The sequence below is a fragment of the Pelmatolapia mariae genome, linkage group LG3_W, assembly GCF_036321145.2.
Source record: "Pelmatolapia mariae isolate MD_Pm_ZW linkage group LG3_W, Pm_UMD_F_2, whole genome shotgun sequence".
Classification (NCBI taxonomy): Eukaryota; Metazoa; Chordata; class Actinopteri; order Cichliformes; family Cichlidae; genus Pelmatolapia; species Pelmatolapia mariae.
The window spans coordinates 94,337,068-94,409,156 of NC_086229.1; the positions used below are offsets into that span (position 1 = coordinate 94,337,068).

Consider the following 72,089-nt stretch of genomic DNA (forward strand, 5'->3'; position numbering starts at 1 on the left):
TTGTCCTAATTTAGTCATTTTGAGCTAAGCTTTACTCAATTTTTTTGAGGCAACGAGTTTCCATAATTTTTTTGAGTTCTGGGAACTAATTAGATTTTACAGTGTACAAAATATTAGATTAGGCCAATTGTTCCATACATATTTTTGACCTAGGGGTAGGATTGATTGTGAACTGGAAAGGGAAAATGCGTAGGGGGCTGAGTACGGCTGGGTATCGTCACTGATGTGTAGAATCATTTTGATTCGATACAGGATCCGATTCAATTTGATTGGAATCTGGAAAGTTTTGCCTCAGACAGTCAGAAATATTACAATTCTGATCTTTTATCAGTATATATCCATATTTTTGTATCTATTAAAAGAAAGCTGACACTTGTGAGACTTAATTAGAGATGTAAACGGAGAGTTATGAAACCTGCAGCTGCAGAAGCCAGCGAAAAAAAAGATAAACACAGCGCGAACCCGCCGACACATCAAAATTTGATTCTGACGTGTCGGGTCCGCGCTCTGTGTTTACGTTTGTATGTTTTAGCTGTTTGGTGTTTGACGAAATTTTGTGAGGTTTAACCTGAGATGCTGGCGTTTCGGGCAAAATAACGTTTAATTTACAAATCGACTCAGGATTTTAATTAATCAATATCACTTTATTCAATTTAGAATGGATTGTAATCAGAAAAGCGATCATCAAAACCCACCCCTAACCATGAAACTTGCAAAGTAAAAACATGATCTATGTAAGGTAGCCCTTTTGTTATTTTCATTTAAAAAGAGGATTAGTTTTACTGTGCGCTGGCCGAGTTTGTTTCTTTTCTTAGAAATAATTTCTCCTGCCCAAGAGAAAATCCTCTCGCATGGAACAGAAGAGGCTGGAGTGCAGAAACTACACTGCAAGTTGGTAGATATGCAGGTATGCGGTCTTATGGGTCCTGCAGACTATCACCTAAAAACAATAAACAAAATGATTTTCTAAAATGTGTAGCAATGTAATTTACGTATAATGTGAAATACATTTTTTTAGTTTTTATTAGCTTTAATTCACATGGAAGTGTTTCTAAAGTCATATGCTGTAATGATATTTACATTATGAAAAGATGATTTTGGACATTTCAAGTTTTTCACTTCTGCAGATAAAATAAATTGAGCAAAATCAACTCAAAATCCCGCGAATGATTCACTTCCTTATAAACCACTGAATCACTTTTGCTCTAAATGAAGGTTCGGACATCACTGATCACGTGACTCTGGCCAAACGACACAGTGCTTCTGCAGTGTGTTGTTTTTTGGGTACACACCGGAGCGCCAGCTTCAAGCGGGCCATCATTAGTCTAATGGATAGATTTAAATCAATAAACCGTTCTTATGTAAACATGCATGGTGTGGTATTACTTTGCCTGTCACTTCTTGATGTTGGTAAATAAAATAGATGCAAAATACATATAATAACATACAAAACATTATGGCACATGCCTCTGCTGTGAGGTCCTGCCTCCAGGTACTTAGCAATTAACCACTGGACACCTGGATATATATATATATATATATATATATATATATATATATATATATATATATATATATATATTCTCTCTATATATATATTCCACTATATATATATATAGTGGAATGATCACCTCTTCGCTATCTGTCACCATTAACACACTCCACAAATCCCGTGAATGATTCACTTCGTTCCATTTGAATCAGGTACCGAAGCAGTTACGTGCGTAATGAAGCTTCGGACGTCACTGGTCACGTCTGACTTGTGCCAAACGAAGCAAGCCTCGACACAGTGCTTCTGAACCAGTGTGTTGTTTTTTTCGACACACGCTCCGGAGCGTCAGCTTCACGCGGGCCATCACTAGGATACAGCTTCAGCTATGGTTCGTACGTGATGTGTTGTCAGTTGCAACGTTAGATCACACGATCGTGAAGGCAAGAAGCTGGATAATGGGCTCTCCTTTCATCGTTTTCCATCCTGGAGGCAACGTGAGGGATGCCATATCCGATATTACTAAACAAAGACGTCAGGCTTGCATTGCAGCGGTGAGACGAGCGGATATCGAGTTCTGTGCAATCCCCAGCTTTTTGTTGGTTTGCTCTCCGCATTTTCTTTCCGGTGAGTTCTAAACTAATTCATATCACTCAAAAAAGGCTTTTAGTGTTATTTTCAATGCGCTGAGGTCATAGATAATGAGATAAAACATGCTAATGTGTGATGCTACAGAACCACGTCATGTCATCATGTCGACTGAGTAGCTTATGATTTAGCATTATTGCAGGCAAAGCAGCATATGAAATGGATGTAACAAATCCAGACTGGGCACCAACACTGCACATGGGCCTCTAAAAACATACTAAATTGCTCTCATTGTACACTAATCCACACATAACTTCCAGATGAATCACACACCTGTCATTGGAATATTGGTGTACATTTACCTTATGTGTATGCACTAATTTTATCTTACAGGCTTTTGTTATGCAGCTGCAGAGTCTGAAGGTGTGCCCCGTGCAGAAGTGATCGATGAAGATCTGACAGAAGACCAACAACAAAATCACCATGTCATGGAGGCAGTGGACAGCAGTTGTGTTGGACAAGTGTAGGTTGACGTACCAGCTGCAAATGTGGACAGTGGCGATCGGACAGACAGCATCACGGAAGCTAAAGGGCAGACGAAGTATTGTGTGTGCAATGAACAGGGCAGAGCAGAAATAAACACAACACTGCTTGATAAGATTGTTAAGGTTTGCTGTGTTTTGGTTAATATGTGCCCCAGTGTGGTTGTCAAACCAGCGCTAAATGAAACTTGCTCTTGTTGAGTATTCATAAAGCTGTTGTGTTGCATGTGTGGTTCATTGTAAATAATTGTACTTTGTGTGAAGTAGTTTCAATAAAACAGAAAAGAATACTATATTTGTTTGTTTGTTTTTTATTCTTGATCTGTTCACATGTACTTAGCAAGTACATAAAAATGAAATCCAAACTATTTACATGGCAACACACAGCTGGCATCAATCTTGAACCACAAAATGAAACATTACAGGCTATTTAGAGCAGCACGTTGTTTGGAGAAGTATTTCCCAACAGGTTCAGGAAGACACACTTTAAGAAAGAAGTCTTGTGCTTGCTTTAAACGTGGTTCCCAGAAATCCACATCAGGGAAGATGCGTATCACAGCAAGGTCTCTCTGTGTCTACACAACGAGGTCACACTGGTTGGAGTGCAGTTTCATTCAGTCGTTGTGAGTGCAGTACCTGAAACACACAAAAACCACTTTTAATAAAAGGTCTGTAATGAACCAAGGCTAATATAGATGGTTTGGCTGTACGTGCAAATCAAAAACTGTAACAAGTAAGTTGTTTAGAAAGTTATCAAGTTCAAACCGACTTACCTTTGTCTTAACGACAACGTACTCACAGCGTGGAGGCTTAAAGATGGACAAACGTTCTTATACATATGACCACAACATGTTTGTCCCATAAAGCAGAAATCATTTCAGCTCATACTACTTCTATTTAAGAAAATAATCCTCTCTCTCATTGTTATTATTATCTGGACCAATCTACACTATCCAGTCACTTAAACACTGGACCCTGAAGTTCAATTAAATAAATGTGATATAAATATATAAATAATATATTAATATGTAATGAGAGAAAGGGCGAGACACAGACTGGTGGGTGAGCTCCTTTCACTCATATCAGCAGAGAGAGAGAGAGCGGCACACTGAGCTGTGAACTCCTTAAAAGTCTCAATAAAAAAACTCAAGGAGGAAGTAAACCTCGAGGAGTTTTTAGCTCAGAGTTCCTCTGTTTTGTAGTTTTTCTACTTTCAAAAGAAAATTTGATTTGCAGCATCAGGTGACGTCAACATCTCTGTAACCTGCCACTCTAATACTGCATAAAGAAAATAGTTATACTGTCAAAAGAAATGTTGTGATGAGTTTTTTCTTTTCCCTTTTTTATTCTCACTGATGCTTCAGGTGTGAATATCTCATAAACAGGCAGCAGCTTCACTATGACCCAAACTCCAGATGCAGTAAAACATCATGTCAGTGTTACAGGATACAAACTCCACTGCAGTGGAAAATGTGATCTTTTATAAAGATTACATTTGATTAATTGTTTTCATTTATATATAGATATATTTAAAGTTAATAAAAACTAAAACCTAATGCTGTGCCAGCTTCTAGTTTAGTTTGACAGTGTGTAGAACAAACCTGATGAAAAACACATCCAAAGTTTGAGGCTGGGAGGAAAAAAACGAAGCCGACTGAGCCCCAAATCAGCTGCAACCCTGTGTGGTTATTACAGTAAACACAGCAGTCTTTTCTCTTTATCTTATAAAGGGATTTATTGTGAGCAACACAAATGTGAACAGAGGGAAGATTTTGTTTTGGCACACTGATCATTACAGCCACAGATTGTGGTCTTTAACAGTCTCAGTGTTTTTCTTTTCATGTTTGTGTGAGAATTTCCCCAAATCATGCGATGATCATGATTACTGACAGTCTGGTATGAAAAGTAGTTTTGTTTGGAGTTGTGTGGGTTTTGTCTGTGTCATAGTTTCACAGAAAAGCGTCATCAAGATGAAGTCACAGCCAGAGACCAGCAGGTGTCACTGTGGAGATGGTTTCAGATTGTTTCCACACTTCAATATAATTCCTGTTTCACGAAGCCTCGCTTTGCCCATCACCAGCAAGCAGGCACCAAGTGCTGTTACTGCTGCACACACCATCTTTTCTCAGATCGACCAAACTGTCCGACCTGCAGATGTGCGTGGTTCATTCCCATGTGTCAGTTTAAAGATAACTCACTGAGTGTCAGGAAGACGAGTTTGCTTCTCTTCTCTACTGCAAGTGAAAAAAACAAACTGCAGGATGTCCTCAGTGTCAGAGATGTTTTCATGTCATTTGAAAGCTTTGGATGTGTTATCAAATAATTTCAGAATTTCTGGAAATAATCAAATTTTCATTTTTACTTAAAATTTATTCTAAGCTTATAATCATTTGCATTCTACTCTAAACTTGGAAACTTGATTTTATTCATTTTAAATGATATGAAGGTCTGGGGTATGTGACCAGCTGTTTGTGGTTTTGCACTGGTTGTTTCTGGTTTAAGTAATATTCTATGTTGTTGTTGTTGTTGTTTTGTGGCCCTGCCAAGAGGGGATACTCTTTAGAAATGAAGACAAACACAGCAGCTGGAAATCTCCAGTTCATTATATGTGTGAATGCCTCCGGGGGAGCACATAAAAGAAGACTGGTCTGTGGTGTGAGGGAATGAATGGTGTCAATAAAATGTTTGGAGCAGTAGCTTGCAAAGCATAAGTGGATGCTGTGTTATTTTTAACAAGAGCTACGAAGACAACACACCTCCTACCCACCTCGACATACAAACTCTGTGTGGCTTCACGTGTTCTGTTGATGTTTACATGATCGAAATAACTTGAACACAAACAAACAAAGAGGAAGGCGGAAGGGAAAAACTACAAGTCCCAGCATCCTCTGTGTTTAGGGAGCAGCAGTGAAAGTGAAAGCAGGAGGAGGAAGGTGGAGCTGAGGCAGGTGAGTGTTAACATGAATATGTTTCTTCTTATGACATAAAATAATTCCACGCTGTTCGTGTCTGTGGGTGAAATGTGAGGCCGCTCGGCTCCTCTGAGCGCTGGTTTCCTGTAAGTAGAGAGGAAGTGAGTTTAGCTGAGCCTCCGTTTAGTGTGAGAGAGCAGGAGGAGAGTGAGAGCTGTGCTGAGGCAGGGTGAGTGTTAACACCGCTCTGACATTACTGTGTCTCTGTGGCGGGAACAACAGGCTCCGTCAGTGGAGGCAAAAATAATCAGACTTTGGTTTTTCAAAGGAAACAACTTTATGTCGGAAGTTCCCGCACGCTCATTGGATAACGATGTGTCAATCTCGAGCTATTAGCCAATGAGCGTGCGGATCCACAGAAAGACCCGCCTTTATCACGGGACTTTAAAAACTACAATGGCGACAGAAACTCCGTGAGTGGAGTTCAGGCTGACGTCATGAAACTGTGACGTTTGAGCCACTTCCTGTTCTCAGTCCCAGCGTCCTGATCACCGAGGTTTCTGTTGCTCTGATATCTGATATTGATTATATTGGCAAACAGGCTGTAGCATAAACATCAGGTCTGTTCTGAAAACTGTCTTTATTTTTTCAAAGTAAGGGAATATCTGTGGTGTGATACCGCGGGCTCATGGGCTAAGGACTTGGATTGACAAGCGCAGATGATTGTGTTGTTTCTTATAAAGGCTTGTGTGTGTGTGCCTTCCTGTGTGTGTCCTTGTGTCAGTGGAACTGAATCAGTGTGTTAGAGAAAGTGCTCCTCTGCTGTGCCGTCATCGTGTGGATGCTTCTTTTAAAGTTGGAACTCATGTTTTTATGATCTGCTTCATTTCATTGAACCTTTATTTCTAACCATGAAGTCCCTTTGAGGTTACAGCCTCCTGGTTCGGTTGAGGCTGTTCTTGTGCTTCAGGCTGAAATATGAGGAGTAAGGAGTGGGGCTGGTTAGCCCTCATGACCCTCACCATAACACATACGTCACAGGACAGTGTTTACCACAGAAACTCCATGAAATGATCAATGAGAACTTTAGAAACCCGTCAGTGTGATGCTTCCAGAACAACAGCACCTCTGAGTGTGTGTGTTTGCCTCTCAGACTAACTCCACCCTGACATCAAGAAGATGGAGGAAGAGGATGGAGCAGGATCTGCAGCATCCAGCCGTGTGTCTGTGAGGAGTGACCGGTCCAAAGGAAACCCTCCAGACTTCAGTAATGAACCTGCAGCAACAATGTAAGAGAGCTGCTGACTTATTTATTCAGTGTAAATAATGATTTTTGATGCAATGGGAGAAGAAAAATGACAAAACAGTTTTAAAAATAAGGATTAAATTATTACAAACTATATTTTTGAGTTTCCTGATGTAGTACAAAAATATACGAACATAACTGTATACAGGACAGATATTTTACGGTTCTTTTAAGCAGCACCGAAAAACAAAAATACTATTTTTAAGCTGTCTGAGGTAGTGAGTCAACATGTCACACTGGGTCAAAGGTCAGGGAGTAAAAGTGTGTTTTAAAGGAGGGTGAAAAGCAGCGAGTGAAGGAGCCTGTCGAGGTAAATCGTTCCATAACTGATCAAATTGAGTTGGTGGACCTCTGTGTGAAATCAAGCATCTGGTTCACAGAGAGGATAACCCTCAAATGGGCTGTACAACATTATATAGTGAGACAAAAACAGAGATTATCGTAGCCATCGCTCTCTCGCATGGACGTGGCAGTCTTGCTGTCTGCTGTGAATCCTCCCCGTACCTCCGTGACCTCGTCTGGTATCTGCTCCCTCCTCTGTAAGAGACAGTAAAGGAAAACACGTCTCTGCCTAGTCTTGAAAATCTAATCTTATCATCCATTGTTCTTCTAGGGCCTCTTCTTCTTGTGGCCTCAGCTAACTGCTAATATTTAAATGGCTAACATTAACATGTGTGCCAGCCAGGTTATTCAGTGTTATGACAGTCAGCTGCTTCAGCTGCTGCTGGGATGGGCTGTGGCAAAGAGAACAGAGAAAATCAAAATCAGAGTTTTTCTCTGAATGAAAAGCAAGGAAACAACAATATATTCTACATGGTGAAACTGATGGTTTATGGTGTTTGGGCCTGTTTTTCTGTATTTAAGATAAGATAAGATACGATAAGATAAAACTTTATTAGTCCCTCGGGTGGGTTCCTCTGGGAAATTCGGTTTCCAAAAGCACAGCACCGACAGAAGTTACAGAGCGTGAGCAGAATATTATACATATATATATATATACACATATATAAATACAGAGACACATATAAATAAAATATACGAAGGGGTTAAATAGAATAAATAGGAATAAGAATACAAGTGAATTGCACATTTCAAGTATTGAAGTCTATTGCACCGTTGACTATTAACAAAAAGTATTGCACAGTGAAGTGAAGAGAAGAGGCACTACAGCTTAGTCTCTCCCCCCTCCTTTGTCCTCCCTCTCCCCTCCAGAGAGGACAGTTTGATGGCGTGTGGGACAAAGGAGTTTTTAAGTCTGTTGGTTCTTGTCTTTGGGAGAAGCAACCTGTCACTGAACAGACTCTTCTGATTGTTTATGGCCGTGTGCAGAGGATGCCCAGCATTGTCCATAATGTCCAGCAGTTTTTTTAGTGTCTTTTTCTCTGCCACTGTCACCAGAGTGTCCAGCTTCATGCTGACCACGGAGCTGTGCTGCTCCCCCAGCACACCACAGCATAGAAAAGTACTCCAGTAACCACTGACTGGTAAAACATCCTCAGGAGCTTCCTGCAGATGTTAAAAGACCTCAGCCTCCTGAGGAAGTACAGTCGGCTTTGGGCATTTTTATACAGGTGCTCTGTGTTGCATGACCAGTCCAGTTTGTTGTCCACCCACAGCGCGAGGTACTTGTACTTGTTGACCACCTCCACCTCCTCCCCCTCTATCTGAACCGGCAGTGGACCTTCTCTGGACCTCCCGAAGTCCACAACCAGTTCCTTAGTCTTTGAGGTGTTGAGTTGCAGGTGGTTTGTGTGACTCCATGCGACAAAGTTCCTCACCAGACTCATGTACTCCTCTTCCTGATCATCCCAGATACACCCCATGATGGCTGTGTCGTCTGCAAACTTCTGAATGTGGCATAATTCAGAGTTGTAGCAGAAGTCAGAGGTGTACAGGGTGAAGAGAAGAGGGGACAGCACAGTTCCCTGTGGTGCTCCTGTGCTGCTGACCACAGTGTCAGACGTGATGTTCTTCAGCCTGACGTACTGTGGTCTGTCAGTGAGGTAGTCGGAGATCCAAGCCACCAGGCAGGGGTCCACCTCCATCCTGTTCAGTTTTTCCTGGAGCAGACAGGGCCGGATGGTATTAAAGGCACTGGAAAAGTCAAGAAACAGGATCCTGACCGTGCCTTTTCCCCCATCCAGGTGTGAGTGGGCTCTATGCAGGAGGTACAGGATGGCATCCTCCACTCCGACATCCGCCTTGTATGCGAACTGTAGTGGGTTCTGGGCATGTTGTACCTGTGCTCGGAGGAGGTTGAGGAAGAGCCACTCTAGAGTCTTCATAAGATGTGACGTCAGTGCCACCGGTCGGAAGTCATTCAGTTCATTGGGCCGGTTCTTTTTGGGGACCGGGGCGATGCAGGATGTCTTCCAGAGGGCGGGCACTCTCCCCAGTTGCAGACTGAGATTGAAGACTCGTTGTAGCGGCTCCCCAAGTTCAGCAGCACACGCCTTTAGCATCCTGGGACACACCTTGTCTGGGCCTGCTGCCTTCCTGGGGCGAAGCTTCCTCAGGTGTCTCCTGACCTGATCCACTGTGACACTGGGAGATGATTGGGAGGAGGGGGGGGATGTCCTGCTGTTGAGAGAGGGGTTGGAGGAGGGGGGTGTCATCATAGTGTCAGGAAGGGGGGGAAGCGAGGGAGGTAGGAGAGTGGGGAGAGGGCTCTGTAGTAAAGGTGAGGGTGGGGGGGTTGTGGGCTGGTCAAACCTGTTGAAGAAGTTGTTGAGTTTGTTTGCCTTCTCCACAGTCCCCCCCACTTTGCTTTTCTTGGTGTTGTGGCCTGTGATGGTTTTCACACCATTCCAGACCTCCCTCAGTTCCTCTCCAACTTCTGCTCCATCTTCCTCCTGTAGGTGTCCTTTGCTTCCCTCAGGCAGCGTTTCACCTCCCGCTGTGCTGCTTTCATCTCCTCACTTTGCTCCTGAAAGCCTACTTCTTCATGTTGAGAACAGCTTTGACTTCCTGTGTTTTATGCAGATAAAGTGTAAACTCAGATGAATTATACCATCAAATGTTAAAGGAAAATATGAGGATGAGTGTCTGTGAGCTGAGAAGGACGTGAAGCGAGCAGTTTATCCCAGAGCTGAAGCTGCTCTGTGTGCAGAGATGAGCTCAGATTCCTGCTGTGATTGATCAACAGTCACAGAAATGTAGACTTGTAGTTATTACTGCAGGATGGTCACAGCAGATACTGATAAACATGGATTATGAGGATGGATGATCAAGTTTCTCACTCTCTCCTTCAAATCTCAGTTTTTTCTTCTTCACAGTTTATCTGTTAATTTATTAATGAATAACACTGAAAGAGTTTCTGTTATATTTCCCCTTGAACATCACCTTATTAGGGCGGCATTAGGAAATAGCCCCCCTCCAAAGAATGAATAAATGAATGATGATAATAATAAAATGATTAAAAAGCAGAGCTCAGAGTGGTAGATGGTCAAACATGGATCCACGGGTGGTTCAACTGCATTTGGTGACGTGACTAAAGCAAATCTTTCAAATAATCCCCCCATCAACGGGATGTTGTCTCCTTTACTACGGTTACTTTACTTGGTCACCGTGTGAATTTCTTTGAAATGAACCAAATTCTTTTATTTGTTGGTTGTTGCATATTTAAGCTCTACAGTCAGGAAAGGAGGAGATGAGGCCTCAACAATGTTGGGTTGTAGCTGTGGTTCAGGTTAGAGTGAGTGTCCATGGAATAAATGTAAGTCAGTGAACTGGAAACATGACTGTGTTCAAACTTTTCTTTCCTTTTTATAATGAGTCTAATCAAAGGTGCACAGAAGTATCTCCACTTTGACTTTTCTGTGTCACCATCAGAGCTTCTGCACAGTGTGGAGAAAGATCCAGAAGCAGAGCTGGACTGCAGACAGCCAGTCAGAGCAGCTGTGTACAAAGTAAGACTGAACATCTGTCTGCTGATGGACTCATTTCTGAAAACTGGACTTCTTGTGTTGTTCAGACATTGAAGAGTTTTCTTTCTCTTTAGTCTCATTGTTTTTCTTTCTTTCAGCAGATGTTGGTCTGCAGGAGGTTTTAGATGAACATAAGATCAGTCTGAGGAGGAGATGTGAACGTGTGACTGAAGGAAGTGATGAAACAGGAAGTAGAAGCCTCCTCAACAGGATCTACACTGAGCTCTACATCACAGAGGGACAGAGTGAAGAGGTTCATACCCAACATAACGTGAAGCAGCTGGAGACAGCTTCCAAGATGGACGCCCTCCATGACGCTCCAATCAGGTGCCAGGACATCTTTAAAGCCTTCCCTGACCAACAGAGACCCATCAGAGTGGTTCTGACCAACGGCGTGGCTGGTGTTGGAAAAACCTTCTCAGTGCAGAAGTTCACTCTGGACTGGGCAGAGGGCTTGGAGAACCAACATGTCAGTGTGGTGGTTCTGCTTTCATTCAGGGAGCTGAACCTGATCAGAGATGAGCAGTACAGTCTTCTGGAGCTGCTCCATGTTTTCCATCCAACATTACAGAAGGTCACAGCAGAGAAGCTGGCTGTCTCTCAGCTTTTGTTCATCTTTGACGGCCTGGATGAAAGCAGACTTTCATTGGATTTCACCAACAGGAAGCTGCTGTCTGATGTCACACAGAAGTCATCAGTCAGCCAGCTGCTGACAAACCTCATCCAGGGGAATCTGCTTCCCTCGGCTCTCGTCTGGATAACTTCCCGACCTGCAGCAGCCAATCAGATCACTCCTACATGTGTTGACAGGCTAACAGAAGTACGAGGCTTCACTGACGCCCAGAAGGAGGAGTACTTCAGGAGGAGATTCAGTGATGAAGAGCTGTCCAGCAGAATCATCTCCCACATGAAGACATCCAGGAGCCTCCACATCATGTGTAGTATCCCAGTCTTCTGCTGGATCACTGCTACAGTTCTGGAGCACATGTTGACTACAGAGCAGAGAGGAGAGCTGCCCAAGACCCTGACTGACATGTACTCACACTTCCTGCTGGTTCAGACAAAGAGGAAGAAGAACAAGTACCATGAGGGACATGAGACGAGTCCACAGGAGCTGACGGAGGCTGACAGGGAAGTTCTTCTGAAGCTGGGGAGGCTGGCGTTTGAACATCTGGAGAAAGGAAACATCATGTTCTACCAAGAAGACCTGGAGCAGTGTGGTCTGGATGTGACAGAGGCCTCGGTGTACTCAGGAGTTTGTACTCTCTTCAAAAGAGAGTGTGTGATCTTCCAGAAACCAGTCTACTGCTTTGTTCATCTGAGCATTCAGGAGTTTCTGGCTGCAGTCTACATGTTCCACTGTCACACCAACAGGAAGACAAAGGTGGTAGAAGGTTTTATAGGGAATTTCCGAGAAGAATACAAAATCAGATCTTTTTTTAAGAGCATGTTCAAGTCTTATAGCTTCCCATCACTGGATGTCTTTTTGATTAAAGTCATGGAGAAATCCCTCCAGAGTAAAAATGGCCACCTGGACCTGTTTGTTCACTTCCTTCATGGCCTCTGTCTGAAGTCCAACCAGAGACTCTTAGTAGGTCTGCTGGGTCAGACAGAGATCAGTCCAGGAACCATCCAGAGAGTCATCAACAACCTGAAGGAGATGAACAGTTATCAAATCTCTCCTGACAGAAGCATCAACATCTTCCACTGTCTGATGGAGATGAACCACCTCTCATTATTTCAGGAGATCCAAGAGTTGCTGAAGTCAGAGAACAGATCAGTGAAGGAACTCTCTGAGATCCAGTGCTCAGCTCTGGCCTTCATGCTGCAGATGTCAGAGGAGGTTCTGGATGAGTTGGACCTGCAGAAGTACAACACATCAGAGCGGGGACGACAGAGACTGATTCCAGCTGTGAGGAACTGCAGAAAGGCTGGGTGAGTCCTGTTGTGGAAGTTTTCCACTTAAATAAAGCCTGCAGATGAGCGGTGAGCGGTAGCCAACATTCTTTAATCAAAGTACACAGAACAGACAAACAAGCTTGTGGAGAGCCTGCAGGACCATGGGGCAGGGTCAGCAGAGTCTCTTTGAGCCTAGCATGGCTCTCAGTTAAATACCTTCTCCAGGAACAAAAGGCAGTACACAGCCGTTTCACACCTTAAGGTTCACACTCCCTTGCTACCTCCCAGAGTCCTCGAAGAGACAAAAGACTCTTCCTGTGGAGTGGTCTGCTTCCCCCAACTTCCCTCTTACAGTATGGGTGTCAGACATGTTAAAATCCAGTGGCACCAAGGCATTATACAATAAAATAATGTGATTAGTACATAAGTAAAAGAAATTCCATTACAATCCCACCCTTTGATTCTTAAATCAAGAATCACATTAATACCAGAATTTCTTTCCTGACATTCTGTATATCACATCAACATTATTTTACACTTAAAGGAGTTTCACACTGTGTATCCTCACTTCACTGTTCTCCCACCACCCTTTGTTCACCTTTAATCCTCCCCACAATCTAAGCTCTCACATGCAAATGGCTATAACAATGATACAGAGGAAAGGTCTTCTCCAGAGTGTCAAAGTACTTTGCATGGCAAAGTGAAACAGCATTAGGTGGACATTCTCAGTCAGTCATGGCTCCTGGTGTCTGTGCCATTTACTGAGTCATAATTCCAACGCTGATCTTCCTTGCGCTGTCACTTTGGAGCTTGGCACGCTCTCTCCATCCCTCGATTTCTGTTCCAACGCAGCTGTAGATTTAAGGCAGAGCACGTCGTACACCTTAGTTGTCTTCCTCAGCGTCAACGTAGAAATCTCTTTCATTTTATTTTAAGATTTTTGCTGTTCAAAATCTCCTCGTGACAATCCTTTGGAAGCCCAGTGGTGCAGCCCACTGTCGTTTGTCAGCTGTCCTGCAGATGGTCCCTGCTTCTCACTGGTCCTGTTGAAGCGTTCTCTCCCAGTCGTGGTCTGCATCTGTACCTCAGTCTCTTCTTCCATATCCCTCATGTCACGGTCTCTGCAATTTAAAAATGAAAGCTTCCACGGAAAACCCTCTTTTGCCCTATGTCAGCTTAGCACAATTAGACATGCACAATGAAGTTGTGCATTGTCTCTTAAAAATTCCCAGGGATTCTCCCCTGGAGTAGTTTCACTCCAGGCCCTGTCTTAAGAAAAGGTAAAACATTAGCCAGCGGTGTGTCCTGCTGTAAATCATGTGATTAGATCATATGATTAGCCCTCTGCTGTGGAAAAATAGATGTTAGCGCAGCGCATCTGTATGCACACTTTCCCACAGTGACCTCTGCACTGTAAACAATACAAGGTCATGAATAACACACCCCTGGTAAATTCACAAAGGCACAGAAAGTGCCAATTAAAGGTTAAGTCGGCATGGCCCAAAAGCCCCTGCAACCTGTTGCTGTAATCTTTCTGCTCCTGTGAAAAGAAACATACACACATACATCCACCCTTTTGTCAGGTCAAGGTGGAGGTGCAATCTTGCATAGTCAGTCAGTCAAGCTTTTGTCAGTCCAGTCAGTCCCCATTTTTTATTTGCTGACAGTAGAACCTTTCGTGACGCAATAAGTTTCTACTGCCAGCAATGACGTCATTTCAAAAAAGAAAAAAGAATTTAGACTGGATTACCTCGCGGAATCCTTTTTGGCAGGGACTTGTTTTCTGATTGTCCCAAATAAGTGGCTTTCTCCCGAGCCCATTTTAATTTTTGGAGAAACTCACTTGCGATTGTTCAACATGTTGTGTAGCGCTTTCGATCCCGATCTTGCAGGCCTGCTTGAAAAAGAGAAAATTGCCAAACAAAAATCTCAGTGCACTGTTAAAAATAAAAAATATGAAGGCCTCTTTTTAGAAGTTGTCTAAGCATACTCTCTTAGAATTATAGATCAAAACAAAACTAATTGGCAGTTTCAAAGTGGTACCAAAGAAAAAGCAAAATCCCCAAAACTTTCATCCACCAGTCACACACCTCACACAACAATATTCTATTAGATAATGAGTTTTTTTGTTTTCCCCCATGTAACCAGATGTGTGTTATGATAAGACCTCCCCCACACATCAGAAACCAGAAACTCAATAATCTATTAGTCCCCACTCATCTGACCCCCCTGCAGCATTCTGTTCACCCCTGCAATGATTCAATCATCCTTCCCCAAAATAATACTAGTTCACTAGTCTATGTATCACTTCTTAACCCACTAAGTGAACCGGACAAGATGATGGTAACAGCAATGCATGCTAAAAATGCTATTTGGTCTTAATGAGCTTCATTGCATGTGTGTTTGTGTTAGTAGGATTAATGCATTTTTCTGTTTGTGTAATTTTTGTGTACCTCTCCTCTTTGCGGTGCTCCAGACACTTTTCAATTCTCCACGCAAGGCAGTCGTTTTTCTTCCCAGTTTCCTAAACCCAAATTTCAGTTCCCACACTAAAACAGCCATGTTCTCCCTGCTCCTTCCACTGTGGGACTGCTGCACATGGAAAATTGATCCGGGTCTGCTCTTCACCTGCAAGTGACACACTGAGACATTTTGATCATTGTTCTCATGGCTTTAAACAACACATCTCCCCTGTCTGGTTCTGAACTCCCCTTTCTTAAAAACCCAGAGAGATTGTCGTTGTTTTACATTGAAAAACACTAAACTCCCTTCCTATTTTTGCTTATTTTCATCAACAATTCTGCTAAAAAGAAATTTTTATGTGTCCACACTAGGGGAGCTGGTGGCCTGCAGTACCACCCTCTCCCGCTAGTTGGAAACAACTTTTACACACATTTCTACACTCCTCTCTCTCTCTCTCTCTTTTTTTAAACTGTTTTCCCTTGTTTTTGTTCCCCATTTTCAACATTGTGTAACCCATTTTTTCTCTGTTTTACACACACACATCAACTTTTCCCACACAACCATTCTCTTTCATCTCACAACATACTTTTACCCACAGTTCTTAACATACAGTCACACATTGAGTTTTGTCCCTGGCCGCCTGGTGGAAGGCCTGCCGCTTTACCGGATCCAGTTTCCCTTTACATTCAGAGCGTCCTCTGCAATGGCCTTCTTCCCTTACCGGCAGAAAAGTGCTAAAATACCATCATTTCACGCACTGTAGTACGCAGAAATGATTCCCAACAGTGTACCCGAACCGCCGTTCCTGTGGCGTACTTGGACTGAACACAGGTCTGGCCCGGCTTCTCCCCAACTGCGTGCTCGAGCCACTGTCCTTGTGATGGGCCGTTCCCAACACAAGCCTGGGGTCTCAAACCACCAGGATTTTCCCGACGGTGGATTTTAATTACCGTCCCTGTGCTGGACAAAAACCCGAACACAGGCCTGGGGTCTCAAACCACCAGGATTTTCCCTCCAGAGACTCGAACTCCGGAGTTGGCCAGCGTTCCCCCCCTCGGCCAGACAAAAACTCTCCATTACTGTATACAAGTTAGCTACAACTCACCCATCTGCAGAAGTCCCCTCAAAGTTGATGGTCTCTGTGGTGACTGAAACACACGGCTCCGTGACTCCTCCATTTCCTTTGCTTCAACAGCCGGTAGGACAAAGGTACCTTTTTCCTCAGGGGTGATCAGCCCATCCACGGAACCGTTGTTCAGCGACCACATGGACCACCCTGCTCACAGCGCCATTCTGTTGTGGAAGTTTTCCACTTAAATAAAGCCTGCAGATGAGCGGTGAGCGGTAGCCAACATTCTTTAATCAAAGCACACAGAACAGACAAACCAGCTTGTGGAGAGCCTACGTGACCACGGGGCAGGGTCAGCAGAGTCTCTCTGAGCCTAGCATGGCTCTCAGTTAAATAACTTCTCCAGGAACAAAAGGCAGTACACAGCTGTTTCACACCTTAAGATTCACACTCCCGTGCTACCTCCCAGAGTCCTCGAAGAGACAAAAGACTCTTCCTGTGGAGTGGTCTGCTTCCCCCAACTTCCCTCTTACAGTATGGGTGTCAGACATGTTAAAATCCAGTGGCACCAAGGCATTATACAATAAAATAATGTGATTAGTACATAAGTAAAAGAAATTCCATTGCAATCCAGATGTGATCATTAACATCATTGATCAGTGTAGGTTAGTAGTTTAATGTTGAAATTAAAATACCACAAAGTGTTTGTGTCCGTACGCTGCAACCTTCCACACCATCCTTTATTGTACAGACTCAGCAGCAGCTCCATGGATCCCAAATCCAAGAGTGGAGAACAGATTTGAAGTGTGTCACATCCATGCAGTCACAGCTGTTTCCACCATGTTTCCACTGATATTAATCCTGTTCAATGACTCGTTTCATATCAGTGAATATGTTCTTTAGGACGTCCACTGACATGTTTAAGTGTCCTGCTGGAAATCACTCAAATCATCCATGAAATCCATGAAAAATCCTTTTAGTGTTTCTAACTTCACCCTCTGTCCTCTCTCTCTCTCCATCCTCCTCACTGTTTCTTTCACTGATAATCACACAAACATCGTATTCAGCTACAAAATAATACAATAATATCATCTGATGATCATTATTAGAAGAGCAGGATCCATATTTGATATCAGAGTAACACACTGCTTGGTTATGTGCAGTCATCATCAGTGACTGTGGGTCAAACAGAAGCTCTCTGATTGGTTGCTGACCTTGGTCACCTGTCCACTCTCACCTGTTTGGGTTTGCTCTCTTTTTGCTGTCTCCATCCTCTCTCTCCTTTCTCTCCCTCTCTGTCTTTGTACCGTCACTCAGGTCCAATGGAAACAGTGACATTTACAAACCAATCAAAGACAAACTGATCCATGTCAGCTTATAACAATATTCAAAGTGAATACAGGCTGCTGCTGAACACAGACAGGTAACATCATTTTGACTTGCTGTCACCTGGATCTGGACTCATAAACACTGAAGCCCTGAACAGGAATACAAATCATTTTCTGCCAACTAGCAACACACCAGCAGATAATGGCTCAGAAAGGTAAAATGAGCCAATCATTTCTGTGTTTAGTTCCCCTGAAATCAGATCTGATATCAGCAGCTCTGAGTTCATTCATCATTGTTGTCCAGTGATGAGATTTCTGCTCCGTTTGGTAACAGTCAGCAGGTTTTTCCTGCGTGTGGACGTGAACAGTCGTACCTGACAGCAGGTAGCAAACAGAGATCATCTTTCCAGCTGGAACTCTTCACTGAGCTGAACTGATTCAAAGTGTTCTGGAGTCAAAACAGGAAACAGTCCAAATGTGTGTCTTCACTCTGACTCTGGATCAGATCTCAGTGACAGACTGTGGACATAATGGAAGCCTAAATGTGACACCATCTTCCTCCTTCATCTGCAGATTAAAGCCAAACAAAGATTCTCATTAAAAGTCTGCAGGTCTGAGAGAGACTCAATCGTTGTGTCATGTCAAACACAGTAAGAGGAGCTGAAGCACAGATGTGAAGAGCAGATTCATGACCTCACTCTGTTTTGTCTTCATATACATTCAGTCTGTATTTATGATGCAGATTTTCTGCTTTTATAATAACACATTTTATATTTTCTATCATCACAGACTGGCTGAGTGTCAACTCTCAGAGTCTCACTGTGAAGTTGTGGCCTCAGCTCTGAAGTCCAACCCCTCCCATCTGACAGGGCTGGACATGAGTTGGAACAACCTGCATGATTCAGCAGTGAAGCTTCTGTGTGCTGGACTGGAGAGTCCAAACTGTCGACTGGAGACTCTGAGGTGAGTTCACTGACTGCGACTGTTGTTGTTATTCTATATTTCAGGTCTTTGATTGATGTTTGAAACTTTCTTTAGTTCCTAAATGTTCAGGATGTGTCTGAAGACAAATGTGAAGAAGTTTGAGTGCTTTCAGAAATGTTGTGTCTTTCCAAACGACTGAACAACAGTTTTTCCTTTTGGCTCCAAACAGAAGTGACCGACTTGAGCAGGGTTCATTTAAAGGCTGACAGAAGTGGAGTGGTGACGGGGAGATGTTTGACAGGACAGTGTTTCAGCCTCCAAAGGTTCATGTTGTGCTCCACCAGTCAGTGAAGATGAAGTCAGTGCTGATGAGGCTGTAGAGTTTTCTTACCAACATTATTGGAAGTGTGATGTTTTCAGCTGGAGTGATGGTCAGGGTGGCCTCCCTCTCCTCTTCTTTTCCTCTTACTCTTTCATTTGTAAAGCCACTTCTGCTGCATTCATTTGGAAGTCCTGTAGCTGAGTTTGGGAAAGACTAACAGCCTCGGCAGCAGAGGAGAGAAAGGCTGTAACACCACCACTTTACTCTGTTCTACCTGTCACATCATTTTATCAGGAAACAAATGTGCTCATGTTTTTACTATGTTTGTCTTGAAGATGTAAGAAGATCACATTGTGCTTTTTATCATTGTGTTGGTTTGATTCCTGTCTCTTCGATGGAGCCCAGCTGTGCGTGGCCCCTGGGCCTATGGTCAGAGTGTGTGCTGGATAATCCGGCCCAGGATGAGGCCAAACTGTCGTGGGATGAAATGTCTGCCACATAATTGAGCTTAGTGTAGTTTCATTTCTGCACAATTTAAAAACAACCAAAACTTTGTTCTGTCTTTTCTATGTTATACTGTAGACTTTCTTTGATACTGTGTCCAAAAGGAGCAGCTTTTACTTTGAAGGGGAGCCGTCTCTGTTTCCTCTTCAGGTTGGATGATGGAAGCAAATGAGTGTGTGATGTTCTTTCAGTGTTGCACTTTGTAGACGCTCCCTGAGCACTGGTCTCACAGCCAGCTGCACATAGAGACCAGTGTTGTTAGTCCAGGTCAGAAGATGACTTGTTGGAATGAAAATGAGCTTGTAGTTTGTCTGCTTTAATCATGTGACTGGAAAAGGTTGTTGGACTTCAAATATGTCCATTTCTTTCACACTTCACCTTTAAAAATGAAGCCATGTGGTTCCTGGAAGGAAAAACACGACTTTTTCAAGTCTTTGTCCTGTTTTTATGATAAATGTACGACTTTAATGTGAAACATTCAGAGTTTTTTCTCTTGTTGTGTTTGTTTGAAGCTGCTTCCTGTTGGCTTCAGCTGTTTGGAGTTTCCATTTTCTAAACTTCTACATTCTGAACCTTCTTCAGCTCTGAACAGATGATGAAACACTGAATGATTTCAAGCTCACACTGTGTCTAATAAACTTATATCTTTCATTCTTTATACAGATTGATGGACTGTGATTTGTCAGAGATCAGCTGTGATTATCTGGCAGCAGCACTGAAATCCAACCCCTCCCATCTGAGAGAGCTGGACCTGAGTTTCAACAAGCTGCAGGATTCAGGAGTGAAGCATCTGTGTGGTTTCCTGGAGAGTCCAGGATGTGGACTTGAAACTCTGAGGTCAGTCAGCATGTTTTAGTTGTGCTGAGATGAATATGATGTGAAAGTTGTGCTGACACTAAACTGCAGACATCAGGCTGATATTATACTGATCCACACTGAGGATCTTCATGGTAAAGTCTATTTTCTTCTTCTCTGGTTTAGTCCATTGACTGCAGCAGAACAATTCACATTTCAAACTTTCAAAGAAGAAGAAAAATCCTCCACTGGATAATTAACTGTGAAACTCTCCAACTCTTCATTCCACTTTTAAGTCTGAAAGAAATCCAAAGCAAAATGTGCGTTTGCTTTACAGACAGCAGTCCAACACAAACATACACACATCATCCAAAACACAGTCCAACATCCAAATCTCCTCCACTGCCAGCATGAATGATGGGAAAGAGAAGGAGGAACACTCTGACATTCAGGGTTAGAATGAGTTTCATGAAGCAGATTGTGAAGATCAAAGCTGCATTAGAAGCTTATATGAATGAATGAGTGGGCAGAAGTGGACAGAGATCATCTGAAACACTTCAAAGGCTTTAAATCAGCACATTTCTCTTTATTCTTTATCAACTCTGTTAGTTTCTCTCAGTTTTCTGTGGAATGAAGCTAACAGCAGGCTAATAAGATGCTAACCAATAAGTTTGTATTAAAGGTTGTAATTTGTATATGAAAAAGTGCTTTGGCTCAGCAGGGATCAGCTTACAGGTAGAATACAGCTGCTGGATGGGATTAGCATGTCATAGCTATCTACCAAACTGCTAACTTGGGAATTTCAGGCCATCTATGGATCATTTTTGCTAACTGTTTATTCAGCTTAGGCTCACAGGGCTGCAGCCTGTGCCCTAGCACAGGGCAAGAGGCGTGGTCCACCTACACAGGTGAGCAATCCATCACAGGTACTGTTGCCAACTCCCTGAAAAATAATACTTTCTCATCAGACACTGCCACCTAGCGGAGGAAGTCTTAGTTTCCATTTGAAGCTTCAGATTACACTTAGTTCCTTTACAAAGAGGTGGAGGTGGTTTGGCCACAGCACCATCATCACCGAGTGCCATAGGACACTTAACCTTTGTTTCCATGTGCTGGGAACTTCCTGTTGTTCCCAGGAGGACTGGAAAATGTGTGGAAATCTCCCAGTCAGTTCCTCACAGCACACTTCAATCATTTCCCTCCCACAGCGTCAGGACCAGGGCTTTTTCCTCTTTTTGGTCCCACTAAGAGATTTCCACACAAACACCTCATCAGTGGGACTCTCAGAGCTACCAGCCCTTTGCTACAATCACAAAGCTCTTCATTGAAATCAATGATATCAAAGCTGGAATCAAATGAGTCCAAGTCTTCTGCTGATTCAGCATCACATTCATCTTTGCTCCTTGTTCTGCATCCCCACCATGGACTTCATTCTTTTCCAAGCCAGCCTTGAGTGTCCTTTATTCAGCTCATCCTCTGCTTTACTTTTACACCTGATTTTAGCTGCTTTATCTCTCTTTCAACAAGTTTCTGTGCCTCAATCTTTTTCTTCTCTCCCTCATAACAAGACACCTTCTTCTGCCTGAGAACATGTTGGAGTGATTTACTAATCCAGGGCTGCTTATTGGGGAAAATACTTCCTGTTTCCAAAGTAATCCCCATTTTTCCCCAGAAAGAAATGTAAGTAGAAATCGATGATCTAAGTGAGAACATGAGCCTTTAAAAAGTCCCAGTGGGTGCAGTCAAAGCAGTCCCTCAGTCCCAGTATAGAGTCTTTGGTCCAGACTGGAACAACTGTGTGCCCAGTTTGAGCTCTCTTCAGTGCTGTGACCTGACAGACCCAGAGGGGCCATCACATCACATTTAGAAGCTCCTCTAATGGAGCCACAACACATGTCCAATACTTAGTCTGTCTTGTTGGACCAACTGGAAGAAATGATTCAAGGACTTAGTCACAGAACAGAGATTCAAATCTCCAAAATCCAACTGGCTGCATCAGGACATATAGTCTGAAACTCTGCACAGTTTCCTGTGTGAAGCTGCTTCCTGTTGGCTTCAGCTGTTTGGAGTTTCCATTTTCTAAACTTCTACATTCTGAACCTTCTTCAGCTCTGAACAGATGATGAAACACTGAATGATTTCAAGCTCACACTTTGTCTAATAAACTTACATCTTTCATTCTTTATACAGATTGAGTCTCTGTGGTTTGTCAGAGATCAGCTGTGTTTATCTGGCAGCAGCACTGAAGTCCAACCCCTCCCATCTGAGAGAGCTGGACCTGAGTTACAACAACTACCTGCAGGATTCAGGAGTGAAGCATCTGTGTGGTTTCCTGGAGAGTCCAGGATGTGGACTTGAAACTCTGAGGTCAGTCAGCATGTTTTAGTTGTGCTGAGATGAATATGATGTGAAAGTTATGATGACACTAAACTGCAGAAATCGAGCTGATATTATACTGATCCACACTGAGGATCTTCATTGTAAAGTCTGTTTTCTTCTTCTCTGGTTTAGTCCATTGACTGCAGCAGAACAATGTTCACATTTCAAACAGTGAGACTCAACGTATGGCCCGCGGCCCACACGCGGCCTGCCCACCTTTCCTGATTCAGAGAGAGGCGACCCTGATTAACTGTGTAGTGTTCTTCCTCACAGTTCTAAGTATCAGACACAACAATGAATAATCCACAGCTGACTGTCTTTAGCAGGTCAAAGGTCACGGCACACAGCAGACAGTGGGAAATATTCTAATTCTGATCATTTATCAGCACATATCCATATGTATAAAAACAAAGCTGACACTGTGAGACTTGATCAGAGGTGTGATCATCACAGCAGAGACCTTTGTGTCAAAGTCACTGAGGATCAAACAGAAACACATGAAGCAGTGTTACGGGTTCGAAATTGAGGATGAGAGCAAAACAATGATAGTCCAGAAGAGGTCGGTCAAACAATTTATTTTAATGAATGCACGCAGCGTGGAGAGGTGTAAACTGCAAAACATCAGTTGTACATCTCTGCCCAAAATACACTCTAGATTGCTTTTATAACATCAGGGTATTGTAACGCCCCTTCTTGCGTTTACAAGCACATAATTTGCATGTACAAAACATCCATGTATTTTAAGAGATAACTGCAGACACAGAAGTTCCCCATCCATCCAAATATGGTGAAGATCTCAGGCCTTTGAGGTCCCCATGGACTGGACATCCTTTCGTCACCTGTAACTAAGCAAACTCAAATACCACAAGAAGCTGAATACATTCAGGCCTTTGCTCAGCTACTATTTTACTGTAACCATATACTCAGGCTCTGAGTTATGATATATATATATTAACTCAATCATTTTAAAGTAGTTATAACTGCACCTGTAATAAACATGTTAATATTTGATTATGATAACCCCTATAATATAACTTATAACATAATGCCAGCAGCTTCAATAAACACTTTGATGAAATGATAATTAATGTAATGTTAAGGATGATGGTTAGATACAGTTCAGCAGTGACCTAATTTCTTTAAATATTACAATTCCCTCTCTTGATGTCTCTCCAGAGACATCACCACACCATTTCCTTGGGTCACTCCTCGACCCACTCTGTCACCTCTACATCCATTAATGGCCTCATGGGCCCTGAAACCACCATTCCCAGGTCCACTGCCTTCGCTCTGACCCTCTCTAGGCGTCCTCTGACTCAGCAAATCAGACAACCACCTCATGTCCTCTAGGTGGTCCAGTAATAAAACACCAGCTCCCACTTGAAAACACTTCATGCTTAAGTGGTCCCTGCTCCTTTTCTGGGTCCCTCTCTAGTGGAAATCTTCTCCTGTAAGGGATAAAAAACAAACAGCCTCTCTCTGCTACACCTTACTAACCTACTGTGTTCATCTAAGGTTCCTGTCATTATTCAAAGTTGGTTCACAACATCATGTTCTGGGCTCTATCCATTATATTAACTTTACTTAATCTCAATACTCTTTATGTGTGTGAGCAACGCTTTTAGTTCTATTAAAAACACCCCGGGTAAAATATACACCATCCCTATGTCAGCCTAAATCTCCGCTAGAAAACACACTTCAAAATTTTCTATCATCATTTACTCCTCTTTTTGCTTCAAGCATATACATAACATGCAAAAGTTACTGTTCATACCAGTTTAGACAAGTTTCCATTATCTACAACATTTTGTTTCACCCGACTCAGTAGTTGCTAAGCAGAAACACAGCAACATGTGGTCCACCTTTACCCTACAAAATAAATCCATGTCATGTTTGTGTCTGTAAGCATGTTTTGCATCCATTCATTACACTCCACGCCATTCCTGCAAGTTAGGAGCTGTAAATTTAAAAGCTACATAAAGTCCAGGCCTTCGGCCTGGCCTATATTTAAATCATGTGTGTTTGTAAGCGTGCATGCAATTAACCTGCTATGTTCTCATCTTCCCTCAACATGTATCACCTGGACACTCTCACCAGTGAAGCTTAAACCCTTTTGGACGGAACATCAACTCTAAACAAGCACAGTTATGCTTTGTGTATGAAATCAACTCAACCTGTAAATAGAGACATCACTGTTATCACAAACATATTCAATACTATTAAAATAATACTGTACAACATGTTATTAATGCAGTCATCATAAGACAGATTATATGATAGCAATAAAAGAATCTCTAAATCCCAAATCCCAACAGGTCCTGCTTTTAAATCTTCCCTGACTTTCCCTTCAAGTTCTGCTGTCTTAGTACAATAATTAGGTCCTCCTAATCCCATTAAATCTGCCATATTGATTCCTTCATGTGTAAGTGTCACATTTCCAGCATCTAAAACTTTACTCAGTCTCTGTTGTGCTAATGATGTCATAGTGAACGCCTGCAAGTTCACATAAGCCACCACACTATGTTAGTCAGAACTTTTAGTGAGTATTCTCTCCCTACATGTGCTGTTTCCTATATTATTTTGGCCACCCTTGCTGCATGCTGTGCACATTTGGGGTGCCTTGCTTCTATTGGGCTCAACCTTATGTTAACCTACATAAGTACCTGTCTTAAGAGCGACCTCTGCACAGCTCAGACGCCAGTTGCAAGAGCTCTCTAACATTAGAATCATCAGCTGTGACTTATATAGTGTTATTTCGGTACTTTATACTTCACACATTTTGAATGTTGTTTATATGGGGAGTTCCTCTTTTTTGTGTCTATATTTATTAATATGTCTTGTGCACTAAAACTTCCTGTTTTTCAGTCTGGCTGAGCACTTGTTTGTGAGTAAAAGGTGGCCTTGCTCTACAAGCCAGCCTTCATTATTAAAGTACATAAAACAAGATAATGAGCAGATTCATATTAAAAATATAGCTTTTATTCCTAACACCAGTCCCCGTTTTTTCATTTCTCCCCTGAGAAATGAACTAATTCCTAGTTTATGACATTTAAGTTTACTTCAATACATTCCCATTTAATTTTATTTATATAGCGCCAAATCACAACAAAAATTGCCTCAAGGTGCTTCATATATACAGAGAAAAACCCACCAATCTTGTGACCCCCTATTGAGCCAGCACTTTGGCAACAGTGTGAAGGAAAAACTCCCTTTTAACAGGAAGAAACCTCCAGCAGAACCATGCTCAGGTACGGGCAGCCATCTGCTGCGACCGCTTGGCGTCAGCTAACAGAGACTTTTGAAGAGAAATACTTAATATTTAATAATCCACATTTCACTATTTTATTCTTCGGTTCAAATTTTTATTCTGTATTGTTCTTTATTTGTTATTATTTATGTTTAGATTGTTTATTGCTAGTCTTGGTTTGTTGTTGTCTGTTTGGGAGCTGACACAGTCTCTATGGATAAGCGTCTTTTGGTGGGGTAGCATCAGGAGAGAAGCTCCAGAGAGGCATCTTCCATGTTAAACACTAAAATATAACAAAAGAGATCTCCTCAACGTGTTGTATATTTTTAATATTTCCTTATTATTTTGTCATAAAATAAATCAACCAAATAACTTAAGCTGTGTGACAGCACCTTGCGTTTACGCCGGGCTGTGAACTGCCCTGAAGCTACACCCCCTTTTACCCCATTTAATTTCTCAATCTTACTTTAAACTATTCCTGACCTTCTCCTTCTCTCATCTGATCATCTCAAGTACGTCCTGTACCAAATTTGCTTCCTCTTTTCAAGTCCCACATTTAATTACAAGCTCTAATACATTTGCCCTATATGGCTATTCCGACGTGTTTCCTGTCAACTTAACAGAGTTATTCTCAAAACTCAGAGCTGAGGTTCCCCTTTCCTAAGTCTGTATGTTCTACAAGAGAGCAAGTCGGTAAACAAGTTTATCATCGCAAAGGTTGTTAGGTAAAGGTCACGTAGACATTTGCTTAGTAACCCTAAAAGAGCACATTTCCTGTAGCTCATTTCCTGTAGCTAATCACATATATTAAGACCCCCCTTTTTGTGACACATCTCATGTGTTACAAACTCAAAATCCTTCACTCAGGTTAGGGAATTAAAAGAAAAGGTTAATCATATCATATTAGGTATAGTTGCTCCGGGCCTTCAAACCTATGTTTAAGGAATGAAATCAAATTAATCATCATGTCAAAATCCCTTCTTGGCTCCATCCACAGCCTGCATCCTTGAAACGTCCTAGAAACAAAAGCCTGTGTGTTAACCAGAACTTCACATTTCATACTCAGTTTCTCCCACTTATGATCCAACCTGTGTTATAAAACAAAACTTAAAACATAACAATTATCAGTCATGTGTCCAACCTTAGTCCAGTCTTTTGTCAGTGTCCAGTCGGTCCAACCTATGGTCTGCCTGGTCCGTCCATTCACCCACACATTCACTCACACGCATTAACATCGGGTATTGGTAGACTTCCGCACGAATAATCAGATTTTCCACTTTCAGCAAACTCAGTGTATTTATATAATCATTTATTTTCTTTTTACTCGTTTCTAGGAAAATAGTTCTTTATACTTTTGGACTGGATTGGCTCGCTGCAATCCTCTTAGACAGGGACCCACAATCTGACCCATTGTAATTCGGAAAAGGTCACCTTACTTTTTATTTTCCTGAGACTATTGTCGGCGCCGTTATTCATTGTTGTCTTTTGCAGGCCTGCTTAGAACAAAAATGAGAAAAAAAAAAAAAAAAAAAAAAAAGAGAGCTGAGTATTAGCTCATCAAAGTACAAAACAAAATCACCTGACAGGTTTTTTCTTTATAAGTGCACTGTTACAAAACCCCTTAAACATGTCCATGTTTATTAAAACTCCCTCTTTAAAAATAAAACAACAACCTCAAAAATCTTCAACAATCTTAAATTTCACCCATAGAACACACCCAAAACGTAAAAAGCTACACCGTTTCGTACACAATATCCCCCTTTAAGCACTTTACCAAACTCACATTCAACCAAACATATAAGCACGTTCTCACAATATGTCAACACTAATTTATAAATCTCTTAATCAAATTTTCACCTCGTAACAGTCTACTTTGCTTCCTTTCCTCAAGGCCTCAATCACACACACACAGCAAGCTCCTCTGTCATCACTCACATTAGCTCTCCAACTAATTTTCATACTCAGTCACAAGATAAATACATGTTTAAACCTTATCACATTATTCAATTATTTTCATTTTCTTTCTATACTAATCACGTGTTTTTATCAATCAGTGCAACAGCGCTCCTAAGTCACCCTTTTAAAACTGCTTTAATACTTTTCTTGTGTTTTTTCCATCTTTTTAAATCTTTCCATCAATTTTATTAACCATTCACACCATTCTCTCACTCATACAAGCAGCAAGCAGATCTTCATTGCATATGCTTATGTTCTTAGCCAGGTTTATTCAATGTCTCTATGCATTAAACTTCATGAGCTTGTCTTTTTAGAGTTAATGCATTTTCTGTTTGTGTGTGTTATTTATGCATCTATGGCTTCGCAGTCTTTCAAACTCCTTCCCAATTCTCCAGTTAAGCAGTCAGTTTTTTCTTTCCCCGAATTACTAACCCTCTATTTTAATTTCCCACCTTAAATAAGCACTCCTAATCTTCAGCCAGGAGCTAGGGCCTGTTTTCCAGGTTCATGGACACATGATTCTGTCAACAATTCAACCAGAGACTTGCCTTAACATATCCATTGGCGTTAACCTACAATTTTCTTCCAACTGCTGGATCTTGAGAGTTGGTCCGGGTCTGCTTTGCTCCTAAAAATAACAAACTAAGACATTTGCATTATTATCACGGGTGCCTAAACGACCCACTAAACCACCCATTTCTCTTTTTCTAGTCAAAATACCAATTATGTCATGTATGTAAGCGTGTTCTTCCTTGCGTTATGTGGTCATGTAAATGCAGTGTAAGCTGTTTTCTTCATTGCATGCCAGGTGATCATCTTAATTGAGTGTAAGCAGTTTCTTCATTGCATGAATGTAAGCTGCTTCTTCATTGCATCCTTATGTATTCATTGCATTTTCATGTATTCATATGTAATTAATGCATCTTTTCACTGAGCTCTACATTCAAACTATCTCACTTCTGATTCGTTTCAAAAATAATCTCACATGTAACAATTGGTATATGTGTGTTTTCTATTCATTAATATAATTGTCTGTTATTTTGATTATCTTTACCTTTTGTATTGTTTACCTCTTTGTTGTGATGTGGTGGACATCCCTAAACGATCCCAAGTTCAGGGTTCAATTTCAATCCAATCATCTCCTATCTTCTCGCAGTCAAACTCGTCCAGCTTCATCTCTCACTGGTCCTTTTCCATTCACAGTGTCCTGTTCGGGCTTCAGAGCCCCAGCAAACACAGTGTGTTTCTTCTCTGTTTTGATCTTTCAGTATTTCCTCTCCTTCAGTCTTATTTTCATTTGCTCTGTTTTCTTCTCCATTCATTTTTTCTGTCTTTTCTTCCAAGATTGCTCCAAGCTTGGCAAATATGACAGTCAGTGCCTTCAAGCAGACATATCACGCTGTTCTTCACCAGCAGGCATGTTGCATCACGTGCTTTCTGTCATGCTGCTGGACTCATCAGTCGTTGTCAATGTTACTGCTTTCGCCTGCACTGTCTTTTAGCTTCCGTTACTTCTTCACGTCCACGATGTTCTATCGGTCTTTATCAGGAAATTGACTGTCCTTTGCGTTTCTTCTCGGAGTCAAGGACAAAGTGAGAGCTCAAGCTGCACAATTTCGAGCCAAAGACTGGCTTATTTTCTCCCAATTCTTTTAATCTACTTTTCTGCTGCTGAACTCAAGGTTCCAATGTTGAGAGAGTCCACCTGTATTGGCACACTAAAGCATATAATTAGTATCATATTCATTTTTATCTTAAAACCTCCCTTTTGCTTCATCTGCCCAGAGTTAAATCTCTCTCTCTACTCTGGGTGCACCCTTGTCACCGTGAGCTTCCCTTTTATGGGCATGCATTTCCTGTCCCAGACACACACACACAGTTTCCTGTTTCTACAGCTTCTGCAGAGACTTCCTTTTAATTTCACCGTCTACAAATAATCAGTAATTCTACTAAATCTTTATCTAAAAACAATATGCCTTCATTTCACTCACACACATTTAAATAGCGCTCTTTCACACATCAGGACAACCAACACTTCTCCACACACATCACCCTTCTTTAGGTCAGTTTTCTAGCATCAGTCACACAATCATTTCTTGAGTGGGTTTACTAAGTGCATATACTTATGTGTTTTTAAACAGAAAAATAACTCAACCTCTCATATCATCACTCAAGGTCAAATATCTTCATAGACCCAAAAGTAAGCATATTATTTCCCTAGTCAAAAGTCAAACCGTTACTCACAGTAATTTTAATCTCACAGCCTTTGTGTTTTGAGTCATGGTCAGTGGCCCCTATTTCACAGCAAACACGCACCTCTGTTTCAACCAGCCCTGTCTGACCATCCGTTATTGGAGTCAACACAAGACTAAACGTAAAGCCAGTCATATCTCTGCTATCTTCTTCCAAAACTCCATGGTCTGTTTCCTCCATGGAGTGTACAGGTTACATTACAAAACTACATTTGAAAGCCAATCGCACACATGCAAAATGAGACAGACATGTATCATAAAGTAGTCATCGTATTTAACAACCGTAATGCCAACAAAGTAGAAATAAAAGCAATTCTTCCCTTAAACCACCAATATACGTCGTCCTTCACCCAGGCTCTGCAGTCAGTCATTAGCCACTCATTAGTAAACAGGAAATGTCACTGTAAAAAGTCACAGGCACCTCATTTACATAGACACACACACTCTCAAAATAACCAGCCTGCTGCAGTGTCCGTGGCAGACAGAGTGTATATACAAACATAGAAATTGTAAGTAGAAATTATAACACAGAGACGTCTGATAAAAGAAATAATATTTACAAGGCCTTAAAGTGCATAACCTACAGAATTTAGACAAAATTTTAAGTTAACCCTCCAAGGGACAAACTCCAAGTTTTTGATTATCAATGACAGTATCAGGTCCAACCTGTATCTGGTCTAATTGCTAAAGTTCCTAAGTCAATTTAAAAGCGTCCAACGCCCAAGGTCCAACCTTTGCTACCCAAAAAAGTGCATAAACCGTTCCAAACGGTAAAGTGGTCCAACCACTGGCTATTTAGGAGCGTCGTTGTTCTCCACACTTGCCAAGTGAACTATCCCTCCCAGAGGAAAATGCCGAGCGTCCCCGACAGATTGGAAGCGTCACCTTCCGACAAATGCACTTCTTAGAACCTCCCACGGTTCCGTTCTACAGAAATTTCATTATATTTTAAAGACATCCTATGAAACCACAAAACCTACTGTATTGATGTCCAAGCCCAGCTTTATATTCAATTATAACTGTATGACCCTATACAGATTTCAAATGACCTATATCCTAGATTCAGTAGTCCAACTACTTTAACTTGTCCTTTTCCTATTTCCGTTACTTTTACCTATTCCTATTCAGTAGTCCAACTACTTTAAATTCTCTTTCCTTAGCAGTCCAACTGCATTCTCTTTACTCAGTACTGTCACTTAACCTTACATTATCATTACTTCAACTTCAATTCTCATGAGATTTTCACCAAAATCAAAACAGACCTTTACCAGTAATTTTCAGTGAGTAGACTTTCAATTTTGTCAGAACCAATTCAGCACTGTTTGGAAATAATTCAACAGGTAGTGCCTTACCTTTGAATAAGCCGGCTTATGTCCACTCACTTCGACCACTGACTCGTGTCTGCCTGTTTGAGCACCTCGGACCCTCTCGGTCTCAACCTCCAACTCTCTCCCTCTCTCAACCCTCGGCCAATGCACCAAATGTTACGGGTTCGAAATTGAGGATGAGAGCAAAACAATGATAGTCCAGAAGAGGTCGGTCAAACAATTGATTTTAATGAATGCACGCAGCGTGGAGAGGTGTAAACTGCAAAACATCAGTTGTACATCTCTGCCCAAAATACACTCTAGATTGCTTTTATAACATCAGGGTATTGTAACGCCCCTTCTTGCGTTTACAAGCACATAATTTGCATGTACAAAACATCCATGTATTTTAAGAGATAACTGCAGACACAGAAGTTCCCCATCCATCCAAATATGGTGAAGATCTCAGGCCTTTGAGGTCCCCATGGACTGGACATCCTTTCGTCACCTGTAACTAAGCAAACTCAAATACCACAAGAAGCTGAATACATTCAGGCCTTTGCTCAGCTACTATTTTACTGTAACCATATACTCAGGCTCTGAGTTATGATATATATATATTAACTCAATCATTTTAAAGTAGTTATAACTGCACCTGTAATAAACATGTTAATATTTGATTATGATAACCCCTATAATATAACTTATAACATAATGCCAGCAGCTTCAATAAACACTTTGATGAAATGATAATTAATGTAATGTTAAGGATGATGGTTAGATACAGTTCAGCAGTGACCTAATTTCTTTAAATATTACAGCAGATTTTCCTCTTCTGGCTTTTTATAGCAGATAACCTTCAAAATATTCTGCAGTCGATCAAAAACTGAAGCAAATCACGAATCAACATGTGAACATGAGCTGATGCTGCTGAAGTGAAGGAAAGTTACAGAGGTTTGATTACAGACACAGCTGAGAGTTTGTAATCTGTCATCATTTTAAAAGGTTTCAATTTCTTCAGTATTGAACAGCAGAAATGAGGCTTTGTTTTCGGAGGCCGACAGCAGTGAACACAACAGCAGACTGGTGCATAATAAGCAGTGAATCATGCAGAAAACAGATTTTTGAAGGTAAACTGTTCTTGAAGTACACTGAGAGAGAGAGAGCTGTGCAGGAAGTAAACGTCAAAGTCAGAGAGAATTCATGACGATGTTCATTAAACTTTAAGCGTAGTTTGGATCTTCTTTTGCTGCTGGTTCACTCAGTTTTGGTTGAAGACAGATGAAACCTGCAGCTTCAGGATCTGTGAGCTGTCCACTTTCAGCCCCGACGGCGTGTCCGTGTACGTGCCGTCGAGTGAACGATCCACGCTCTGTGTTTCCATCTTTGTGTGTTTAGCTGCTCTCATTTACTGTTTTATCTGTTTGCTTGTTGTTGAAATACTTTTGGGAGCTTTAACCTGAGATTCTGGCAAAATACATTTATATTAAAAATCCATTCAGGATTGAATGAATCAACATCGCTTTATTCAAATTAAAACCATTTAAATAGGAAAATCCATTTTTTTACACCCGCCTCTAATTCTGGGTAATGTCAGCTGGTCCATGTGCAGCTGGCTGTGAGGCTCAGGGAGCGTCTACAAAGTGCAACACTGAAAGAACATCATCCATAAATATTGAGTAATAACTGGACTCTCATACAGCGAGACTCAAATGCCTTTAAACATCAGCTTATCCTGCTGATCCAAGTCCAACACTGAGTTTGTAAAAACATGTTTGTCAATCATTTTGTTTGGTTTCTGAGGGAAATGATTCATTAACTTGCTGCTAATACACAACATTTCATCATATTTCCTCATAACCCTCTTTTGTCTGACCATTTGATCCCATTTGAATTTGCAATAAAGGATCCACAGAGTTTGGTGACAATAATGACAGTAGATGTTTGTGTGAAAGTGCTGGAAGCAAATGAGTGTGTGATATTCTTTCAGTGTTGCACTTTGTAGACGCTCCCTGAGCACTGGTCTCACAGCCAGCTGCACATAGAGACCAGTGTTGTTAGTCCAGGTCAGAAGATGACTTGTTGGAATGAAAATGAGCTTGTAGTTTGTCTGCTTTAATCATGTGACTGGAAAAAGGTGTTGGACTTCAAATATGTCCATTTCTTTCACACTTCACCTTTAAAAATGAAGCCATGTGGTTCCTGGAAGGAAAAACACGACTTTTTCAAGTCTTTGTCCTGTTTTTATGATAAATGTACGACTTTAATGTGAAACATTCAGAGTTTTTTTGTCTTGTTGTGTTTGTTTGAAGCTGCTTCCTGTTGGCTTCAGCTGTTTGGAGTTTCCATTTTCTAAACTTCTACATTCTGAACCTTCTTCAGCTCTGAACAGATGATGAAACACTGAATGATTTCAAGCTCACACTTTGTCTAATAAACTTACATCTTTCATTCTTTATACAGATTGAGTCGCTGTGGTTTGTCAGAGATCAGCTGTGAATATCTGACAGCATCACTGAAGTCCAACCCCTCCCATCTGAGGCAGCTGGACCTGAGCTACAACTACAACCTGCAGGATTCAGGAGCGAAGCATCTGTGTGGTTTCCTGGAGAGTCCAGGATGTGGACTTGAAACTCTGAGGTCAGTCAGCATGTTTTAGTTGTGCTGAGATGAATATGATATGAAAGTTGTGCTGACACTAAACTGCAGACATCAGGCTGATATTATACTGATCCACACTGAGGATCTTCATGGTAAAGTCTGTTTTCTTCTTCTCTGGTTTAGTCCATTGACTGCAGCAGAACAATGTTCACATTTCAAACTTTCAAAGAAGAAAAATCCTCCACTGGATAATTAACTGCTTTCCTAGCAAAAATTCTTGAAAAGATAGTGGCTACACAGGTTCATCATCATCTAATTGGAAATAACTTGTACGAACAGTTTCAGTCCGGCTTCCGTTCATATCACAGTACAGAAACAGCCCTAGTAAAAATCACCAATGATCTTCTGCTTGCAGCTGATTCTGGACTTACATCCATCCTCATTCTCCTTGACCTTATAGCAGCTTTCGATACTATCTCCCACCGCATCCTCCTTCACAGATTAGCATCTATTGGCATCAATGGTACAGTACTCACCTGGTTTACTTCTTATCTCTCTGGCCGCTCACAGTTTGTTCAATTACTCCCTCACAGATCAGTATCTACTCCAGTTAATTCCGGTGTACCCCAAGGCTCTGTCCTGGGTCCTTTACTTTTTATCATCTATCTCCTACCCCTAGGTAATATTTTTAGGAAGCATAACATCCAGTTTCACTGCTACGCAGATGACACCCAGCTCTACCTATCCTCCAAACCCACAGCTACTCTCCCACCCACATCCATTTCTGACTGTTTAAGTGAAATCAAGGTCTGGTTTACTCACAACTTTCTTAAACTTAATGGCAATAAAACAGAATTCATTTTAATAGGCACCAGATCAAAACTGACTACAGTCCCAACCAGAAGTCTTTCATTATCCATTGATAACTCTGTTGTCACACCCTCCCCTCAGGTTAAGAGTCTTGGTGTCATTCTCGATAGCACTCTGTCCTTCACAGCACATATAAATAATATCACTCGGTCTTCCTACTTTCATCTCTGTAATATTAACCGTCTTCGTCCCTCACTCACACCACACAGTACCGCCATACTTGTCAATGCTCTTGTCCCATCTCGTCTGGATTACTGTAACTCTCTTCTCTATGGTCTACCTCATAAATCCCTCCATAAACTGCAGTTGGTTCAAAATACAGCTGCTCGTATTATTTCCAGAACTAGATCCACTGAACATATAACACCTGTTCTTAAACAGCTCCATTGGCTCCCAATTCACCTCCGTGTCAATTTCAAGATCCTGCTTCTCACTTTCAAAGCACTTCATAACCTCGCTCCTCCATATCTATCCGATTTTCTCCATACATACTCACCCCTTCGTACACTCCGCTCTTCTTCAGCTTCCCTTCTGTCAGTTCCACCTGCTCGCCTGACTACCATGGGACTCAGAGCCTTTAGTTGTTCTACCCCGAGACTTTGGAATGCACATCCACTTGCTCTACGTACCACACACTGTCTCACCTCTTTTAAATCACTACTCAAAACCCATCTGTTCAGAATTGCATACACCTGATCTGTCTTAGGCCATTTTTACCTTGCTCAGTTTTTATATTTGCTTTTATACTTTTATGATTGTTTATGTCTAAATTTTATCTACCATGTTTGCTATATATACATCTTTTTTTTAATGTTTTTTATGGTATTGTTTATGTGCTACTGTAAGGTGACCTTGAGGGTCTGAAAGGCGCCTATAAATAAAATGTATTATTATTATTATTATTATTGTAACTGTGAAACTCTCCAACTCTTCATTCCACCTTAAAGTCTGTCTGACACTGAAATCCAAAGCAAAATGTTCGTTTGCTTTACAGACAGCAGTCCAACACAAACATACACACATCATCCAAAACACAGTCCAACATCCAAATCTCCTCCACTGCCAGCATGAATGATGGGAAAGAGAAGGAGGAACACTCTGACATTCAGGGTTAGAATGAGTTTCATGAAGCAGACTGTGAAGATCAAAGCTGCATTAGAAGCTTACATGAATGAATGAGTGGACAGAAGTGGACAGAGATCATCTGAAGCACTTCAAAGGCTTTAAATCAGCACATTTCTCTTTATTCTTTATCAACTCTGTTAGTTTCTCTCAGTTTTCTGTGGAATGAAGCTAACAGCAGCCTAATAAGATGCTGACCAATAGGTTTCTATTAAAGGTTGTAATTTGTATCTGAAAAAGTGCTTTGGCTCAGCAGGGATCAGCTTACAGGTAGAATACAGCTGCTGGATGGGATTAGCATGTCATAGCTATCTACCAAACTGCTAACTGGGGGATTTCAGGCCATCTATGGATCATTTTTGCTAACTGTTTATTCAGCTTACGCTCACAGGGCTGCAGCCACTACTAATCCAGGGCTGCTTATTGGGGAAAATACTTCCTGTTTTCAAAGTAATCCCCATTTTTCCCCAGAAAGAAATGTAAGTAGAAATCGATGATCTAAGTGAGAACATGAGCCTTTAAAAAGTCCCAGTGGGTGCAGTCAAAGCAGTCCCTCAGTCCCAGTATAGAGTCTTTGGTCCAGACTGGAACAACTGTGTGCCCAGTTTGAGCTCTCTTCAGTCCTGTGACCTGACAGACCCAGAAGGGCCATCACATCACATGTAGAAGCTCCCCTAATGGAGCCACAACACATGTCCAATACTTAGTCTGTCTTGTTGGACCAACTGGAAGAAATGATTCAAGGACTTAGTCACAGAACAGAGATTCAAATCTCCAAAATCCAACTGGCTGCATCAGGACATATAGTCTGAAACTCTGCACAGTTTCCTGTTTGAAGCTGCTTCCTGTTGGCTTCAGCTGTTTGGAGTTTCCATTTTCTAAACTTCTACATTCTGAACCTTCTTCAGCTCTGAACAGATGATGAAACACTGAATGATTTCAAGCTCACACTTTGTCTAATAAACTTACATCTTTCATTCTTTATACAGATTGATGGACAGTGGTTTGTCAGAGATCAGCTGTGATTATCTGGCAGCAGCACTGAAGTCCAACCCCTCCCATCTGAGAGAGCTGGACCTGTGTGACAACAACCTGAAGGATCCAGATGTGAAGCAGCTGTCTGATCTTCAGCAGAGTCCAGACTACAGACTGGAGACTCTGGAGTAAGTAGTGTGATGGAGTGAGTGGGTGGTGCTGTCAGCAGTATTGTACTAAACACAGTCAGTATGAAACAAAGATCCAGTGTTTCCTGTAAAGCTGCAGCTTCTCAGTGAAGCTGTGAGAGGAGAATGGTGACAGGCTTCAGGATTGGACACAAACACTTCCTGTTTCTGACCTTTGTGGTCACCATAGTAACATCTGACACGCTCTGATCAAACGCTGTCAACAGTCAATCAGCTCTCTGAACAAAGCAGCACACAGACCAATGACTGCATTCATGTCCAAGTTTAAAGCAGTGAAGAACACAGTCTGTAGGTGAGGAAGAATTTAGTGAGAGCAGATGTTTGGATGGAATTCCTCCAGTTAACAGCTGGAACCGTCCATCTGGATTGTTGGGCTTGTTGTTGGGGTTCGTACAGAGCTCAGAGTGGACACACCAAGGTTCTTCTAATGAATGAAAGTCCAAACTCAAACTAGGAGGGAAAAACATCTTCATCAACTTCAATAAAAATCCAAAGATTAGAAAAAGTGAAGCAACAATGAGTCCTAGTACAGTCCCAGCACTGAAGTCCCTGCTGCTCTTTATACTGGATGTGCTGCATCACTGACTAACAGCTGATGAAGAGTCTCTGGAAACACTCGTTTATCTCCTCTGCTCTTCCTCCTTCTCTCTGCAGGTGGATGCCATTGTTTTAACTAGGACGGCGTGTGTGCTGAGAGAGGAGGAGCTGTGTCCTGATGATCCAGAGAGGTTGAAGCAGCAGCAGCTTGTGTGTAGAGACGCTCTGACTGGGCCATGTTACTGGGAGGTGGAGAGGAGAGCTTCATCCAGCAGTGACTGACAGAGGAATGAAGTGCAGACGACTGTCAGTGCTGCAGAGTGAACTGCTCTGAGAACAGCTCCACTGTCAGACACAATGTAGAGTCCAGCATCATCCCTGTGTGTCCCTCTGGATCTGACAGAGGATCATCAGTGGATCTGGACTGCTCTGCTTCTGCTCTGTCCTTCTACAGTCTCTGCACAGTCTCTGTCTGACTCTGGCTTCAGACCCTCCTGGATCAAACTCACCTGGAAAGACTTTCAAACATCACTCAATAGATTTGAATACATAATAGATTTGATATATACTGTAGATGTACTGTAGAGTTGCAGTTTGTCACTTGTAAATACAGTCTGTGAGCAGCTATGAGCTGAAAGATCTTTCTAGAAACACGAAATGTTTTCACTCTTCTTTTGCTTTTTCATATATTTCCACAACATTAATATTGATCCCACCTGTCTCACCTGTTTCATGCTTTTATACATAATAACAGGACACGTGAGATCTCCCCTCCTCTTTCTAAGTCCACAGATTTCTGTAGGACGGAGGAAGAGGAGGGGAGGTAAGTGACGGAAGTGACGGACAAGGCAAGCGACTCATGTTGTAACTGACGTCAGACGCCGGAGATTTTGGCGGAAAATTAAAGCGAATGGTAGTTTAGATTTGAACAAATTCCTTTAAGCTTCAATTTTACCAAATACACTTATCAATTGTCTTACAACTAACATTATTTGTCTAAATAATCTCCAACACCCTGGAGAACAATGGGGAGAGTTTAGAGGCTCTCCAAGATTTTATTGATCAGTGCTTTCAGGATCTCATCATGAAGAAGGCCCAGTGTGCAGCTTCCCCGGCTAAATCTGAGACGCCGTCGTCGAAAAGACTTCACCCGGCAGATTCCCCCGGCACAACATCGCCAGCCGGCAAAGATATTGCTGACATACTGGAGTCAATCGACAAGTGATTGTCCAGTTTCGACTCAAGGCTGTCCTTGGTGGAGCTTCTTCACCAGGAATTCAAAAGCTTGCGAGAGTCCCTGGAGTTCAGCCAAGCGCAGGTGGAAACGCTCGCTGCTGAAAATGCCACGCTAAGGGAGTCGGTGAAATGTTTCACAGACAATGTTACTCAGCTAAATAGAGAAAATAAAAAAATAAAAGAAACAGTTTGTTGGGTCTAAACTCAGACCCCGCTGTATCCAGGACTTATTCCAGTGAAAGAAAAACAAGGCAACAGCGTTCGATCGATTACTTGCGCAATGGAGGCCTCATCAGTGTCCAGCACGGAAGTGACCCCGATGAAGGCCTCCTCTCGCTGGCTTTTATTGAAAACACAGTTCACACAAAACAATAGTACCTCCCCCCCCCCTTGGTTACAAAGACAAGGCACTGTATGTAAATGTATATACAAGAGTGTGTGTGTGTGTGTCCTCCTGCTGATCAAAGGGTCATAAAACATAAAAGCAGGAGGAACATCCTAAGTCATAAAGAGGGTAGTCTCCCCCACACCCAATGTATGGTTTACCATAGGTAACACAGTGAAACCATACAAAGGGCAGGAAGTTCTACCAAACATCACAGACCTTCACAAGGATGTTGCCTGTGATAAAACACTTCAGCCTCGCACCTCTTGCTTAACATTTTCAGTGCAAGCGTCATTCATACACAGGCTTCTGTCATTTCATTCATTTCAGTCATTTCATACTGTTGTAACAGTACATAATTAGCAAATGTATTAGAAATCATTTTGGTTAGCATTGATCTTATACACGGTAAAATGCATCCTATACATAAGCAAATCAGTTTCAGTAATCCAAAAACAGGAGTTAATATCTTTAATAGAAGATGCCACCAAGGACCTGACAGTAACCACGCTATCCAGCCTTGTGGTGCATCTACTCCTGGTGTGCGATTCATCATGTATTTCTGCAATGTGGTTAAATTCTGCAGTGCTTCATAAATGTCTCCTCCACTTGTATATCCATCTGGTATGAACGTACAACATGTTTCTCCTATCAATTTGCATACTCCTCCTTGCGATGCAGTTATCAAGTCCAAAGTCAGTCTGTTTTGCAAAACCATTGTCCTTATGGCCTTTTGCTCCTCTGCTAAGGCTGTTCCAAGGGTCTGGGTCCAATTTATGTGTCTCAGTAGTGCATATCTGTTAATTTCTACATGAGTTCCCACTTTCCCGACACCGATCCATGGGAACAATCCTTGTAAAAATTTGGCTCCGGGTCCCTAGATTCAAAACTCCCAGGGGACCTCACTTAAATCCGTGAGCCTTGCGCTTGCACTCTGTACGTCTCTCTTTGTCTTTGATCCTGGATGATGTTCAATTCTCTCCATGAAGAAAACATGATCAGACAATTTCACGAGTGCACATAGACCTCCCCATTTTGCTGGTAAAGATGGGTAAGCCTTATGTCCACATAAGAAATACCAGTCTGCTAACACCCTCGTACCTTTAGGTGTTGGTGTGATTGTTGAGCATTTGGTCATATTCTGTCTTCCCTCCGTAAGTGTCATTTGGTACGAAGAGTCAAATGCACAGTCCGCTGCTCGTTGACTTTCATCACTCGCACACCTGGCATTCGTCAAACACGTCAGACACCTAATTCTGTTCAGACGAGGGCAAAAAGAATAGGTGACGTTGCATAGATGCCATGGCAAATCCCCAACATGGGCTGACCCATTGCCCTTGAAACACATAGGTAACTGGCCTGCTTCCAGTTTATTTAACAGTATGATGTCCGGAAGTGGATCAGGAACTTGGGGCCAAGCCAGCAGATCTGTCTTACCAGAGCAGTTCACCTTCCCAGCTATTGGTGAATCAATCTTCCCATTCAGGTTCAGGGGAGTTGAAAAGTTGGCAGTGTTCCAAGTACGTTTTACTCCTGGATGTGTTGCTAAAGCAAGCAAACAAACTGTCTCGCTCTCAGTGATGCTATATGGCCACAGTCCAAAAGAATGTGTAGACAGTGGCATGTGTGCACAAACATAACAATTTGTCTTATTGTTTATGTGAGCGGTTGTGTTCATAAACTGCCACCAGTAGTTGGTTGAAAACCCATGCGGGTACTGGGTGTGATTTGCTCTGTCCCAATGCGCTCCTGTCATCCCACTCAGGGTCCACAGGCACAAGAAGGCACACAGCACTTTCCCAGCCATTCTAAGTTGGGTTCAGGATCCGTTGGTTTCTTCACCAGGATTGAGATGAGAGGTCCTAGAGATATACTCCCCCCTTTGTACCGCTGGCCTTTTCACCGTCATCCAGAATCGGCCAGGAAGTGTGTTACCTTCTTGCAGTGCGCTTGATGTCTCCAAGTGTTCCTCTCAGCGATCTTCACTGCTGTGGGCGTCGTCAGCAGCACCTGATAAGGACCTTCCCACCGTGGACTCGACCAGCACTTCCTCTTTATGGCCTTTATCAGCACCCAATCTCCAGGCTTCAGGCTCTATTCCTGTGGAGAAACAGAATCATCTGGCAGATCATTTGTTCTCGTGACCTCTTTACTTTTAAACATTTTAAGCATCCAATCTGCTAATGTGTTCTCCTCTTCTGCTTTTCTGTCATCACTACAGAAAACTGGAACTCTAAAAGGTCTGCCATATATAATCTCAAAGGGTGTCAGACCATTCTCTGTTGGAGTAATCCTCATGTACATCTTAACTAATTCTATACAGTCTAACCATGTCCTGCCTGTCTCTTCCATTGACTTCCTGAGTCTTAGCTTTACTGTTCCATTAGTTCTCTCTACCAACCCTGCATTTTGTGGGTGATATGAACAATGATGTTTTAGTGTTATTCCTAGATGTTGCAACATATCATACATGACCTGCAAAACTTTTTTGAAAAGATATTAAATCCTAGAGTATAAAAATGTTGCTCCACTGCTGCCATCATCCCTCCTGTTGAGACATGGCAAAGCCCATGGCTCAAAATAGCAGCAGTCTTATACAAATTTTTAGGCAGTATTGGTTTATCACACAGATAATAAACACCATCCTGCAAGTTTTCTCCCTTAGTGAGCCACAACTGCTTTTCTGCAGTAGGTGAATGTGCCTGCATGTGTGCCAATACATCTCGTGTAATAGGCAACGTCTGCTGGTGTTGCACTGCTAAAATATGAACACCATGTTCTCCTAAAGCTGCCTCTTTTGCGATCTTATCTGCAAAAGCATTCCCTAATGCAACTGGATCTTTCCCTCGGGTATGTGCTGCACATTTACAAACGGCAATTCTACTGGGCAATAATACTGCCTCCAGCAGATTTTGCAAGAGTTTGGCATGTTCTACAGGTTTCCCTGTCGAGGTTGTCATACCTCGTCTTGCCCACTGTGCTGCAAAGAAATGTAATGTAGCGAATGCATACTGGCTATCAGTGTATATCGTCACATCTTGGTTCTCTGCAGCTTTACACGCTTCCGTTAAAGCTACTATCTCTGCTGCTTGAGCAGACATAGAACATGTTAGTTGTCCTGCACAGATAACTTTCTCACTATCTACTACGGCAAAACCTGTTTTAGCCTGTCCCTCTGCTGTTTTAAAACTCGAACCATCAACAAACCAAACCTTTCCCTCACTTAGTGGCACATCTGTTAAGTCATCCCTCGGTTTACACTCCTTCTCTACGTGCTCTCTACACTCATGAGGAGTGCCCTCGTCCTCTGTTGGCAAAAGGGTTGACGGATTTAGAACTGTGCACCGCTTGATGGTAATGTGTGATAGTAAGAGTGACATTAAAGACAAATGTCTTGCAGGTGACAGAAATGTCATTTTAGTTTGCAGTAGTAAAACATCCACCTCATGTGGAACTAGCAGTGTCAAAGGGTGAAATAGAACTATTTCCCCAGAACATTGAACGGCCTGAGCCGCTGCACACACTGATCTCACACACGGAGGCAAAGCACAAGCAGCTGGATCTAATCTTTTAGAATAGTAAGCTACTGGCTTCATTCTTCCCCCGCTGTCTTGTGCTAACATTGAAGTCATGAAATGTCCTTTGCAGTCAACTGTTTGGACAAATGGCTTATTATAATCAGGCAATCCTAACACAGTCGAGTTTGTCAACAGTTGTTTCAACATGCAGAATGCCTGTTCTCCCTCTGGAGTCCAGCTTAGACTATCTGACATAGCTAAGGACTCACCATACATCATGTCTAACAGTGGTTGACTTACTTCAGCAAAATTTGGTACCCATGAATGACAATAATTGGTCAGTCCTAAAAATTGCATCATATGTTTCTTTGTCACAGGCCTAGGAGCTGCTAAAATAGCTGCTTTCCTTTCTGGGTGTATGCTTTTCCCTGCTGAACTGAGCTGGTGACCTAGGAATTTCACCTGCTTCTGCACCCACTGTAACTTTGAAAGTGACACTTTGTTCCCTGTTTTTGCCAAATGTGTCAGCAGTGCTATAGACGTAGTCTTACAATTGTGTTCTGAGTCAGACGCTATCAAAATATCATCCACATAAACTAGGATCTGTGAATGGGATGGTATCATGAAATCAGACAGACAATTGGTTATTGCCTGCATAAAAAGGGTCGGACTGTCACAAAAACCTTGTGGTAATCTAGTGTAGGTATATTTTTTACCTTGGTATGTAAATCCAAACCAACCTTGTGAGTTCTCATGCACTGGTATGGAAAAGAAAGCATTACTCAGATCTACCACTGTGAAATGTGTCATACCTGGTCTTATCTGATTTAACAAGGTATGGGGGTCTGGGACACATGGTGCAATACTTTCTACAGGTTGATTTACAGCCCTCAAGTCTTGAACCATGCGCCACGATTGAGAATCTGCTTTTTTCACTGGAAAAATGGGTGTGTTACATGCTGCATTTGGAGCTTCTACCAGTATTCCTGCTTCAATCATGTCTTCTATAACAGGCTTAATCCCTACTTCTGCATCTGGTTTGAGGGGATACTGTTTCACTCTAGGTCTATATGAGGTTTTAGGCTTTATTACTACTGGGTTTGCTGTTTTCATTAACCCTACATCAGTCTTCCCTTTTGACCACAAGATGTCTGGAATCTGTTTAAGCTCAGGGTGATCTTTTAGATCTACCATATGTCATTCTGCTGTTTCATTCTCACTTCCCTTTAAGTGTATCTGAGGTGTTGCATGTGTCACCCACCCCAGCTTCTTACGGAAGATACTGCTATGCATGTTTGTCTCCCAACCCCCTCCACATTGCTGCCATTCATTTGTGTGCTCTCCCTGCTCCACTAGAAATGCTAAATCTTCCCACTCAACTGTGCTACACTTACTTAGTGAAACATGTGGCACCTTTCCTTTGAAAAGTTGTTGAGCTGCTTCAGAAATTATCACACTGCATCCTGCCATTTGTTTGCCATCAGTATATACAGCTTTCACAGTAATTCTTTGAGGACCCAGTTTCATTACTTTGTCAGTGTAGGCATCATCAGGTCCTGGTGTCGTTTTAAACCTAAGTGTGATGTTCATCTCATCTGGCTCTTGTCTATCATAGCCCTCAGCTAATCTCTCCTCAGCTGTGGTCAACATTTTACAGTTTATCTGATCTGGCCTAGAGGTTGACAGGTCAAGCGTCCAGTAGTAATGTATATCGCCACTGACCTGGTGAACCATGCAGTCTGCAGTTTCTCCTTTTCCTGCAGTTATCATTCCAACAGCCATGGGAATGATTGAGATTCCAAGTTTTACCATCATATCTCTATGCAAAAGGTTCACAGGACACGTCGGACACATTACTACTGAACCCTGAGCTGCCTCTCCAGTAGATGGATCTCTGATCCATACTGGCTTAGAGATCCTGTGTTGGTTTAACTGTCCGTTTGCAGATTTTACATAAATGATGCCGTTTGAGGGGTTTATTCCTGACACATGGTCCCTCAGGACGGTTTTATCTGCTCCTGAGTCACATAAAAACTGTATAGCTTTCCCCTGCACTGTTAATGTGCGAAAGGGTTTCACTTCTTTCCCTGATAAATTCAACAAAACCTCAGTCAAATCTATGGTTTGGGGCACTGATTGTTGTTTGTTGCAGTCTGATGGGGTTTTTAAACATGCATGTGTATTGGTAGTGGCAGCAGATACTAGTCATTTATTGTATGAGGGGTTATGTGAATCTGGTCGTCTATACTCTTCACGTAGGTCCTCAAGGCAGTCTCTAATAAAGTGACCTATTTTCCCACAGTTGTACACCTTTCATCCCTTCTCTTTTGACCTGCTCTGGGCCTCCAACTACCCCTACCTCCTCTGACTCCTCCGCTGTCTCTACCACGCCTAGCCTGTCCCTGAAAAAATACCTGAGACTCCTCATCAACATAAAATGTGGCAGCATTTAATGTATTCTGCAGTTTTTTCTTTTTGCTCTTAATCACATCCTGTGCATGCCTTGCCCAATTCATACATTGAGTAACTCCATCTGTGGTGTGATTTACATTTTGCTTCCTAATAAAATCGGCAATGAATGGATGGAACCCACTCATTAAGGCATGTTTCAATTGCTGTTGATAAGGGCCTGCTACATCTGCATTCTCTTCAAGTCTACTATGCTTCTTAAACACTTCCTCTAATCTACCTCTATACTCATGAACATCTTCTCCTTCCTTCTGTATGCATTGTGAAATTTTGTTGTAGTCTGCAGTTGTTCTAAAAGTATTTCTGAGATGATCGTACACTCCATTAATTTGGACAATTAGATCTGCATGTTCATAGGGCAGGATGTTGTCACCTTGCCCTCTGCCTGTGTATTGTCCTCTGACACGGGTCCAATTATAAGTGAGACATCTCCTAAAAGTAGTCTCAGTCTCCTGTCCATTTAAACGGTACGAGGAACAAAGCTGTCTGTGTCGAGCTATAAACTCATCAACATTAGCCAATGGGTCTCCAAGACTTTTACAAGCTTCAGCACATTCAGACTCGGTCCATGGCCGGTAAACATGGATAGTGCGGCTGTTATCCTGGTCCACTCCAAAATGTGGGTTAGCAACCTCTACCATAGGGTAAGTGCTCACCTCATGGAATGGGTCAGGAGAAAAACTTTCTTCATCTTCACACTCTGGGGCCGAAACACCATATGTTTTTTTTTGTGTTGTGTCAGGGATGGATATGTGGTTGTAACATTTTTGTTCACTTCCTTTACTTTCTGTTTCCTCATCTTCCTAGTCTGTATTGGACTCAATGTTGCTCCTAATGCCTCTCCATACTCAGCTTTTAATCTCTCCTCCACCTCTGCCCTCTCACGCTCTTCTCTGGCTCTTCTTTCTGCTAACATTCTTGCTCTTTCTAATGCTTTTCTATGGTGTTGTTCTAGAATAGTTGCAGTGGATTGAGCTGTAGTTTCATCCTCAGGTTTCACAACTACTGCTTGCAATATTGCTCTTTTAACATTCTGTGCTTCTCTTTTGAGCCTGCTCCAGCCACAACTTAGCAACTGCTAACTACAATTCCTTCCTCTGCTTCGCTTTCCCTGTTTTACCTGCTACATTTACAGTTATTCTTTCTACAAGCATTTTACACTGAACTTCCACTAATGTCCCTTCAAATCCATATTTCTTACACCAACAACCTATATACTGCGTGCTGCCTGGTGAAAATTTCTCCATAAATTTTGCATCCTCTTCTAAGGCAGACTTACACATTTTGTTCCCCATTATGACAATTCTTTCAAGTTTTGCGGCAAGAAACGCCTTACCCAAAATCCAGGCTACGTGTACACAACAGGTCACAGAATTCCGTTAACACCGCTTAAATTTCCTTCTATGTTGCTGCGTTCACTTTACTGGCACTCACACAAACACACACTCATTCACACACTTTTTAGGCCTATAACCTCCCTAACCGCGGCAAGCTCTATTCTATTTGGGAACCCAATCTTAACTCTCTACACCTTTAACGGCGGAGAGAAAAATTTTTTACTATAGTAAAAATTAAATTAAATTAAAAACTTGCGTCAGCACGCACAGTTAGCGTACTCCTAGACCTGCGTCCTACCCGCACAGTCACAGAGCCGCTTCCTCTAGGTTCGTGTGGATCCGCGCAACCAACGCACTCCCGTGCTCGCGTGAACCCGCGCAGCTACGGAGCCGTTTCTTTTCTTTAGTAGCCTGCGTCCTTCCCGCACGGCTGGCGCACTCATGTACCTGCGAGAAACCGCATGGTCACGTAGCCGCTCTCTATTATTTTAGGTTTGCGTTTACACGGGCAGTCACAGTGACGCGTTTCAATCTAGGATCCCACATTCATTCACATGGTTAACGAGACGCTCTCGGTTTGCTTACTGTTGTGTTGCGTTTCGTTCACAGGAGAGTCCTAGAATCCCGTCAGTCGCCGTCCACGAGGGGAGTTCAGACGCTATTCCACCAGCCTGGTCGTGAATTTAACACTCCAGGTCTTTTGTCAGGCGTCCTAACGTCCTGGCTGTCGACAGTCTGCGGCGTGTCTTCTCCCTCCTCAGTGTGCGGCAAAATTCTTGGGCTCCGGCTCCGAAGGACCAAAAAATATTGGGTCTAAACTCAGACCCCGCTGTATCCAGGACTTATTCCAGTGAAAGAAAAACAAGGCAACAGCGTTCGATCGATTACTAGCGCAATGGAGGCCTCATCAGTGTCCAGCACAGAAGTGACCCCGATGAAGGCCTCCTCTCGCTGGCTTTTATTGAAAACACAGTTCACACAAAACAATAGTACCTCCCCTCATAGCCCCACTGCAATTGGTTACAAAGACAAGGCGCTGTATGTAAATGTATATACAAGAGTGTGTGTGTGTGTGTGTGTGTGTGTCCTCCTGCTGATCAAAGGGTCATAAAACATAAAAGCAGGAGGAACATCCTAAGTCATAAAGAGGGTAGTCTCCCCCACACCCAATGTATGGTTTACCATAGGTAACACAGTGAAACCATACAAAGGGCAGGAAGTTCTACCAAACATCACAGACCTTCACAAGGATGTTGCCTGTGATAAAACACTTCAGCCTCGCACCCAGAACCTCGAGAATCTGGGGATGGGAGGAAAGAAAGAATTCCTTTCACAGAGTTAAAACAATGGACAAATGGTAAACATAAAAGTAACAAATGTTTAACTATTCACTCTAACACAGTTATTGATCTACAAGCTCGTAGCATGCGTGACAATCTGGTATTTTCTGGTATTCCAGAAGCCGCTGGAGAGGACGCAGAGACCACGGTAAAAAGTTTCATCAAAACCCACCTGAAGCTGCCGGAGGACAAGGTGAAGAACATCGTCTTCGATAGGGTATATCGTCTCAGCCCTATTCGACCTGCGGCTGGGAGACCACGTCCTATTGTGGCCAAATTCGGCCACTTCAAACAAAAAGAACAGGTGAAAAGCCGCAGCAGGGAATTAAAAGGAACAGACTTCAGCGTGAACGACCAGTTCCCCAAAGAGATCGTGGAACGATGCAGAGTCCTCTTCCCAATCCGACGCGGCTTCATCCAGAAGGGCTCCCGCGCTGTCATTGGTGTGGACCGGCTGTACGTGGACGGACAGCTCCACCACGACCCCGACATCACTCCGTGGCTGTATTAACTTCACACCAGATAAGAATCCGCTACACCCTTTCCCCACCCACTCACACTAATTTGCATTAACATCTGTCTAGCTTAGTAGTATTAAATCGCAACTTGAGTGTGATATCATAGCAGAATTAACACCGTTTTCTTTCTTCTTCTTTCCCTCTCGTTTTTTTTCTCTTTTTCTTCTCTCTTTTTTCCCCTCTTGTTTTTATGCTGCTCACCCTTGTCTTTGGTTTCTTTATTTATTTATTTATTTCACTGCTTCGATCACCTGCTTCCACACTCATCCACAAACAACATCCTTTATTTCGACACATGCACAGCACAATCACGCACAGTCATGCGCTCAACGGCAGCACATTTTCATCAGTCAGACAGCGCACACAGACCTACAGGATACACACACTTAAGCCAAGTGTACTCATATTAGTAAATATGCAAACACATAGTCAGACTCAGGGAGCATCTCGCCACATATTCTTTCTCTCTCTCCGTCTCTTTATTTATGAACAAGTGATGTACTCTCTCCACCTGTCTAAGCGACACACACAGCGCACACCCCTAGTTATACACAGACATCTATGGGTGCACTAAGATTCGTCTCATGAATGTAAATGGAGCTGGCTCCAGAGAAAAGAGGTTAAAAATATTTAACCAACTCAAAAAACTACAGGCAGATGTTGTCCTTTTACAAGAGACCCACAGACCTCTTAGAGGTTCGAATGAACTTAAAACACCTGATTTTCCTAATGTGTTCTCAGCTTGTTATAATTCTAGACAAAGGGGAGTAGCAATTTTAATCCATAAAAAAGATTAATTTCACAGTACTCCATACAGTTATAGATCCAGAGGGCAGATTCTTAATCATTAAACTATCTATACTTGATAAAAAGCTATGTATTGTAAGTGTATATGGTCCAAATGTTGATGATCCCTCACGTTTTTTTCAGTGCACTCTCTGAACACTTAGATGGCACACTTGTTCTTGGAGGCGACCTCAACCTTGGACTAAATGAAGGAATGGATAGGCTCAATACAGCAGGAACTCAGCGTAATTGGCAGTCCACAAATATAATCAAACAGTATATGAGCGACTTTGGTCTTTGCGATGCATGGCGCTCCCTTCACCCCACCAGTAAGGATCACTGGTGGGGTGAATCACTCCTACTCTCGTCTGGATTATTTTTTGGTCAGCAGCTCACTGCTGAGGGACATTTCAGACACTGAGATCCACCCTATAGCTGTCAGCGATCATGCTCCTGTATCTTTAACACTAATACACAAGAATAATACTACACCAAGTAAAAACTGGAGATTTAATACATCACTGCTTAAAGATGAAGACTTTATTAAATATTTTAAAAAAGAGTGGACTTCATATTTAGACTTTAATGACACTCCCGGAAAAATCAGCTTCTGTTTTATGGGAAGCAGGGAAAGCTGTGATGAGAGGTAAAATAATTTCTTTCTCATCACATAAAAAGAAAAAAGAAAACAAAAATATTCAGGAATTAGAAAAAACCATCAAATCACTAGAAGAAGCCTACGCGTCCCACCAAGATCAGGAAACATTGAACAAAATATGTAAAACAAAACTAGAATTAAATGAGATAATTGATAAAAAAAAACAAAATTCTTAGTACAAAGACTACGCTTACAAAATTATGAACATAGTAATAAATCCGGTCAATTTCTAGCAAACCAGTTAAAAATAAATAAAGAAAAAACAACTATATGTGCTGTTCAAGATTCATCTGGGAACACAGTATATGAACCAAAACAAACATTTTCAGGGATTTCTATAAAACGTTGTATTCACCACAAATAAACCCATCTAAAAAGGAAATTGATCAGCTTTTAGACAACATAACTCTCCCAAAATTATCAGACTCTCAAGCAATTGCACTGGATTCGCCACTGACATCAGGTGAACTCCAGGAAGCCCTGATAAGTATGCCCAATAATAAGGCTCCAGGTCCAGATGGCTTTCCTGCAGAATTCTACAAAGAATTCTGGACGATTCTAGCACCAGTTTTTTACAGAACGTTGTTGGAAATCAAAGAAAATGGCAGACTTCCACTGAATATGAATTCTGCAAACATTAATCTCCTGCTAAAACCAGGCAAAGACCCTGTATATCCCTCAAGCTATCGTCCAATATCCCTTATTAATGTAGACCTTAAAGTAATCTGCGAAGCTCTCTCAAAGAGATTAGAGAAAATAACCCCCCTCTTAATTCATCCTGACCAAACTGGTTTCATAAAAGGTAGGCACTCATCAACAAATACACGCAGATTACCTAATTTGATAGACTACTCATACAGTAAAAACCTTGAAACTACAATATTATCTTTAGATGCAGAAAAAGCGTTTCACAGAGTTAACTGGAAATTTCTGTTTGCAACTTTGAACAAATTTGGTTTTGGATCTTCTTTCATCAACTGGTTAAAAATATTATATAATTCCCCAACAGCGTGTGTCAGAACGAATGACCAGACATCCTCCAGCTTCTGCCTCCTGAGGGGCACCAAGCAGGGATGCCCACTCTCCCCTTCACTGTTTGCAATTTTTATTGAACCACTAGCAGCAGCAATTAGACAAAATTTGGAAATTAAGGGCATAAAATGCAAGAATGTGGAACATAAAATCAGCCTTTATGCAGATGATGTGTTACTGTATCTCCAAGATTCACAAACAAATATCTCTGGGGTGATTGAATTGATAAACTCGTTTGCAAAAATTTCAGATTACTCAATTAACTGGTCAAAATCTACAGTCCTTTCGATTAATTGCTCCTTCCATAATTCGTCTTCTTCTCCACTGCAATCGGGAAATATAAAATATTTAGGCATTAATGTTTCTCCCAAGCTTGCAGATCTAACTAAATTAAACCATATCCCACTTTTAAAGAAAGTAGAAGGTGATCTGGCTAGTAAGAAATGTCTACCCATATCACTCATGGGAAGGGTTGCCGCTATAAAAATGATGGTCTTACCAAAAATAAATTATTTATTCTCAATGATCCCAACTAAACCGCCACAAGATTGGTTCAGATCTCTAGATTTATATATGTCCAAATTCCTTTGGAAAAATAAACCCCCACGTATAAGCTAAAAAACACTACAAAAGACCAAGGATAAAGGAGGATTAGAACTACCTAACTTTCAGCACTACTTCTTAGCCAACAGGCTTCAGTTTATCTCAGGATGGCTAAAACATACCCTCTTAGATGAACCTTGTCTAGTTGTAGAACAAGCACTTTGCAATAATCTAGAGATTTCAGATCTACCATTTATCACCTCAAACATCCAAATACATGAATGCTTCAAAAGCGTCAACATCAGCTCTTCTCTAACAGCATGGTGGGAGTTTCTGAAGTTGACAGAGTCTTCATGTCAAAGGATCATTTCAGCAAGCAAAGAAAAACACAACTCAAACATGTAGATCTACATGGGTGATCTCAGTGGAGACTCACACACGAGCCACCTGCGTCTTCTTTATTTATAATCAAGTCTTACTTCACATGTTATAAGGCGGCTCTCTTAGTATAGGAAAACAACTCCTTTTACAGAAAGCAAGCTGGGGGTAGGCAGTTGAAAGTCGTGCTGGAAACAGGAACCAACTGCTCCTGTTTCTACAAAATCATGTGAACACAGTGGACACAAACATTTCTTCATATCCGTAAGGTTACACTGCATCTCTTATGCAAGTGTTTAAATGAAGCTAAACTGAGATATAAAATACAACATTAATAGTGTTACTTCAGTAGACATAAAACATATTGATGCAAAAATCTTTTAACATTCCCTCCTGTTTTTAGCTCATTTAAACTGGTACTGCGTATCAGAACATGTTCTCTTGCTTTCGCATTTTCAAACATATCATCATCAAGTGTTACATCAATTTCAGGTTCCATGTGGTATTTACAGTTTACACGTAATCATCTTCGTTTTGGTTATCTTCTTCAAAATCCTCATTAGCTACTATTGGTATTGATATATAACCCGTCAACGATGTAAAGATCATTTTCGAAACCATAGATTTAAAACATGGGAGAATACATGTTGAAAATACACACAGTAATACAAGCAGTAAGGCCAAGAATGCCAATCCTTTGTACAAAAGGACCGTCCATGAGCCACTAAACAACCATTTCCACCAGTCAGTTGGTACAGAGGCATAATCCTGTGTTTGTACATCTTGCAGTTGTTTCAGTGTTTTTATTGCTTCTGTCATGTTGTTGGAGTGTAAATTGTCAGGTATGTATGTGCAACATGTGGTGTTAAACAATACACACAATACACCTTTTCCGGCCAGTAATATGTCTAGAGCCATTCTGTGCTGCATTACTGATATTCTTAAAGCGTCTATTTCCTCGTTTTGTGCTCTGTCTTATTTTGCATGAAGCGTCCAGGAAGAGTCCAAATCTGTAATTCAAAGTTTCAATTCTCAGCGCATTTTTTCCTGTGCCCACCCAAGGAAACAGGGCATGAAGTACTTTCTGTCCAGGGGTCCAGAGTTTGAATTCCTGTGGGACATCGGAGCCCCATATTCGATCGTGTGGTTCTGGACCGGTGTCAGTTGAACGCCGTCGTCTGTTGCGTTGGGGGGCAGCATGTAGTACGTTTTTGGTCCACACACCCAAGCTGTCCCCTGGACCCAGTATGTGCCACGCTTAAAAGTCATAGCTGCATCGGCATTGTCCTTCGAGACTATACTGCAGTTCTTGGTTCGACCAAGTTTTGTCCTTCCGTATGAGAAGTCGAAACATATCGGGTGACGTTCTTCACTCTGCAAGAAAGCTGGAAATGTCATTATTCTTTTGTTTGACTCGTTCACGTTCACCCAGTGCGCTTTGTCACACGTCCAGTTTGTAGCTGTTAGGTTATTCACGTCGTAGGTCAGCAGTGAAAACGCTAGGGCTCTCACTATAAACATATAAACAAGTTCCATTTATGTTTTTCATGTGAATGCACATGCTCGTTTCAAGTGACGGAACCTTCCCATAAATATTTGCATAGACAGAAGTTGCAGGCATGTGTGAGCAAACAAAGCAGTTCTTTTCTGTCGTGCGGTTGTATACATATCTGTACCAGGCGTTGTTCATCCAGGGATGATTGTGGTCCTGCGTCATCTTGTCCAGGTGTGAGTTGTCATGTGTCCAAGCTCTCTTTGTCCGTTCCCTCGGATCCATCTTCAGTAGGATGAGACATCCTGCCACTAGGACTGTCAGGATTAGTGAGTTTAAGAGCGACTTCATGTTTACCTGGCTTACCTCATGTCTCAGGGGACTTAGACAAGAAGAAAAAGTGCGGGATATACCCAATCGGCACTTCCTTCACCTGACGAATCACCCGAGGGTAAGGAAGTCAGTGTCTGGTTAGTCTATGCTCTCGCTCACTCTTTTACAGTGGCTTTGATGGATCCAGGACGGTCTTTCTGCTATTTTGCAGGCTGTTGGTATGGTCAGGAGTACTTGATAGGGTCCTTCCCAACGGGGTGAGCTCCAATTTTTCCTCTGGAACACCCTTATCAGGATCCAATCACCTGGCTTCAACCTGCAAGATACTGGAGAAGAGTCACACAGCAGTTTGTTGTTCAACACAATTTCTGTATTTTCTAGTAGCTTTGCCATCCACTCTGCTAGAGTAGTCTCTCTAGCTGATTTGTTTATTGGTTCACTCAGTATTAGTAGTGGGGAAAGGTCTTCCATGAAATATTTCAAATGGCGTCAATTTTTTGTGAGCCTGCCTTGTGTTAATCTCATCCACATTTTCACTAGACCTATACATTCAGGCCATGGTCTCCCTGTCTCTTCCATGCACTTCCTCAATTTTTGCTTGATAGTGCCATTTGTTCTTTCCACTAGCCCTGCACTTTGTGGATGGTAGGCACAGTGATTTTTTTATACTAAAACCCAATGCTTCGGAGACCTTGCTAATTACATCGTTTACAAAATGTGTTCCATTGTCTGATCTTATTAGGGACGGTATGCCATATGCTGGAACAAAATGGTTGCATAGGCATTTTGCTACAGAGATTGCATCTGCCTTTTTTACAGGATAAATTTCTGGCTATTTTGAGAACACATCTATAATCACTAAGGCATATTTTGAACCTTGGCTTTCATTTAGCTCAATAAAATCTATGTGAATGATATGAAATGGGTGAGGTGGTGCAGGAAAATGACCTCTTTTGATCTTATGTTACCTTGTGCATTATGCTTTTGACAAATCATGCATGTCCTTATAAATTCTTTTGCCGAAGTTTCGAAATTTAATGTATAGAAGTGTTTTCAACTAATTAATCATACTCCCTCCTGTTGACGCATGAGTAACTTCATGTGTCACAAGAGCTACTGTTTTATGTAAAGACTTCGGTAGTATTGGTTTTCCATGACATATCATTAGATCATCCTGTAAGGGATGATCTAATGATAAGCCCCACACCTCAACCATTTCTTTTGCTCTAGTAATGGCGCTGATTTTTGTTCATCTCTTAAAACATCCAGTGGAATTTGCATGGAGGTGTCAAACACCAGTGTGTCCACTTTTTGTTTCGCCGCTGCTTTAGCTGCTTTGTCTACAGGATTTGGCTCATTTGTGTTTAGTATAGGTTTTCTATTCATCTTAACAAAATCTCATCTAGGATGACAGGTTTACAAGCAGGTCAAGTGTTTCTATGCACTTGATTAGATTTGGTATTTTCTTTATTTTCTCCATCTCATACATCATTGTACTGAGTTTGAGCAAACCTTAAGCTTGATTCAGACTACTTTTAACAATTATCCACCTCACATCATAACTGAATAAAATGCTTCTTCTCATTAATATTATGTCATTATTAATATTATTATTAATATTGTCATCTCTTAATTACTTTCTCTTATTTCTATATAACATCAATAGTATATTACAATATACTACTATACTACAAATATACAATGGTCTATTATAATATTTCATATATTTTTTATTATGTATCCATCAGGGGCCGGTGTGATCTGCAGCTTCACACCTTCCCAAGCTGACTATCTTTTAGTTAATGCTGATGGACTACATTTTCCTTCCCATGTGGGATTTTTTGTTTTCTTAGGGTTTCTCCATCTACATGCACTAATTTGTCCGGCGCCTGGACATTTCTTCTCAAGCCACTGCTCATCAGCAGTGAGTTTTGTAGCTTTGTTACCGATTACAATAAAACTGCAGAGCCGTCTCTGGTATGAGAGCTGAGGAGTGGTAACTAACACGGCCTCCGACTTCGAGCTACTCTCGAAGCGGTGTCAGTTTTATGTGACAAAGCACAACCTTTCTCCCCCGCTCACCAGTACTTTGGCCACTGACAGGAAACAAAATGACAATAACAAAAGAGTAATCCAGCAGCGTACTGTGCTGTCAAAATGATTTACTCTTAACAAAAAAAACCACAAACATTTATTATACAGTCGCGCAGATCCTTTCAGCGGATCAGTCTACCGGCCCTTCAGGCGGGCGAATCCCTGCACTTTTATACCAGCCCGTGCGGTGGGCGAACCTGCACTTTTATACCAGCCCATGTGATAGGCGAATTTTATTTTGGATCCCTTTCCCTGCACTTTTATACCAGCCCGTGCGGTGGGCGAACGTTTTACGTGAGTGTATATGTGTGGTTTTCTTTACCTTACTGAAACGCTGTTATACTCGGGCTCGAGAGACCATTCCACTGAGTCCCACCGCCGTGGACCACTGATAGAACACTGGCCAAGACCCAAATTTTTTTTTTACGCTCTTGGGCTTTCACCTCTACCTAGAGAGGGCTGTCGACAGACTTCAGTGCGGGCTCCCCACGGCGTCGGAAATCAGTGTAGATCTCTGTTTGGAGTCACAACAAAACAGTTGTTATTTCCACTCCGGAGGACCAAAAAATATGTCAAAGAATCATTTCAGCAAGCAAAGAAAAACACAACTCAAACATGTAGATCTACATGGGTGATCTCAGTGGAGACTCACACACGAGCCACCTGCGTCTTCTTTATTTATAATCAAGTCTTACTTCACATGTTATAAGGCGGCGCTCTTAGCATAGGAAAAAAACTCCTTTTACGGAAAGCAAGCTGGGGGTAGGCAGTTGAAAGTCGTGCTGGAAACAGGAACCAACTGCTCCTGTTTCTACAAAATCATGTGAACACAGAGGACACAAACATTTCTTCATATCCGTAAGGTTACACTGCATCTCTTATGCAAGTGTTTAAATGAAGCTAAACTGAGATATAAAATACAACATTAATATTGTTACTTCAGTAGACATAAAACATATTGATGCAAAAATCTTTTAACACTTCATTAATCCCATGCAAACATACACCTATCTGGAACAACCCTGACATATTACAAAACAATAATATGATAAACTTTATAGATTGGAGTGGTAAAGGAATCAAATATTTAGAACATATACTAGAAGAAAAAGAATTTATTTCATTTGACAGACTAGTTACACAATATGGGATCCACAAGAAAAGATTTTTAGAGTATCAACAAATTAAATCCATAGTAAAAAAGAAATTTAAACCGGGCCAAGTTGAACTACAAACACCACCAAGTGTGGTTCAATTTCTTACTCTTAAAACCCCCAAATTACTATCCAAAATATACAGAATGCTTTCTAAAACAGATGAATCAATATCACTTTCTATTGTAAAATGGGAAGCGGATTTATCAGTTAACTTAGACCAAAACTTCTGGTCTCAGATTTGCTTAAAAACCTTTCATCTAATTAGAAATCCCAGTCTTCAATTAATTCAATACAAAATACTACATAGAGTGCACTATACAGGTCATCGGATGTTCAAGATGGGCTTTACGTCTACCAACAACTGCTCACACTGCCAAACCAATTCACCGGACAATTATATCCACGCTCTTTGGTTCTGTCTACCAGTTCAGAAGTTTTGGCGCGAGATATGTGAAGACTTGTCAAAGCGTCTGAAATGTAACATTCCAACTTCCCCTTTAGTGTGTTTGTTGGGCAGCTTAGATAAGGTCACTACAGAAAAGAATATAGCCCATATGGTTTTCACTGCCCTATGCATAGCCAAGAAAACAGTCCTCATGAACTGGAAAAATAAAAATAATCTTGATTTTAACCAATATAGAAATTATCTATTAGATTACATTAGTCTTGATACAGCCTCTGCCACCACATCAGATCAATTGCTCTGGGCTACTTTAATCAGCTCCATCACCTAGTGGGGGTGGGGGGTCATAGTTTGGTGCTGCCTTCACTGTTGTGATTGGTGTGGGGGTAGGGACAGGCTTAGGGCATCGGGGGGGTTCCCCAGGAGCATCTTCCTTGGGGGGCTCAACCGGGGGTAGTGGTCATGGCCAATAGGGCTTTGGAGCGTGATGTCACTGGAGGTGGGCCACGCCCCCTTCCGCCATGACACTTGTCCAGACAAAGCATACAGCTTCAGCTATGGTTCGTACGTGTTGTGTGGTCGGTTGCAACGTTAAATGTCACGATCGTAAAGGCAACAAACTGGATAACGGGCTCTCTTTTCATCGTTTTCCATCTGGAGGCAACGTGAGGGATCCCATGTATCCGATATTACTAAACAAAGACATCAGGCTTGCATTGCAGTGGTGAGACGAGCGGATCCAGTTCTGTGCAATCCCCAGCTTTTTGTTGGTTTGGTCTCCGCATCTTCTTTCCGGTGAGTTCTAAATTAATTCATATCACTATTAAAATGCTTTTAGTGTTATTTTCAATGTGCTGAGGTCATAGATAATGAGATAAAACATGCTAATGTGTGATGCTGCAGAACCACGTCATGTCATCATGTCGACTGAGTAGCTTATGATTTAGCATTATTGCAGGCAAACCAGCATATGAAATGGATGTAACAAATCCAGACTGGGCACCAACACTGCTCATGGGCCTCTAAAAACATACTAAATTGCTCTCATTGTACACTAATCCGCACATAACTTCCAGATGAATCACACACCTGTCATGTGCACTAATTTTATCTTACAGGCTTTTATTATGCAGCTGCAGAGTCTGAAGGTGTGCCCCGTGCAGAAGTAATCGATGAAGATCTGACAGAAGAACAACAACAAAATCGCAATGTCATAGCTGTGGACAGCAGTTGTGTTGGACAAGTGGAGGTTGAGGTACCAGCTGCAAATGTGGACAGTGGTGATCGGACAGACAGCATCACGGAAGCTAAAGGGCAGACGAAGCATTATGTGTGCAATGAACAGGGCAGAGCAGAAATAAACACAACACTGCTTGATAAGATTGTTAAGGTTTGCTGTGTTTTGCTGAATATGTGCCCCAGTGTGGTTGTCAAATCAGCGCCAAATGAAACTTCTCTTGTTGAGTATTCATAAAGCTGTTGTGTTGCATGTGTAGTTCATTGTAAATAATTGTGCTTTGTGTGAAGTAGTTTCAATAAAACAGAAAAGAATAGTATACATGTTTTTTTTTTATTCTTGATCTTATCACATGTACTTAGCAAGTACATAAAAATGAAATGCAAACTACTTACATGGCAACACACAGCTGGCATCAATCTTGAACCACAAAATGAAACATTACAGGCTATTTAGAGCAGCACATTGTTTGGAGAAGTATTTCCCAACAGGTTCAGGAAGACACACTTTAAGAAAGAAGTCTTGTGCTTGCTTTAAACGTGGTTCCCAGAAATCCACATCAGGGAAGATGTGTATCACAGCAAGGTCTCTCTGTGTCCACACAACGAGGTCACAGTGCAGTTTCATTCAGTCATTGTGAGTGCAGTACCTGAAACACACAAAAACCACTTTTAATAAAAGGTCTGTAATGAACCAAGGCTAATATAGATGGGTTGGCTGTATGTGCAAATCAAAAACTGTAACAAGGAAGTTGTTTAGAAAGTTATCATGTTCAAACCTGTGTTTGTCTGTGGAGTCAGCGCATACACAGCAAACCAGTTTAAGAATTATGCTTATTATTATTAATAAGAACCTTCAGACTCTGCAGCTGCATAATAAAAGCCTGTAAGATAAAATTAGTGCACATGACAGGTGTGTGATTCATCTGGAAGTAATGTGTGGATTAGTGTACAATGAGAGCAATTTAGTATGTTTTTAGAGGCCCATGTGCAGTGTTGGTGCCCAGTCTGGATTTGTTACATCCATTTCATATGCTGGTTTGCCTGCAATAATGCTAAATCATAAGCTACTCAGTCGACATGATGACATGACGTGGTTCTGCAGCATCACACATTAGCATGTTTTATCTCATTATCTATGACCTCAGCACATTGAAAATAACACTAAAAGCATTTTAATAGTGATATGAATTAATTTAGAACTCACCGGAAAGAAGATGCGGAGACCAAACCAACAAAAAGCTGGGGATTGCACAGAACTCGATCCACTCATCTCACCGCTGCAATGCAAGCCTGACGTCTTTGTTTAGTAATATCGGATACATGGCATCCCTCACGTTGCCTCCAGGTTGAAAAACGATGAAAAGAGAGCCCATTATCCAGCTTCTTGCCTTTACGATCGTGTGATCAAACGTTGCAACTGATAACACAACACGTACGAACCATAGTTGAAGCTATATCTTGTGTCTAGCTAACTGTCATGGCGGAAAGGGGGCGTGGCCCACCTCCAGTGACGTCAACTCCAAAGCCCTATTGGGGGCTCTGTTGGCACTTAGGTGACGGTTTCCTCGTGGCTACGTGCAGCGGGGCTAGAGGGGGGTCTGTGCTGACGGACGTGGGTTACTGACCTGGTAGCCTGGCTGCCCCTGGGTGGGTCCGGGACGGGCGGGAGGTTCTGGGGGCGCTCTGTCTCTGGGCTGGGACCCTGGCCGTGCCTCCTGGGCTTAGGTCCTGGTTGGTGTGTTGCCGGGGTTGTGGGCGGGTGGGTGTATGGGTGCCCAGCTCTGGCGCAGGGTGCCGCTGGTGCATCGAGCCACCTGGGGGACTCTTCAACTGGTGGGGGAGGTTGTTACACCTTGCAGGAGGTTTCCTCTCTTCAGGAACTCTCTCTGCAGGAGGGCGAGATACAGGAGAGGTGGAGGTTGTCTTGTGTAGTCTGGAAGATGAGTGGATGATGGGGGCCCACCACAGTTTTCTCTGTGGTGGGGTCGGGTGGACTGTCGCGGGCTCTGTGGGGCCGGGCTGCGCTGCTGCACTGGGCCCCGGTCCGGATGGGCCTGGGCCCCCTTTCCCTGGCGGGTCATAGGGCATGGGGGTGCCTACTGGGGTCAGCGGGGGAGCCTCTACCTCAATTTTATCCCACAACTTAGACATTCACATTACTTCACACTCTCATTACACATACATATAGGATCTTGAGGGTGGGCACGCTACATGGAATCCAAATTACCATCAGGGTGTACACCTCACCCCTGGCATTGTTGCCCACCTCTCAATTTTAAATACACGTAGACATTGAGGGCCATCAGGTGGGCTATGCGCTTACCTGCTGCTCTCTGGCAGGTAGCTCCATGCCCTCCTGCGTTTTAAATGCACCCTAGAACAAACATACACCAACACTACATATGAGCGGGTGGAGGCAGGCTTGGAGTCTTCTCACACCCCCGTTCTCTGCGGCCTGTTGGAGCGGGGGGGCTAGGAGGAGGAGTTGGCCGTCCGACTGGGGTCTGGAATGTGGGGCCTCCCTGCTGCTGCGGAGTCGGGGCAGTCTGCTTCTCCCCACCTCAAGGAAAAGGGTAACACCATCTGGGTCTGGGTGCTGTTTCCCCCTCCAGGGGCGGGGGTACCTAGACCCGGTTCTTAGAGTACGCTTGGGGAGTGTGATTGTGTGTACAGCGTCTCTTTATGTCTGTCTCCACGTTGGTTGAGTGTGGAGTAATTGCATTTGAGGGTGAGGGTGGGAATGTATGTCTGTGTCTATGTGTCAGGTTGGGTATCAGACGCCACCTCTCTGGGGACACCTCAGGCCCTCCAAGGTTTGGAGGCCTATCTCCCCCCACCACTTCCCCTGCCGGTGGCAGACGCCCTCAGACATCGGTGCGTTGGTGGTTCTTTGTGTCCGGGGGTGGGCGCCCAGGTACACACCGGCTCACTCCTTGGCGGCTGCTTGTCGGGGCCTGGAGCCTGGGGCTCGCTCGGGCCACTTCGGAGGTGGGGTGCCCTCGGCCTCTCGGCCTGGGCTCGCTCACTCGGGCGCAGCTGGCTGCCGGCGGAGCTCAGGGGCGCGTCACTGCAACCCTCCCTGGCTTCTGCTCCGCGGCTGCTGAGTAACGCCTCATCTGGGACTCTCAGCTCTTTCTGGGATAGTGACACGGCTGCCCCCCACACCCTCTAGCAGATCATTACATGAAGGAACCTTTTAAAAAACAAGCGTGTCCATGCTCACAGGTGTACACACGGGTGATCACACGCAGAAACTACACGCTTTTTGGCTCCTACCTCAAAGCACACTGTGCGCTGTCGATCTTACCTGTCGATCTTACGTGCTGCACAATAATGTTTAACATTTAGTGTTTACTGTCATATTCCCATATATCATTGTGATGTTGTTTATTCTATTACTCTCGTTTTCTTCTGCTTGTTTTCTTTTTTCTTTCTCAACAGGTGATCCAGGTGATCGATATATGTATTTTTTTGTCTGCTTACTCTGTTGTTTTTTGTTTTTTGCCCTTTTTTCCCCGTCCCTCTTCTCAGCTGTTTTTCTTTCCCTCTTTCTTTCACCCCTTTTCTTTCCCCCAGTAAAGTCTGTCCCGTATTCAACAAATGAAAATAAAATAAACAATAAATGGTGAATCAAATAGACCATTACGGCAAGGCTAGGATGGTCCATTTGGTAAACGAAATCCATTGGGCATCTTTCTTTGCCTTTAGACAATAATTCTGATGGCAAAAGAGACAAACGGGACAGGCAAACAAAAAAAAAAAAAAAGGACACGTGTGATCTGAGCGCTGCTGTGGTTGCTGTGCTGCACGTCTTCATTTAGATAACAGAGACATCTAGTGGTTCAGAGAGAGAACTGCAGGAGGTGGAGCTGTGTTTTAGCATGGAAAACTTTTTATCTTTTAGGCGCAGATACAAAGGTAAGGAGTTATTACCTGCAGTCTATCTGGGTCAGATATAAACCAAGTTTAGGTGGAGTTTATTTTTGTTCTGCTGACTTTTCACAGTCAGTTACAATAACTCGTACTGCATACTAGCTAGCATGACAGAGTTTCTATACAGCTGGGTGGGTGCTGTGATGTTACTGATAGTGAACTTTATTTTAGTAGAGTTGCCAACCGTCCTGTAAAAAACAAAATTGTCCTATATTTAGAGAAAATATTACGCATTTCGTGTTGAGCTGAGAAGGAACACAGTTTGTCCCAGTCTTCTGACAAAACGTCTGTCAGAAGATAATTATGTTTTGATCAGTTACATGAAATGTATTCTTTATATTTATCAGTTAAGCATATTTATACACGACCTTTTGCCTAGAAACCTGTGTGCTAAACTTCTGCAGATACTAATCGCATCCTGTTGTTCTGAACTTTTAGATGTAGAAGAAAACCAAGCTCAGCGCTTTTACGAGAACATACAGATGTAGAAAAGGGGAAGTCCCACTACTGAAGTGATGTTATCTATGTAACACACACACACACACACACACACACACACAACACACACACACATACAGACAATCTTGTATAAATAAAGGTCGCAGACAGTCGCGGTTTGCAGTTCGTGCGTTCCATGACTGCCCCTCGCGAGTGAAAAACTTCTGCAGTGTTTGTGTGTTTTCTGACTCAGACGTCTCAGCTGAAGAACAGCAGGGTGATTTAAAGAAATCCTCTGTCATTTAAATTGGTCCTTCGAGCCTAGAGATGGAAACACCAGACACGTTTCTGTGACTCCAATAAGGTCTGATTGCTGCATCCTGACGTCGTGGGAAATCCAGAACCGAAGTCTGTCGACAGCCCTCTCCAGGTAGAGGTGAAAGCCCTGGGCGTAAATTCGTATCCAGGCCGGGCCTGGTCCACGACGTTGGGGTCCAGCCAGATGACCTGAACAACCAGCAAAAGACGACTGAGGGTGAGAAAACACTTTTTAGGTCTAACCCGCCGCAAGGGTTTGAAAAGAGAAGCGCATAGGTCTTATCCGCCGCAAGGATTAATAGCGCATTAGGCTGACCCACTGCACGGGTGCACAAAAGAGAAGCGCATAGGTCTTATCCGCCGCAAGGATTAATAGCGCATTAGGCTGACCCACTGCACGGGTGCACAAAAGAGAAGCGCATAGGTCTTATCCGCCGCAAGGATTAATAGCGCATTAGGCTGACCCACTGCACGGGTGCACAAAAGTTAAAACTGGCCTGGTCCGCCGCAAGGACCCGCGCGCGTAAAGAAACAAGAGTGAATATATGTGTTTTGTGTATGTCATTTTTCTGTCTGTTGGAGGTAAACTAATTTTACAGCACAATACGCTGCTGAGTTGCCTCCAGTTGTTATTGTTGTTTTATTTGCTGTAAGACGCTGAAGTACTGGTGACGAAGAAGTAGGTTGGGTTCTGTCCCGTAAAACTGACATCGCTCCGTGGAAGTAGTCCCGGAGTAGAAGGGCGTGTCAGCAACCACTTCTGAGTCTCATACCAGAGAAAGCTCTGCAGTTGTGTTGTAACAATGGGGAATCGGCCCACAAAACTCACTGCTGACGAGCAGTGGTTAGAAAAGAAAAGCCCAGGCGCCGGACAAATCAGTGCTTGTAGATGGAGAAATCCTAAGAAAACAAAATGTCCCACTTGGGAAGGGAAATGTAGCCCCTCAGCACTAACACAGCTGAAAGAAGCTCTTTTGAAGGAAATAGCAGAAACAAAAAACTTAAAAAAGAAAGGAAAACGCTCACAAGAATCACAATATTTCCAGGCCTGGAAAGAAGAAGCAGCTAGGCGAGAGGAGAATAAAAAGAAAAAACAAGAGAAAAAAGATAAGAAGTCAGAAAAACAGAACTTAACCGCAAGTTTAATAAAACCAGAAGACGAGACACCGTGCGGTGCTCGCAATATGAGTATAAATCCACCACCATATGCGCCACCACCACCCACTGCTGCAGCCACAGTTGCAGCGTCACCCACTTCTGCAGCCACAGCTGCAGCACCACTCACTGTACACTCACCCATATCAGGCAGAACTAGGTCACACACACATCATCATCCTTATGTAAAAGCACAGACAATGCTAAACAAACTCTCACTCAAAAATAGCCCACAAGAAGAGATAGGTCGTGATCCCACTGGGACCGACCTCTGGGGAGACGCAGTCGACCCACCAGCCACTGGTATTTATCCAATGGTAGCAGTAGCTAATCCCAGATTTGGCCTAATAATAGGGCCAGAAGGAGAAGAAGAGCAAGATGACCGCCCAAACATACATATTTTTCGTCCATGGTCACAAAAAGACAGACAAAATGTCCTGAAAGATGTTCCTCCACTGAATGAAGGTTTTATACCATGGAGGGATGCTGTAGAACTGATCAGAAGGCAATGGTATTTAAACGGTCATGAAATGCTTCAAGTAATGCAAGATTTATTAGGATTAAAGATAGGAACAGTTAGAGGAGATTTTACCGGCTCAAACGCCGTGGGTGTAGCATACGCACCAGGAAGCACAGACCTAATCAATGCCCTAACGAATTTATATGAGAGAATTAGAGTACGGTTGGCCCCAAGGGCTGACTATGGAAAAATAGGAGAGGTGAAACAAAAAGAAGTTGAAACAGCTTCTGATTTTCTGGATCGCCTGCGTCCAGTTTTTAGACAACATTCAGGATTAAATTATGAAGAGGGTCCAGAGACCCCATATCAACAGCAACTAAAGAATGCCTTTTTAAATGGCCTCCTACCACCAGTGAAATCACATGTAGAAAAACACTGGGTGACTATGAACACAGGATCACTGCCCGACGCACTGCAATATGCAGAGCATGCTGTCCGTGTTATAAAAAAGAAAAATGAGAATGTAGGCACTTTCACAGTAGATCCAGAGACAGGATTAATTGCATTTTCAGGAAGACAGATGCAAGGACGTAGGAGTGGAAACAGAGGAAGAGGCAGAGGAGGTTATAGAGGCAGAGGAAATAACAGATCAGAACGTTTCGACAGGGAAAGAGACAATACCTGTTGGCAATGCGGAAAGGAAGGACACTTTTCTAGAGACTGTAGATCAGGAAAGATACGAGATGGAAGGAATGAAGATTGACTAGACAGAGAACAGGGAAGTGAGGAAAAACGGGATGACACAGAAGTGTTTAATGTGTATGAACTAGTCACACTGTTAGAGGACAAACCCATGTTAAAAATTCATGTAAATGGCCAACCCATGACTATGTTATGTGACACAGGTGCATGCAAGACCGTGCTAAATCAGAAACCTAAAAACCTAAAATTTTCAAAAGACTCCCTGACAGTTAAGTCTGCATCAGGTCACACCAGTGTAAAATCTCTAACAGAAGGCCTACTGCTAGTGCACATAGAAAGTGGCAGGAGCTGTAAAAATCAATGTATATATGATCCATCCTGTCCAGTCAACCTCCTAGGGAGAGACAGCATGGGGAAACTAAAAATTGGTGTAGTGCCAGGAGCACAAGGCATGCACGCAGAATTGATGTTAAACTATGAAGAGGCAGAAGAGGAGGGACAGATTAATTATAGCAGTGAGGGAGAAGGAGTGCCCCACTACTATTGGACTCTAGACCTTCCACTATTAGAGCCTCTACAGAGATTGGCTGAAAAGTATTTGCCACCAGACTCCCGACCACTTGCTTTTGATGAGTATCACAATACTCTAAGATTTAAACAAAGCCCAGGCCCAGATCCTTCGTATGACACACAAATTCACAGATTAGGCCCACAGAAGCTTACATTGCAGCACCTTTATGTAACTAAAAGTGGCAATGCTGTGTGCTCAGTGATACAGACAGGAAGAGTGCAGGAAATGAATAGAATGCCAAAACCACATGTGTCTGTAGCACGAAATGAAACCACAGAATGGAGGGAGTTAGGTCATGTCCTGACTCAAGTTGAAGGAGACAGATATGAAAAAACTGAAGAAACACATGAAGGGTGGCTTCAGGGCCGTAGAACAGGATGTATGAGGTACGCATTAGGGTGGGTGCTCACGACACAGCCAGCAACTCATCTATCTGACTGTGCAGATACTCACATGTCTGACACCAATAATGAATGACACTTACTCTCACTAGAGCTCTTCCCAGAATTAAAGCAGTTGCCTGAAAAGCTGTGGTCAACAGGTCCAACTGATGTTGGACTAATCAAAGGTGCTGACCTTGTTGTGGTAAAAACAACTTCTACGTACAGACCACTTAAACCACAGTATCCCCTAACAACAGAAGCAAAAGCAGGTATCAAACCGGTAATTGCAGACATGGAGAGAGCCGGCATTCTAGTGAAAACAGACAAAGTAACTTGCAACACACCTATTTTCCCAGTAAAGAAAGCAAGCACGGGAAAATACCGTTTAGTGCATGATCTCAGAGCAATAAACGAAGTGACGGAGCAAATCCCACCCGTAGTGGCAAACCCACACACAATCTTGAACCAAGTGACACCTAAAGAACAGTGGTTTTCAGTCATCGACCTGTCAAATGCATTCTTTTCTGTGCCATTACATCCAGAGTCACAAAACCTTTTTGGATTCACATTTAATGGCCAGAAATACACGTACACGAGACTCCCTCAAGGCTTTCAAAACAGCCCAACTTTGTACGCAGAGGCGTTAAAGAAATCTATGTCACTCTGTACATTGCCCGCACCAGGGCAGTTTCTCTTGTATGTGGACGACATTTTGATTACAGGCAACACACAGAATGACTGTAAAGCTAACACAATGGCAGTACTACATCATTTAGCTGAGCATGGACACAAGGTGTCACAACACAAACTCCAATTGTGGAGTCCCAAAGTTACATACTTAGGGCACACACTTACAGGAGAGGGGAAGAAACTGTTAGACAGCAGGAAACTAGCAGTACAGAACGCTCCAAAACCTCTCACAAAACAGCAAATGATGAGTTTTCTAGGGCTCTGCAATTTTTCCAGAAGTTGGATACCGGAGTTTGCTTCATTAGTCGAACCCCTGCAAAGTATGATCTATGGCAGGAATTTAGGACTGAAAGACAAATTACAGTGGACTCCAGCAGCAGAGGAAGCATTCAGTAACTTGAAACTGGTATTACAGACAAATACAGTTTTGGCTTTGCCGGACTATGATAAGCCTTTCTACTTGCATGTAGATGGAGGTGCCGGTTACATGAAAGCCGTGCTAACACAGGCATTTGGAGAAAAACAACGTCCGCTTGCATTTTACTCCTGTAAATTGGACTCTGTTGCTTCAGGCCTGCCTACGTGTGTGCAAGCCTGTGCAGCTGCAGCAGAAGCAGTAAAAAAGTCAGCTGACATTGTTTTAGGGCATACTTTGATTATCAAAGTACCCCATGCAGTGACTTCAATACTACTCCAAGCCAATTTGTCCTACCTCACACATGCAAGGCAACTGTCGTATGTTGGAATCTTGTTGTCACAATCACACATCAGCATCGAGAAGTGTGGTCAATTAAACCCTGGCACACTTTTGGCCTCACCCGACGAAGGTTATCCACACTGCTGTATGACAAAGTTAGATGAGGAGACAAAGCCACGAGCTGACATCTACAGCACACCACAAGCTGGTTTCACTGACATTTTTGTAGACGGCTCAGCGTCTAAAAATAGCCTAGGACGAAACTGTGTAGGTTACGCAGTAACTACAGCAGATAGAGTCGTAGAAGCGAAACCGCTAACATCCTCTCATTCTGCACAGAGTGCAGAACTAACAGCAGTGATACGTGCATGTGAATTGCACGCAGGCCAAGACATAAATATCCACACTGACAGCCAGTATGTTTTCTCAGCAGTGCACCATTTTGCTAAAATTTGGCAGAACAGAGGAATGATTACCTCTACTGGTAACCCAGTGAAACATGGAAATCTTCTGAAAGCACTGTTGGAAGTGATAACATTGCCAAAAAGGTTAGCATTATGCAAATGTGCTGCACATCAGAAAGATACATCAGAAATAACTCAAGGCAATAACTTAGCAGATCAAGCAGCAAAGTTAGCCGCACAACAAACTGTAGACACATTAATGTCTGCATCCTCTATGCAAATACCACTTGATGTACTTAGAGATGAACAAAAAGCCGCACCAACTACAGAACAAAAGAAATGGTTAAAGTGTGGAGCGCAACTGGAAAATGATTTGATGACTTGTGAAGGTAAACCAATACTCCCAAAGTCCCTACACCGAACAGCAGCATTGGTGACCCATGGGGTGACACATGTTTCGACGGGGGGAATGGTCCAAGTCCTAAACACACACTTCTATACTCTGAATTTTGAAACTTCAGCAAAGGAATTTGTGAGGACATGCATGATCTGTCAGAAACACAATTCACAAGGAAATTTGAGGACAAAAAGAGGACATTTCCCCACACCACCTCATCCATTTCACACCATTCACATGGATTTTATTGAACTAAGTGAAAGTCAAGGCTCAAAATATGCTCTAGTTATTATAGACGTATTCTCAAAATGGCCAGAGATTTATCCAGTGAAGAAAGCAGATGCAATCTCAGTTGCAAAATGTCTATGCAATCATTTCATTCCCACCTATGGAATTCCCGCTTTGATAAGATCAGATAATGGAACACATTTTGTCAATGATGTGATTAGTAAAGTCTCTGAAGCACTAGGATTCAGCATAAAAAACCATTGTGCTTATCACCCACAAAGTGCAGGGTTAGTAGAGAGAACTAACGGCACGATAAAACAGAGACTCAGAAAATGCATGGCAGAAACAGGAAGACCATGGCCTGAATGCATAGGCCTAGTAAAAATGTGGATGAGATTAACACAAGGCTCTCAAAAACTTACACCTTTTGAGGTTGTTCATGGGAGACCTTTTCCACTACCGGTGACAAGTGAACCTTTAGACAAGTCTGTCAGAGAAACAAATCTGGCAGAATGGATGGCAAAATTACTAGAAAATAAGGATATTGTTTTGAACAGTAAACTGCCGTATGAATCTTCTCCAGTCTCTTGCAGGTTGAAACTAGGCGATTGGATCCTACTACGGGTGCTCCAGAGGAAAAATTGGAGTATGCCTCGCTGGGAGGGTCCATATCAAGTGTTATTGACAACACCCACAGCCTGTAAAATTGCAGAGAGACCCTCCTGGATACATCAGAGCCACTGCAAAAAGGTTGAGGTCCCGAGTAGCCCCGACACCAAGGAGGAAGCACATTAGGGAAGCCTCACTTACGCTTGGTTGCTTCGGGGGTGAGGGGGGGCAGTGCGATTGGGTCCCCGTAGGGTGAGCCCGCACTCTAATCTCCATCCGATCAACTTTAGGGCAGCCAGGTGTAGGTGTGATGGACCTATGTGCGACAATGTGAAGGGGAACCCTCCTGGTTACCTTGACTATAAAAGCTCACCCTTACAGGATCCCAGCTGATGCCAACAGCAGCTGAGCCACGAGGCAGACAGAGAGGATGGATGTACGATAACTTACACCTAATGGACATGACACAAGATCACATCCATCCTTGGATGTAAAGTGCCTGATACAGAACCACAGAGAAAGACTGTTACATCTACTCACACATGCCGAGCATTAATGCTGAGTTTTTTATCTTTTTTAATTTTTTCATTTATTTGAGTTATTCCTTGTTTAAAAGTTGCAATCTCACAGATGATAAGTTTATCATTCACAGCATATGCAAATGTACTGGAATCATTGAAGATCATAAGGTTTCCTTTCCTATTGGTTTCATGAAGATGAAATGTAACTAATGATGTAGTAACTGAAAATGTGAAAAACAAGTAGTTACTCACTGATAAATTGTACATTTCATTTCTCTGATAAACAGGGCCGGATGTCAGAAGATAATTATGTTTTGATCAGTTACATGAAATGTATTCTTTATATTTATCAGTTAAGCATATTTATACACGACCTTTTGCCTAGAAACCTGTGTGCTAAACTTCTGCAGATACTAATCGCATCCTGTTGTTCTGAACTTTTAGATGTAGAAGAAAACCAAGCTCAGCGCTTTTACGAGAACATACAGATGTAGAAAAGGGGAAGTCCCACTACTGAAGTGATGTTATCTATGTAACACACACACACACACACACACACACACACAACACACACACACATACAGACAATCTTGTATAAATAAAGGTCGCAGACAGTCGCGGTTTGCAGTTCGTGCGTTCCATGACTGCCCCTCGCGAGTGAAAAACTTCTGCAGTGTTTGTGTGTTTTCTGACTCAGACGTCTCAGCTGAAGAACGGCAGGGTGATTTAAAGAAATCCTCTGTCAACGTCCTTCCATAGCGTTAATTTATGGTGTAAGACAGGAAGTATTATTTTTCTGTTATTTTTATTATTTCCATTTATTATTTCATTTTTATTAATTCTATTTGTATTATTTTGTTATTACTATTGCATCATAATCATATAACAAGCCTTTACATTGACACATTTATTGAAGTATTGATATTACCTTAAAGTTTGCATCAATTTCATGTTAACCTTTGTTTATTTTATTTCATTTACAGTATAATCATTTGATAATTTGTCATTGCAGGTGCACCTATGATCATTTTACACATATTGCATTTTTGTGCCTTACAGAGTTGTGGCTCAGGTGTCATTTTATGGTCAAGAGCTTCTGGCTAGCGTTATGATTAGCCAGTCTACTGTTAGGTTGACCGGAGCTCAGGAAGAATTGTGCAGGCTTACAATACATTTGTATTCTGTTATTCTTTATCATTTTTATTCATGTATACCTTTTATCAAGTTTTAAGTAGTTGTATTAGATTGAAACATTTGTTTAATACATTTTTACATGTTATATTTTTATACATTTTACATATAAGTCAAGATCATTACAACACAGGATGGCCTCAGCCAGGTTGCCTAAGCCGAGGTCAGGTAAAGTGCAGGGTCACACCTGCACACTCACACACGCACAGACACACACATACACACACATACACACACATACAGTTAGGGAGTTTTATTTGTAGGTGAAAGTTTAAGCATCCTTTGCTAAGTTTGCAGTTTTTATGTTGGTGTACGTGATGGTTTGATGCAAGAACAGGATGTCAAACAGCCATGAGCTGTGGTTGCAGGGACGGCACCTGGAAGAAGATGGAAGACAATGTTCTTTTGAAAATGTCAAAAAGTCAACTGAAGGTTTTGTGGTTTTGATTTGATGTATACTTGTATTGTGTTTAACTGACGCAAGGGGAGTCGTTATACCCCGATGCATACAAAACTGTATTTTTGAAGTTTGGAGATGAGATTTTGATGCTGTCTGCACTAGAGATGGACCGATCCGATATTACGTATCGGTATCGGTCCGATACTGGCCTAAATTGCTGGATCGGATATCGGCGAGAAATAAAAAATGTAATCCCATCCATTAAATATCAAAAAAACACCTCACAAAACTTGCTACATTGCTCATAACCGTAGCACGTCGGAGCAGTGTGGTCACGTGATAGAGTGGCTGTGTGTATTTGTAGCCTCGCTAGCAATCCGGCATTTCATCTCAGAGGAAATTATCCCAGAGAGAAGTAAAGCAAGTGTGTAAGTTCATCTCTGAATGTTTGTAAAGTGTTCCCACCTTAAGCTTAACAACCGATATATGGAGCGACTGCCTCTCTCTCTCTCTTCTTCCTGCTACTTCAATCGTGAAACTGCTTAATGATCA

At 42.3% G+C, this 72,089-nt stretch overlaps 1 protein-coding gene across 3 annotated transcripts; it reads left to right on the forward strand.

Moving 5' to 3' along the window:
• The first annotated feature begins 6,692 nt into the window (after positions 1–6,692).
• LOC134625023 (NACHT, LRR and PYD domains-containing protein 12-like) lies at positions 6,693–38,211 on the forward strand. 3 transcript variants are annotated; one of them, XM_063470330.1, is made up of 9 exons: positions 6,693–6,820; positions 10,669–10,745; positions 10,865–12,698; positions 18,312–18,485; positions 19,936–20,109; positions 22,258–22,434; positions 33,672–33,848; positions 36,791–36,964; positions 37,640–38,211. In XM_063470330.1, exons 1-9 carry the CDS (start codon positions 6,711–6,713, stop codon positions 37,656–37,658), a joined length of 2,916 nt encoding a protein of 971 aa, XP_063326400.1. In that variant the 5' UTR covers positions 6,693–6,710; the 3' UTR covers positions 37,659–38,211. The 3 variants fall into 3 exon arrangements, with proteins under 3 accessions (XP_063326400.1, XP_063326401.1, XP_063326399.1); XM_063470329.2 differs by having other exon boundaries at positions 6,696–6,820; positions 10,862–12,698; positions 37,640–38,210; XM_063470331.1 differs by lacking the exon at positions 33,672–33,848 and having other exon boundaries at positions 6,694–6,820; positions 10,862–12,698; positions 37,640–38,209.
• Positions 38,212–72,089: the final 33,878 nt, after the last annotated feature.

Bases quoted from the DNA above. Each gene is read 5' to 3' on its own strand.
- LOC134625023 (XM_063470329.2), top strand. From the start codon at position 6,711: ATGGAGGAAGAGGATGGAGCAGGATCTGCAGCATCCAGCCGTGTGTCT. The intron at 6,821-10,668 runs GTAAGAGAGCTG...TGTCACCATCAG, and splicing joins AATGAACCTGCAGCAACAAT to AGCTTCTGCACAGTGTGGAG. The intron at 18,486-19,935 runs GTGAGTTCACTG...TTCTTTATACAG, and splicing joins TGTCGACTGGAGACTCTGAG to ATTGATGGACTGTGATTTGT.